At 43.9% G+C, this 69,375-nt stretch overlaps 5 protein-coding genes across 17 annotated transcripts; 2 read left to right on the top strand and 3 right to left on the bottom strand.

Moving 5' to 3' along the window:
• The first annotated feature begins 1,111 nt into the window (after positions 1–1,111).
• On the top strand, positions 1,112–8,379 carry LOC139534443 (sal-like protein 2). Of its 2 annotated transcripts, XM_071333601.1 has the most exons (5): positions 1,404–1,487; positions 2,321–2,451; positions 2,665–2,982; positions 3,323–6,660; positions 6,866–8,379. In XM_071333601.1, the coding sequence occupies exons 4-5, from the start codon at positions 3,352–3,354 to the stop codon at positions 6,998–7,000; spliced, it is 3,444 nt and encodes a 1,147-aa protein (XP_071189702.1). In that variant the 5' UTR covers positions 1,404–1,487; positions 2,321–2,451; positions 2,665–2,982; positions 3,323–3,351; the 3' UTR covers positions 7,001–8,379. The 2 variants fall into 2 exon arrangements, with proteins under 2 accessions (XP_071189701.1, XP_071189702.1); XM_071333600.1 differs by lacking the exons at positions 2,321–2,451; positions 2,665–2,982 and having other exon boundaries at positions 1,112–1,487.
• Positions 8,380–11,246: 2,867 nt separating this feature from the next.
• On the top strand, positions 11,247–26,885 carry LOC139534441 (Y+L amino acid transporter 2-like). Its single transcript, XM_071333598.1, has 10 exons — positions 11,247–11,791; positions 13,744–14,396; positions 20,992–21,117; positions 21,369–21,513; positions 24,010–24,133; positions 24,317–24,420; positions 24,602–24,698; positions 25,125–25,274; positions 25,529–25,712; positions 26,039–26,885. The coding sequence occupies exons 2-10, from the start codon at positions 13,892–13,894 to the stop codon at positions 26,113–26,115; spliced, it is 1,512 nt and encodes a 503-aa protein (XP_071189699.1). The 5' UTR covers positions 11,247–11,791; positions 13,744–13,891; the 3' UTR covers positions 26,116–26,885.
• A 189-nt stretch (positions 26,886–27,074) lies between these two features.
• Positions 27,075–33,631, bottom strand: oxa1l (OXA1L mitochondrial inner membrane protein). Its single transcript, XM_071333599.1, has 10 exons — positions 33,466–33,631; positions 32,610–32,744; positions 31,910–32,186; positions 31,569–31,712; positions 31,307–31,392; positions 30,930–31,094; positions 30,548–30,652; positions 28,089–28,251; positions 27,815–27,895; positions 27,075–27,628 (listed from the first exon to the last, which is right to left on the bottom strand). The coding sequence occupies exons 1-10, from the start codon at positions 33,625–33,627 to the stop codon at positions 27,480–27,482; spliced, it is 1,467 nt and encodes a 488-aa protein (XP_071189700.1). The 5' UTR covers positions 33,628–33,631; the 3' UTR covers positions 27,075–27,479.
• Positions 33,632–34,276: 645 nt separating this feature from the next.
• Positions 34,277–52,725, bottom strand: LOC139534440 (tyrosine-protein kinase SRK2-like). Of its 4 annotated transcripts, none has more exons than XM_071333593.1 (6): positions 52,583–52,725; positions 46,551–46,676; positions 39,738–39,882; positions 37,699–37,851; positions 36,505–36,870; positions 34,277–34,713 (listed from the first exon to the last, which is right to left on the bottom strand). In XM_071333593.1, exons 2-6 carry the CDS (start codon positions 46,629–46,631, stop codon positions 34,535–34,537), a joined length of 924 nt encoding a protein of 307 aa, XP_071189694.1. In that variant the 5' UTR covers positions 46,632–46,676; positions 52,583–52,725; the 3' UTR covers positions 34,277–34,534. The 4 variants fall into 4 exon arrangements, with proteins under 4 accessions (XP_071189694.1, XP_071189696.1, XP_071189697.1 ...); XM_071333595.1 differs by having other exon boundaries at positions 46,551–46,650; positions 52,583–52,719; XM_071333596.1 differs by lacking the exon at positions 37,699–37,851.
• Positions 52,726–54,301: 1,576 nt separating this feature from the next.
• LOC139534438 (ubiquitin carboxyl-terminal hydrolase 47-like) lies at positions 54,302–65,025 on the bottom strand. 9 transcript variants are annotated; one of them, XR_011666947.1, is made up of 14 exons: positions 64,937–65,025; positions 64,084–64,181; positions 63,871–63,967; positions 63,631–63,746; positions 60,932–61,002; positions 60,673–60,804; positions 60,485–60,571; positions 60,205–60,333; positions 59,834–59,962; positions 59,689–59,726; positions 59,543–59,577; positions 59,231–59,372; positions 54,793–54,909; positions 54,417–54,627 (listed from the first exon to the last, which is right to left on the bottom strand). XR_011666947.1 is itself a non-coding variant. In XM_071333587.1 (13 exons), the coding sequence occupies exons 1-13, from the start codon at positions 64,969–64,971 to the stop codon at positions 54,906–54,908; spliced, it is 1,113 nt and encodes a 370-aa protein (XP_071189688.1). In that variant the 5' UTR covers positions 64,972–65,025; the 3' UTR covers positions 54,511–54,905. The 9 variants fall into 9 exon arrangements, 7 of the variants coding, with proteins under 7 accessions (XP_071189688.1, XP_071189687.1, XP_071189691.1 ...); XR_011666948.1 differs by lacking the exon at positions 59,689–59,726 and having other exon boundaries at positions 54,302–54,627; XM_071333587.1 differs by having other exon boundaries at positions 54,511–54,909.
• Positions 65,026–69,375: the final 4,350 nt, after the last annotated feature.

The following is a 69,375-nucleotide window of genomic DNA, read 5'->3' as shown; positions in this document are numbered from 1 at the left end:
TACTTGGCATTGGTTTAATCCTCACACATCTTTGTACAATCATTGTATTTACCATGCTATTAATTATTTTGGTTCCATTTAACCAGCCTTTTGCTGTTCATTCCTGTCCACCATGTATTGAGTGGGACATGTATGCGAGACACCTACTTAAAAAGGGTCCCTTTTCTCTCTCTCTCGCTCTCTTTTTATCCCTCCTCCACGTGGTACAGGAGTAAAGGCGGGGGGTGAAAGAGGGCATTGTGCTGGAGCAGCACTGGATCCGGGGGTTCATAGTGAGAGAGAAGAGGTGCTCACTCAACTGTGTCCAGTGCGCCATTGTCGTAGATTCCCATCTATTCTCTGCCTTTTAAATAAAGCTCTGCCTGCGCACCAGGACACTGGTAGAAGGGGGGGTCAGTGTGTAGAGTGACATGGAATGGAACACATGCATGTTCTGATGCGGAATGGATGGCACCGCTTCAACAGTCTCACACCACCTCTTTGTTGACAATTAGCCATATGTAAATCTGTGTGCAAATGTGCCCATTCATTCTGCAACGGTTGGCCTATATGATCCCTCTTGCCCTCTCCGTGAATAATTAGCACATAATGATCACATATATTGCAATGATAAGGCTATTATTATTTCCCAGTCTCTTGACCACTTGTAGAGTAAACTAGGATAATTTAGCTACCACAAATAGAATCAGGATTTCGTGTATTTGTTAAGGATTCTGATTTTGTTATTTATTAACTTATCTACAAAGCCTAGTACAAACATTTGCTATCACTTAATTCCCCCAAATGTTGTGCCAAAAATAATGGTCCATGAACTAGGCAACATTTCAAAGTTCGTCAATAAATTGGAGTTGAATGGGTTCAAACAGCATGCAACAAGTAAAGTCATATATTTGATTTATTCATGTGGATTTTAACACCCTTATGATGATATTTGATTGAGAGTTTAGTGATGGCGTGAAGGAAATACAGAGAGAAAAGGGAAAACCAGGGAGTCGGTGTTCCGCGCCATTGAAATGCAAATAGCAGTGAGGAGCACGAAGAGATTGTATGTGTGTGTGTGCATGTTATTATGTGTGCCTGCGTAGGCTATGTGTATGCAAGGGAGCGGGGGTGGGGGCGCCACAAATTGGGCAAGTTTGGAGAGCGAGAGACGATTTTAGAAAAACAGCCACACGCACTAACGGCAGCCTCATATGAGACGGTGCGTCTATACGGATTTCTATTTCTTCTTTGTTTTCCGACGTGCAAGGGATAAACATTCGATAACGTCATCTAGATGCAGACTGGACATTCACATTTTCCTGAAATTTGAGTTTTGGCGGATTCTGGAACTCGAAGCCTACAAGTGCTTAAAGTGGCCAGTGCTGTTTAATCGGCTGATGCCCCCTTTCTTTCCGTCTCCTCGTGAATCATGTCACGCCGGAAGCAGAAACGACCCCAGCAGCTCGTTAACTCGGACCCGGGGGGCACGCGGTTACTATCGCACGGTGAGAAAAGTTTATTATGGGTATTCTAAGGCATGCGTCTGTTTTTATTCCAAGGATATTCCCTATAGTTCTATGAATGAATGAAGCAACAAGAAAAGTTACAGGTTGGAATTTACAACTATAATGGTGATCAATAGGGTTAATTAAATAAGTTAACGTTAGATAAGGTGGAGAAACATGATTTAAAATCCCGCTAGAGAGTAGGACTAAAGTTACAAGTTGTTTATTTGAATATAGATGCACTTTATATATGTCAATTCCTCCTCACATCTTTATTTTCACATCTAGAAAGTCATTTTACTCAGGTGATCAATCATCATAACTCGATCTGTGTATGTCTGTGTTTTATGTTTGCACATTTTATATTTACAAAAAGTCATTGCCTCTTGCAATAAATTAGAGTTCAGTGGATTGCTCAGTCTGCTGTAGCTCTGCAATGGGCCCCAGTAGGGGAGAGCTCCAGGTATGAGGGCTAGCCCTGTAAACTTGTCCCTGTGATCTGGATGGTAACATCCATCTGTGGCCATTTTCCTGTGATGCTTAGTCCTCTAGGAAACTAGCAGTCTGCTCAGAATGACTACTGGAGGTCTTTCATTACTTAGAGGAAAGTCTCCCTATTCACCAACAATAAGGCTGGATCTGTGGGTGGAAGGAGAGGTGGAGGAGGGGTCTTTTTGGTAAAGATTAATCTCTCTCCTTGTTCTCTTCTTCTCTCCATGCTTTTCTCCCTCATGTTTCATTTCCTCCTTGCCCCCCCCCCCCCCTCCTGAATGCTCACTGCTGAATGCTTCCCTCTCTACCCCCAACTCTATTGACTGTATACACCTACCCAGTTGGGGGTCTCAGTGTGTAAAATGCAGAGGGGGGAGAATGCAGAATGCAGAATGCATGCACCTTCAATCGTATTGCATTTGCTGCACAAACACACCTTAAAAATACGAATGACTTCTTAGAACTTCTGCAGGTAAATTTCCACAGAGAGGACCTTGTTTCAATGGAACTGGTTTTGAACACCTTGAATTCTGCGAAAAGAACCAAGACTGACTATTTAGCAGCAGTAGTACAGTCATTAATTCCATCACTATCCCTCTAGGAGGGAATAGTTAGTTTGTCTTTCCATTGTCCATACCCCCCCCCCCTCTTCTTTTGTTTCTCTCTTTCTCACTCTGTGCTCAAGATTCTGAAAGAATTTGACCCCAGAGCTCTAAAGATCTGAGGAGCAGACCAATCACAAGCCTCTGGACAGTGCCCAGGACTCTTAGCGTGTCCCGACCTCTGACCCCTGATGTGACGTCAGGGGGGAAGGGTGAATAGGGAGATGAAAGACGTGAACTGCTGGAGTGAGGGGCGGGTTAGAAGGGGTTATGGGTTTTCTTGGCTATGGCCATTGTCCTTTTAAACGTGTTGCCATAGCAACAATGTGGTTTGTGTTGTCAGAAGATGTTTGGAGAGTTTTCCTCGGGAAAGAAGTAGAGTGGACAGAAGACAAGATAATGTAAGGGGAAAGACTGTGACTCGGCATGTTTGTAGACTATCTATCAATATTTGCTAATGCATTGCTTTACATGAGAAGACTGAAACTTTAAGCTTGAATTTAATATGGAAACATTAGCAATTGTTGTAATCAATGATTACAGTTAAAAGTTAGGACTTATAGACTTACTTTGAGCTCCCACTTCAATTCCATAAAGAATGAGGCTCGCACCCTGTCTTTCGTGGTTCTTATGAGGACTTAACATCAACAATTTGATCATGAAACTGAACTTTTCATTTGGTTGAATAGGGGGATGAAAAGGCACCAGTCCTAATCCTTCTGTTTCTCTCTCTGTCCATAGATGACCAGCTGTCAGCAAAGTCACCGTCCATGTCTCTGGGCTCAGAACTGACCTCATCTGGGTCCTCCTCGTCCTCCCCCACCTCGCTCGAAGGCCGACAGCCCCCCCTGGCCCCTCGGCCGTCCCCCGGGGGTCTCCACGCGCCCTCCCTCCCCAGCGAAAGCTCTCCGCCCCCCCACTGGCCCAGCCACATCGCCCCCTACACCACCTCTCTCCCCAACACCCACTCATCCCTCTCTCCAGACTTCCCTCACTCCTCTTTATCCTCCCAGACCCAATCCCTGCCACTCAACCTCAATCAGACATCGGGCCACCCCCTCTCCCATCAGGCCCACTCCCACGCCACTATGACCTCACCACAGATGGGCAGCTCTGCCACCATCACTACCTCCTCCTTGTCCTCCTCCTCGTCTAGCCTCCCCCGCCGGGAGAGCACCAGTCCTGGGCATCAGAATGGCTCCAGCCCCCTGGTGCCAGGGCTAGGCCAGATCCAGGTGCCACCGACCCTGGCTGTGCTCCTGGAGGAGCTGAGGGTGCTGCAGCAGAGGCAGATCCACCAGATGCAGATGACTGAGGAGATCTGTAGGCATGTTCTCCGGTTAGGTGGGGCCATCTATACCCAAGACACCTCCCAGGCTGGTAGTGGAGAGAAGAACCAAATACCTACAGCAGGATCCCCCTCCCCACCACATCATCCCTGCTCTGCCCCTGTCCCATCCTCGGCCTCCCCTCTCCTGGCCGGCCTCCCCTCCCTCCTCCCCCAGCTCACTGTGTCCAAGCCCAGCCTCTCCTCTCACACTAATGGGAGCAGAGTCCCAAACTCCTCTACCTCGCCCTCATCCTCGTCCTCCACCACTTGGAGCTCCTCGATAGCCTCCTCCATGCATCCTCTGTCCCTGGGTCTCCCCCCGCACTATCTCCACGAGAAATCCTCCAACACCTCCCCCTTTGGCCACAACAACGGGGTCAGCTTCCCCACCCTGCCCCTCCCCACCTCCAGCCACTCCCAGGACCACCTGCTGCAGTCCAGCTCCTCCCTGGGGTCCTTGTCCTCAGCAGGACGTCCTCAGCATGCCTGTAAGTTTTGTGGGAAGGTCTTGAGCAGTGATTCCTCACTACAAATCCACCTGCGCTCCCACACGGGTGAGAGGCCCTACCATTGTCCCGTCTGCCTCAGTCGCTTCACCACCCGCGGGAACCTCAAAGCCCACTTCCTGCGTCACCGCGAGCAGAACCCTGAGCTGTCGCTCTCGCTCCTCCCCCCGGCTCTGGAGCAGCCCAGCCCTGCCCCCGTCGCCGCCACCACCGGCCAGAGACGTAGGAAGCGCCGGGCAGAAGACGAGGAGCCGCCGTTCGGAGGCGTGAAAGGAATGACGGAGGGAATGGCGCTCGGTTTCCTTTCCGGGGCGTCTCCACGCCCCCCCCCTTCCTCTATACCTATGCCACCCAGTATGGATATGGCACTGTTGTCCACGGCTCACTCCCTTTTACAGCTGAACAGGGCCTCTGCTGCAGCAGGCAGCGCCTCAGGTAGTGTGTTACCGCCATCATCCTCATCCTCCATGGGTGGCCAGTTCAAAGTGGCGAAGCAGCAGAGGTTTGATGAGAACACCCCTCCACACTCCGCCCTCCACCCAGGCTCCCCCTACTCCCAGCTGGCCCACTTCCCCAAAATCCTCTTCCCCGGGGGACCCTCGCCCCACCACCTCGCCCTCCTCCGTCCCCCGGGGACCCACCCCTCTACCTCCCATCTCACCTCCCCCCACACCCAGCTTCCCTTCCCTCCCTATCCTAAACTCCCCACGTCCTCCCCTTCCTCCTCCTCCACCACCTCCTTCACCCAAACCTCCGACACCTCCAAGTTGCAGCGACTGGTCCAGAAGCTGGAGAAGCAGCCCCAGGGCGGGGGCCAGTTTTCCTCCTGCGGCCCAGCAGACGGCTCCTCAAACGGGGACACCCACGGCCACGACCTGACCACAAGCTCCAGCGCCTACCGCAGGGAGATGATGGCAGCCCTGGGCCTTGGCCCCAACCCCAACACTGAGGCCATGGTGAGCAGCCGGGGACAGGGTCTCCCTGTATCCACCAATCCCGCCCTGGCCCCTAACCAGTGTGGGGTGTGCCTGCGGGTGCTCTCCTGCACCAGGGCCCTGAGTCTCCACCAGGCCACCCACCTGGGCGAACGCCCCTTCCCCTGTAAGCTGTGTGGACGATCCTTCTCCACTAAAGGAAGCCTGAGGGCCCACCTCGCCACCCACCGTGCCCGCCCGCCCAACGCCCGCACCCAGAACTCCTGCCCGCTGTGCCCACGCAAGTTCACCAATGCCCTGGTGCTGCAGCACCACATCCGCATGCACCTGGGGGGCCAGATACCCCCAGGGGGAGAAGGGGAGGAAGGTACAGATATGACCCAAGAAGATCTGGGCCAAATGACCACAGCCTCTCCATCCAAACCCTCCAGCCTCCAAGGCCTGCACCCCCTGGCTTTAAAACTGACCAGCTCCATCTCTAACCCTGACTCGCTGGTCAGCAGCTTAGACTTCGGAGGTCCGGCAACCAAGCAATCCCAGGCAGCTGACCCGAGCCCCCCTATAGAGGGGGAGTGTGAACCCTCGCCCTCCACGGGCAGCATTAGCCCACCTCTGACCCATAATCCCTCCCCAGAAGACCCCATGCTCCTGGGGGAAAGATCTGAGTCAGACTCCGGCCCGTCTGCAGCCTCTCTGGAAGACTTGCAAGACTCCCCAGCTGACCTTTCGAACGCCAGCCCAATAAGTCTACCCAAGACATCCTTGACCAGCTCCTTGCCAGCCTCAGTGGGGAATGGTGAGGAAGAGGAGGAAAACATCCCTCTTGCCCTCTGTGTCTCTAGACCAGCATTGGATACTGATGGTAGTAGGTCAGGAGGGCTCATCAATGGTTCTGGCTCAACCACAGTGAACCAGACCAACTTTCCAGATGGACTCATCCCCAGTCCTGAATCTGATTCCACCCCGAAATCCCCTGCCACCCTCAACCCCTCACCCACGCTCACCCCTCCTGCCAGCCCTAAAGCAGCTTCAGAGCCAGCCCAGTCCCCCAGTATCACCCCACCGGAGCCCAGTCCTGAACGGGAGACAGACCCACTTGAAGGGGCGAGTGAGAGCACAGCATCCAGAGATACCTCATCGGTCGAGGGGCCTGAGAGAGAGAAGCAGACCCCTAGCTCCACGGAGGAGAGTGACAGGGCTCCAGAGGAACCAGAGGCCTCCCAGCTAGCCACCCCAGCCTCAACGCCCTCCAAACCCTACTCCTGCACCCTGTGTGGGAAGGCATACGCCAGTCGCAGTGGATTAAAGGTCTAAAAAGCATAAGATAAGGATAGAATATATTAGTACCATATGTTCTTACAGAACACTTGACAGAAGCTAAATTTAGATTCTTGAGATTGGAAAATTAAAATAGTTTGGTGCAATCACTCTATTTCTTATGTTTACCTGTGTTTGTTTGTGTTATGTTAGCAAATATATTCTATTTAAAGTTATGTTCTGTTTCCATCAACAGGGACACATGAAGACACACCCTATGTTGACCAACGTTCCCACCGGGACTCCTCCTCCCGCCACCCTGACCAATGACAATGAAACTACGGAGGATCCGAGTTCGGTCTCAGCAAATGGAAAGGAGGATGAAAAGTAACGATTGGCCAAAGCTCCTGAGAAACGTGTTACCTTAGAGAATCAGCCAATCACTGCTGCATCTGGGAAGGAAGCAGAGAAACCTGTGGACACTACTGAGTAAAAAGACATGATTGGCTGCTTACTGGCATCAGTCCGTTTTTTTTAAGGCCCTGACAAGGGAATGTATTTTCTTCATGTAATTAGAATTGATTCTAGAACGATTGATTTTAATTCTGTGTAGTTTTGGTACTAGTCAGTTGGGTCTATTTTGTCTATAATAGAAGGTTAGATTGTTGTGAAGTTTTAATTCAGTCGGCATGGTTACGATATCACTATCTCAAAGAACACAATGAGGCCTTATTGACAACATGATGTCACAGAATTGTCTTGTAGTGTAACGGCAACCCGTGTCGTTATGTGTGTTGGATCGCAATTGAATAGATGAGCAGGGATGTATGTTTTAGAGAGCAGCTAGTTCTAGTCAAACATATGAATGAAATTCACATTTGAATTTTAAAATGGGGATGAAGTGAAGGAGAAAAATGTGTTTTCACTCTTTAGGATCTATGGTACGATCTCCATACCAAAACAGGCCAGCGTAGTAGGGGCCGTTTCCTTGTATATATTAACCCTGTCACTATTTGTAGTTCTTTTTTTACTGACTTTTTAAACTGTCTTGCTGCTGTACTGATGTTTCAATGGAGTTGCACTGACTGTCTACACTACTGTCTATACATCCATTGAAACAGAGATTATGATGGTGATGATGATTGCGTTACATTGACCAGTCCGTATATACAATGTATTTTGGCAATCCTGGTTCCTGCCGTTGTGAGTGACCATACAGCAGGAACCTGAGAAATGAACAATGATGACTTATATCAGTGATTGTAATTGATTTATCCATAATTTATTGGATATATCTGCACAGGGACATACAGAAGTAGCCTGACAGCCAAATAGATTGTGTTATGTTTCACTGTTGTGAAGTTTTGGTACCAGGCTAGTGTTGAAGTATAGCAGAAACTGGTGTATAAATCAACTGAACCTCCCGAGGACCAGGATGAACTATGTCGGATGGATAACCTCATCCCTCCATGTCTGTTGTCTCTTTCCTCTTCCCTTTCTCTCCTCTTCCCTCTCACCCTCCCTCCTGTTCCCTCTTACCTCCTCTTCCTTCTCTCCCTCTCTCTCTCAAAGAACTTGAGAGTTCAAGTTTTCTGCCCTGCAGAAATTGTCTGCTCTGTATCCTACATTAGATCGGTTTAGTTTTAGTACTTTATTTAGCCTTCGTATGTTTTTTCCCAACCATTGTTTTTTGTAGTTATGATAACATGTGCTTCCCATATTTTTTATGTCAAAAACAGAAAATAAAATACTTCTGATGGTGAAAACATAGCTTTTTGGTTGTCTGTCTGTGTATATTGTTTATCACTCTGTCTGTCTCAGTATAGCTGGTCGCAGACTATTCATCTATCTGTTTAAGTATTCTGTTTGCATGTCAACATGTTTTGTATGTCGGAGTGTGCTCTGTCTCGCTGTCTGTCTCAGCGCTCTGTATGTCTGGCTGTCTGTCTCAGCGCTCTGTATGTCTGACTGTCTGTCTCAGCGCTCTGTATGTCTGGCTGTCTGTCTCAGTGCTCTGTATGTCTGGCTGTCTGTCTCAGTGCTCTGTATGTCTGGCTGTCTGTCTCAGTGCTCTGTATGTCTGGCTGTCTGTCTCAGTGCTCTGTATGTCTGGCTGTCTGTCTCAGTGCTCTGTATGTCTGGCTGTCTGTCTCAGTGCTCTGTATGTCTGGCTGTCTGTCTCAGGGCTCTGTATGTCTGACTGTCTGTCTCAGCGCTCTGTATGTCTGGCTGTCTGTCTCAGCGCTCTGTATGTCTGGCTGTCTGTCTCAGGGCTCTGTATGTCTGGCTGTCTCACAGTTCCTTTGACTGGACGCTATAGCCTTCTACTTATTCTGCCTTTTTTGGCCTCACTTTCTTTTTGTATGTTTTAGTTCCTCGGTGGTTCTGGGGTGTGTGTGTGTGTGTGTGTGTGAAAGGGATAATCAGTGCTTGTGTGATTGAAAGTGCAGCTGTAGAGGCCCCCCTCACCCCCCTTCTTTCTCTCTGTCATACTCTCTTTCATACTCACCCTCTTTCATTTTCTCTTTCATTTTCCCTCTCTCTCTGTCCTCCCCTCCCAGTGTAATAGTCTGACACATAGGAAGCTTTAATCCTTACACAATGATAGCCCCCCCTCCCCTAAGCGACAGTGAGCGGGACAGGGGGCAGCACACACACAGACCTGGACCAGCTGTCCCCAAAATGGCCGCCTTAATCCTCCAACCACCCTTCCCACTAGCTGGGGCTCCTAAAACCATGACAACCGGTAACCAAGGAGAGGAATTTGGGAGCAGAAAGGGGAAAGAGACAAAGGGCTGAAAAGAAGCCATGTGTGAGAAGTTTGTCCACATGCGTTGGGAATGAGACAGAGACATGTCTCAATCAAACAAGCGGAGTTCGAAAGTGATGCAGGGATGGTGGTTGGGTTTGAGAGGAAACGTGTGGAGTTGTCACACAAGTGTGGAGGGGGTACTTGATCAACAAACTTTTGATGACATAGGCTACCTATAGATATTGATCAGTTGAGAATGCTTTATTAATGTTAATGGACAGCTAATGTCTGCTTTTAATCGATTTATCATCAATGAGCAGTGGTGGAAAAAGTACCCAATTTTCATACTTGAGTAAAAGTATAGATACCTTAATAGAAAGTTACTCAAGTAAAAGTCACCCAGTAAAATACTACTTGAGTAAAAGTCTAAAAGTACTTGGTTCTAAATATACTTAAGTAGTAAAAGTACATGTAATTGCTCAAATATATTTAAGTATCAAAACTAAAAGTACAAATCATTTCAAATTCCTTATATTAAGCAAAGCAGACAGCACCATTTTCTTGTTTTGAAAATGTACGGATAGTCAGGGGCACACTCCAATGCTTTACAAATGATGCATTTGTGTTTAGTGAGTCCGCCAGGTCAGAGGCAGTAGGGATGACCACATGTTATCTTGATAAGTGCGTGAATTGGACCATTTCCCTGTCCTGCTAAACATTCAAAATGTAACAAGTACTTTTGGGTGTCAAGGAAAATGTATGGAGTAAAAAGTACATTATTTTCTTTAGGAATGTAGTGAAGTAAAAGTAAAAGTAGTCAAAAATATAAATAGTAAAGTACAGATACCCAAATTAACTACATAAGTAGTGCTTTAAAGTATTTTTACTTATGTACTTTACACCACTGTCAATGATCATGAATCACTTCAGATGAAGTTTCAAAATCATGTTCCAAAACTAATGTTAATTGTTTAAATATCTAACTACATCCAGAACAAAGTTCAAAGTTCTGCCAATCATGAACACTGACTCAACACAAAAGCAGAGATACCACAATAAGCCTAATGATGTTTTAGAGGCAAGCTAGCAACTGGAAGATTGCCAGTTTGAATCCCAGGTCTGACGGGAAAAATCTGTCAGGAAGTGAGCTGGCAACTGGAGTGTTGCTGGTGTCAAATCGGAGATACCATTACCTGCCGGTGTGCCCTTGAGCAAGGCACGCAACCCCCCACAACAATAGATCGTCGGGCGCCAAACCTGTAGGTGTATGTAGGTGTGTCTTTCAGAGGGGTTGGGTTAAAAGCAGAAGTCAAATTTCAGTAAGTGGAACAACAAAATGATTCAAACCGTTCATTTGCCAACATTGAGGAATTGGAGGTGTGTAGCAAATTATGACCAGAAGACGGAGCTGTGTAACCAATTTTGAGCTCCCTTATCAATTCCAATGATTCAATGCAGATAGCTCCTCACGTGTCTTCGTCGTTAAATCAAGATTGTTAACTATTTGATTCAACAATAATACAGTGGTTTCAAATATGATCACATGGCACATACAATAAGTTAGGATAGTGGTGAAAAATTCCAAGTGGCTTCGAGTCCTCAACATCCTTTGAATCATACTTGAATCATTTCTTAGAGTGATTCATCATTCATTTGATTCCCACGCTGCTTCCTACTGTGTCAGATTATTGACGATGACGAGCAAAGAAACATCAACAACAACAGCATTGCCTAACATAATAGCCCAAAACTAAAACAAGCATCACCATTCAACAGGTAGGCTAAAACAAGAATTAAAGGGTCACGTTGACTTTAATTGCCACAGCAGAAAGTATGCGTCAACTTGTGTTACAATATTGCTTCCGTTCCTTTCCTCGCTCCCAACCTGGGCTTCAACCAGGGTCCCTCTAAAATGCTACTAGCGCGCACCGCTAAACCAGCCAGCCACACCGGGTACACTTTTGAATAGCCGAGTAAACATGATCAGGCCTGTTACTGCATTATTCATCAATTTGATGGGAAACAATTAATTTAGCAGTGAAACCCATTATCAGAGCACAGTGGCATTATAAACTCAGTCCCTCCTCCATCTCCCTCCTCTTCTTTTCCCCGTCTCCTTGGTAGCATCTGGGACAGAAAACAGAAGTTCATCAGCTGATTAATTGTGTACCTTCAGACTCCGGTAGGAGGGCGAGCAGGGTGGCTGAAGCCAACGAGTCAGAGCAGAGGACGCGGCGTGACGGACAGATGGGGAAGGGCATCAGTTGAGAGCGCACAGAGATAGTTTGATCACTTTGTTACAATAGTGAGTAAAACAATGAGGGATGAAATGAACGTGGTATAAAAAGCTGCCACATAAGCTTTCGAGAAGAAGAGCAAGAGGACACCCAAGGGAAGGAAGCCAAGTTCAACTATAGCCACCTGGAAAAGGTAAAACCTCTGAATTAATTGGCATGTAACCTAACTAACCTACAGTAGCAATGCAGGGTTTTACATTTATATTATGTATTTCAAACACAGAGAATGTAGTTTGGCTGTAATTGTACATTTTACTATCTGTTCAACATGTGTTTTTTCCCCCCCAGGAGCTATCATTACATTACATATGAACTTCTAAAGGCATTCCTATGTAGCTAATGCTCATCAATAAAATGCGCTCTGTCAATTCTGCAGCTTTGCCAGCTCTGCAATGAATAAGCTCTGAGTTGGCCAAATGATTTCTGCCAACTTGTCATACTGAATAGTTTATTTCTAGTTTTGAGAGAGTGAGCGAGAGAGAAGAATAGAGATCAGAGAGAGAGCGAGAGCATATATTTCAGGTAGGACACAGCAACCTTGAGTGGTATCTCTTTGAGTAGACTACTTATCAGTGCCTGCTTGGACCTTGCACCTCACTTCCAGAGCCTCTACTTGTGAACGTCTCCTGCCCTTCTGCCCTGCCCTTTGTAATCACGTGCCGAGACTAGGCTATCTACTGTCCTCCCTCGCAATCACTTTTTCTTTTGAACTGAACTCACATGCCAGGGCTGTCTATCTATCTGCACCATCTCTCCCCTTCTCCCCCACCCCGTCTCAACCCCACCACGGACCGTGTAGCCTACGTCTCCACTGTATTCATTCGAGCTCTCTTTTCCTGGCGTTTTTATGGTGTAAGATTGATTCATGTGATCAGACCTGTTTTTACTTCCTGTGTCAGGAGGACGATACTCTGTCCCTGGGGTATGATATGACTGCCTATCATTGACCTGTTGTTTTGTATTGTAATTGTTTTTCTCCAGAGCCACACAGATCTATAGATTATGACTCTGATTCTCTCTCTCTCTCACGCACTCATTCACTCCCACCTGTTTTCTCCAATAATTTTTTCTCTTCTGATAGTATGTGTTCTTTTTCTATCAATTGGTCAATATGTCTATCTAATTCATTGCTCTCTTTGTCTCTACCAGTCTCCTGTTAAGGTTTGCTTCTGGCTTAATTGTGTTTTGGTCTTATTCTGTGTTGTTTTATCATCCCCTGTCATGCTCTACAGGCCAAGTACTGTTCATCCAGTCCAATCAGCATTATTGTTCACTACGACACAGTTCCGTGGTCTGTTCATATGTTTTTCAATCAACTCCCTCCCCTACCCTTCAGGCATCCCCAAAACAACTTATCTTGTACCAGAAATAGCCATTAAGTAGCTGGTGGCCCTTGCCCTGTCCTCTCTCTCACACAGAGCAGTATGTGTGTGTGTATGTGATAAAACTGTAGCTAGCCCAGGACCCCTGCCCGGCCCTGTCCCCTCTCTCACACAGAGCAGTGTGATGTGTTGTTTTGTTCATGTGCTGTCTGTCGTGACTGAGCATGTGTGATATACTGCAGCTGATGCGCTAAGATGCATTAACACAGCATGTGTCTAGTCATTCAAGCTCCATGCAGGCTGCTGAAGGTAATGAACTTTGCAAAACATGATGCTTCGGTTCAGCATGCTGTTGACTCCTAACAAAGCTTGGTGTATGTCACTGTAGAATAGTTACAGTTAAGGCTAAAAAATATCACATCGGCAGTCAGTGACGGCCGGTAATGAACGTTATAGTGTTGTCAGGCCTGTGTGCCTCTCTCTCTCTCACTCTGTCAATACACTTAAGCTTAAAAGGTCATTTACTAAAACCCCTAATGGCTCTCAAATTGCCATCTGTGAAACCCTATCCGATAACCAACAGCGTGTGTGTGTGTCTGTTAACATTTGTATTTGTGAATTGTATTCAGTTAGTTACCAAGGTATCATACAAGCAAACATTTATGTACAAAAAAAAGAAAAAGAACTGAAGGTTCCATTTGATGACAGCTTGGTTTCCACGGCAACACCCAAACACTCTCTTGTATGTCTCTTTTTTCCACAGATGTCAGAGGGACCCTCATAGCTGGAAAACAACTTTACCTAAGCTCTTATAACCAATCCTCTCCGCCAACTGACTGATTGACGGCCACCTGGTCCAATCACTGTTGCTCACTTCCCCACATCCCATCTCCAACCTCCACTCCACCACAATGGCGTCCTACAGCCCCGCCCCCACGCAAGCACACGCCACCAACGGCAGGTCGCCCTCGCTCAAGTCGGGCGACTCGGGGGGCGACAACGATTCCATGAAGCTGAAGAAGGAGATCTCTCTCCTGAACGGCGTGTGTCTCATCGTGGGCAACATGATCGGCTCGGGCATCTTCGTCTCGCCTAAAGGCGTCTTAATCTACAGCGCCTCCTATGGGCTGTCGCTGGTAGTGTGGACCATCGGCGGTATCTTCTCTGTGTTCGGGGCCTTGTGTTATGCCGAGCTGGGGACCACCATCACCAAGTCAGGGGCCAGTTATGCTTACATCCTGGAGGCCTTCGGAGGGTTCCTGGCCTTCATCAGGCTGTGGACTTCCCTGTTGATCATAGAGCCCACCAGCCAGGCAGTTATAGCCATCACCTTCTCTAACTACATGGTGCAGCCCGTCTTCCCCACCTGCATCGCCCCCTATCTGGCTAACCGCATGCTGGCAGCGGCCTGTATATGTGAGTATGTTATAGTCATTGTGTATGGGGGGGGGTTCTTGTTGGTGCAGTACTGTTCCACTGTCTCTACTATAGCTTGGGCCCTGGGTTTTTCCTAACCACTGGAACTGATCAAGAAAAACTCGGGGCCCCAACCATAGTATGGGCAAGGACTTTGCATACTGACTGTGTGCGTTCACAGTCCCGTTTGTGCTAAACGTGGACATATGGGTTTATGCGCTTCTCTTTGTGGAAAAGGGGAACAGAAAGTAAATCACGGCATACCCACGTCAGCACCTCAGCAACCGAAGGGAACACTAGAGAGGTTGAGAGAGGAACAGCGAAGGGCGGACAGAGACAACAGACTACAACGCGTGCTTCCTGTCTAAAAGACCGAAGATAGGGGAAAGGAGAATCCACTCAACTATGTGAAAATGTCTGTGTGACTTGTCTTATCACATGACCTGACCAAGATAAAACTGCAAGCATAGCCCGTGACTCATGACAATAGTGTACTGTAAATTGATCATTTATAAACCAAGGGAGACAAGACGAATAGAGATTAGTAAGGTAATGTGGAGGGAGTGTTGAGACATGGATATTGTTCTAGCAGATTAACTGGACCACACAGTCATATTATTCTTGTGAGTTTGACGGACATTAGTAGGTTACGTATAAGACAGACTACTGGGACAGATTGATAGGGGCTCCCGAGTGGCCGCAGCGGTCTACGGCACTGCATCTCAGTGCTAGCGGTGTCACTACAGACCCTGGTTCGATTCCAGGCTGTATCACAACCGGCAGGGATTGGGAGTCCCATCGGGCTGCGCACAATTGGCCCAACGTCGTCCGGGTTAGGGCTTGGCTAGGGTTGGCTGTCATTGTAAATAAGAATTTGTTCTTAATGGACATGCCTAGTTAAATAAAGGTTAAATAAAAAAAATATATAAAAATAACAAACAAAACATTAACAACAAGATGGAACCCTGGGTCAACTAGACGGAAGTCTGGGACAGATACAGTATACCACTACTACGGCAACCAGGTGGAACACTTACAATATTTACTAAAAGGGATAAGCCTTCTCCTTCAAGTTTAAAAAAATCACTAAAGTAATAATTAACACTCAATCCTCTAATTACAACACACACACTTAGATAAACAATGCTTTGAGGACTGTGAATGTGCTGATAGCTGCTAGTTAAAAAGGTAAAAGTCCTTTCTACTTCAAGACTCTGACTCCAGTCTTGAAGCATGGCAAAGAAGTGAACCATAACCGCAGTTCTAGGATCAGATTTCCCTGCACCCCATCCTTACCTTAACCATCAAGTGGATGGGATGGGAAAATACCTGATCCTGTATCAGTGGTTACAGGCGTTAGGGGACTTCAACAGCCTATGAAAAGACCAGAAACACCCCCAGGTAGAAATGAGCTATTACCACAGATCTAGGATCAGATTACCCTACTGTCAACCCCAACCTTAACCATCAGGCTGATTGAAAAATACCTGATCCTGTATCAGTGGTTAGGAGTACTCCGTACACCACAGGACTGCGCGAACCATGGCAGATGTCAATCTTCCCCTTATTTTGATCTCCCCTCACATCTGGTCCAGATCTAGACTATCCAACAGGACCAACCTGATCTACACCCTCCCACCCTTCTAGCCTTTCACTGTCAATACAACCACGCCTTGGACATCTCTGTCATCTATTAGTCCAGATCACTCACTGTCTCTGTCTGGACCGGTCTGGGTGGTGTGATATGTTATGTTTGATCTTTTACTGCAGTGGGCTAAATCAGGGTCACATACAGTGCTTCTTGGTTGTCTAAAACAAATCTACTTTGAAACAAAAGTATACACCTCACATACATGGTTATGGACTTAAAGAAGACACCTGTACCATGTCAGATATAGAGTTTGCGTCCCAATATTACACTTTATATACATCACAGAAGACTGAAATACACTACATGACCAAAATGTGGACACCTGCTTGTCAAACATCTCATTCCAAAATCATGGGCATTAATATGGAGTTGGTCCCCCCCTTTGCTGCTATAACAGCCTCCACTCTTCGTGGAAGGCTGTCCACTTGATGTTGGAAGATTGCAGCAGGGACTTGCTTCCATTCAGCCACGAGCATTAGTGAGGTCGGGCACTGATGTTGTTAGTCCTGGCTCGCAGTCTGCATAATAGGGCTCTGTGCAGGCCAGTCAAGTTCATCCACACCGATCTCGACAAACCATTTCTGTATGGAACTCGTTTTGTGCACGGGGGCATTGTCATGCTGAAACAGGAAAGGGCCTTCCCCAAACTGTTGCCACAAAGTTGGATGCACAGGATCATCTACAATGTCATTGTCTGCTGTATCATTAAGATTTCCCTTCACTGGAACTAAGGGGCCTAGCCCGAACCATGAAAAACAGCCCCAGACCGTTATTCCTCCTCCACCAAACTTTACAGTTGGCACTATGCATTGGGGCAGGTAGCGTTCTCCTGTCATCCGTCAAATCCAGATTCGTCCGTCGGACTGCCACATAATAAAGCGTGATTCGTCATTCCAGAGAACGCGTTTCCACTGCTCCAGAGTCCAATGGCAGCAAGCTTTACACCACTCCAGCCAACTCTTAGCATTGCGCATGGTGATCTTAGGCTTGTGTGCGGCTGCTCGGCCATGGAAACCCATTTCATGAAGCTCCCGACGAACATTTATTGTGCTGACGTTGCTTCCAGAGGCAGTTTGGAACTCGGTAGTGAGTGTTGCAACCGAGGACAGACGATTCTTTTTCAGCACTCGTCGTCCCGTTCTGTGAACATCTGTGGCCTACCACTTCGCTTCCCAATAACAGCACTTACAGTTGCATGGGGCAGCTCTAGCAGAGCAGACATTTGCCGAAGTGACTTGTTGGAAAGGTGGCATCCTATGACGGTGCCACATTGAAAGTCACTGAGCTCTTCAGTAAGGCCATTCTACTGCCGATGTTTGTCTATGGAGATTGCATATCTGTGTGCTCGATTTTATACACCTGTCAGCAACAGGTGTTGCTGAAATAGCCAAATCCATTAATTTTAAGGGGTGTCCACATACTTTTGTATATACAGTGCCTTGCAAAACTATTATACTTATTTTGTTGCATTACAACCTGTAATTTAAATAGATTTTTATTTGGATTTCATGTAATGGACATACACAAAATAGTTCAAATTGGTGAAGTGAAATGAAATAAATTACTTGTTTAAAAAATATTTATAACTGAAAAGTGGTTGGTGCATATGTATTCACCCCCCTTCCTATGAAGCCCCTAAATAAGATCTGGTGCCACCAATTACCTTCAGAAGTCATATAATTAGTTAGATTGCACACAGGTGGACTTTATTTAAGTGTCACATGATCTTTCACATGATCTCAGTATATATACACCTGTTCTGAAAGGGCCCCAGAGTCTGCAACTCTGCTAAGCAAGGGGCACCACCAAGCAAGCGGCACTATGAAGACCAAGGAGCTCTCCAAACAGGTCAGAGACAAAGTTGTGAAGAACAGATCAGGGTTGGGTTCTAAAAAAAATATCAGAAACATTGAACATCCCACGGAGCACCATTAAATACATTATTAAAAAATGGAAATAATATGGCACCACAACAAACCTGGCACCACAAATATGGCACCACAACAACGAGAGGGCTGCCAAACCAAAACTCACAGACCAGGCAAGGAGGATATTAATCAGAGAAGCAAAAAAGAGACCAAAGATAACCCTGAAGGAACTGCAAAGCTCCACAGCGGAGATTGGAGTATCTGTCCATAGGACCACTTTAAGCCGTACACTCCACAGAGCTGGGCTTTACGGAAGAGTGGCCAGAAAAAAGCCATTGCTCAAAGAAAAAAATAAGCGAACACGTTTGGTGTTCTCCAAAAGGCATGTGGGAGACTCCCCAAACATGGAAGAAGGTACTCTGGTCAGAGCTAATTGGCCATCAAGGAAAACACTATGTCTGGCGCAAACCTCTCATCACCCCGAGAACACCATCCCCACAGTGAAGCATGGTGGTGGCAGCATCATGCTGTGGGGATGTTTTTCATCGGCAGAGACTGGGAAACTGGTCAGAATTGAAGGAATGATGGATGGCGCTAAATACGGGGAACTTCTTGAGGGAAACCTGTTTCAGTCTTCCAGAGATTTGAGACTGGGACGGAGGTTCACCTTCCAGCAGGACAATGACCCTAAGCATACTGCTAAAGCAACACTCAAGTGGTTTAAAGGGGAAACATTTCAATGTCTTGGAATGACCTAGTCAAAGCCCAGACCTTAATCCAATTGAGAATCTGTGGTATGACTTAAAGATTGCTGTACACCATCAAAACCCATCCAAATTGAAGGAGCTGAAGCAGTTTTGCCTTGAAGAATGGGCAAACATCCCAGTGGCTAGATGTGCCAAGCTTATAGAGACAGCTTATAGAGACATAACAACACCTGCACAGGATCGGTACATCCGAACATCACACCTGCGGGACAGGTACAGGATGGCAACAAGAACTGCCCGAGTTACACCAGGAACGCTCAATCCCTCCATCAGGGCTCAGACTGTCCGCAATAGGCTGAGAGAGGCTGGACTGAGGGCTTGTAGGCCTGTCGTAAGGCAGGTCCTCACCAGACATCACCGGCAACAACGTCGCCTATGGGCACAAATCCACTGTCGCTGGACCAGACAGGTCTGGCAAAAAGTGGTCTTCACTGACGAGTTTTGTCTCACCAAGGGTGATGGTCGGATTCGCGTTCATTGTCGAAGGAATGAGCGTTACACCAAGGCCTGTACTCTGGAGCGGGACGATTTGGAGGTGGAGGGTCCGTCATGGTCTGGGGCGGTGTGTCACAGCATCATCGGACTGAGCTTGTTGTCATTGCAGGCAATTTCAACACTGTGCGTTACAGGGAAGACATCCTCCTCCCTCATGTGTTACCCTTCCTGCAGGCTTATCCTGACATGACCCTCCAGCATGACAATGCCACCAGCCACACTGCTCGTTCTGTGCGTGATTTCCTGCAAGACAGGAATGTCAGTGTTCTGCCATGGCCAGCGAAGAGCCCGGATCTCAATCCCATTGAGCACGTCTGGGATCGGAGGGTGAGGGGCCAGGGCCACCCCCCCCCCCCAGAAATTTCCGGGAACTTGCAGGTGCCTTGGTGGAAGAGTGGGGTAACATCTCACAGCAAAGACTGGCAAATCTGGTGCAGTCCATGATGAGGAGATGCACTGCAGTACTTAATGCAGCTGGTGGCCACACCAGATACTGACTGTTACTTTTGATTTTGACCCCCCTCTTTGTTCAGGGACACATTATTCCATTTCTGTTAGTCACATGTCTGTGGAACTTGTTCAGTTTATGTCTCAGTTGTTGAATCTTATGTTCATACAAATATTAACACATGTTAAGTTTGCTGAAAATAAACGCAGTTGAAAGTGAAAGGACGTTTCTTTTTTTGCTGAGTTGTGATATGAACTTGAGTGTTAATCGTTTAGGCAAACACTGTATGGTACATGACACAATGTGTGAGATATATAGGGTGTCTAAAACGACACTGATCAAAAGTAGTTTACTACATAGGGAATAGGGTGACGTTTGGGATGTCACCATTTTGAAATGAGGGATACATTGAATACGTATTCAATCTCAGTGAAAGGGAGAACAGTAATGATTCAGACTGGACCATCCTATGAATCTATCTCCATGTAACTTTATTATCTTGAAGGAACAAACACTGATAAGGACAGAGAGAGAGAGAGAGAGATAAGGTTAACTGGAAAACATGTTTTCTTAACTGGGGGAGCAGGGTACTACAAGGACACAGTTAGCAACTGTCTGTATCTGTCAGTAAGTCGATTGGACAGTCAGTCAGCCAGTCTGTATCTGTCAGTAAGCCAGTCAGTTTGTCAGTCAGGCAGCCAGTCTGTATTTGTCAGTAAGCTAGTCAGTCAGGCAGTCAGTCTGTATTTGTCAGTAAGCTAGCCAGGCAGTCAGTCAGTGTGTATTTGTCAGTTAGCTAGTCAGTCAGGCAGTCAGTGTGTATTTGTCAGTAGCTAGCCAGTCAGGCAGTCAGTGTGTATTTTTCAGTCAGTCAGCCAGGAAGCTAGACAGTCAGTCAGTGTGTATTTGTCAGCCAGGAAGCTAGACAGTCAGTCAGTGTGTCAGTATGTTAGTACTTTGACTGATGTTTTGTCTTTAAATAATTTCAAGGATTGCACTTTATCTGTCTGCTCTCTGCTCTTTCCTTCTGTGGAAAACAACTGGCTGGACTGCTGCAGTCAGCAGCCTCATTTCCTCAAGCTACGCAGACTCTAAAACTAGAACACGCACACACATACATGTCAGCGGAGGGGCCAATCAGAGTCCAGACTTGCTCATCCACAAGGAATTCTGACTCTCAGGGACCCCGTTATGTAGATCGATAAGCCTACACTGAGGCATAATGGTGTTGCTATAGTAGGCACCTCAGACCCATGCAGCTCAGCCACACAATGCAGTGTGCGCGTGTGTGTGTGTGCGTGCGCTCTGTCTCTCTTTCTCACTCCGCAGTAGCATGTAGATCTTAATGTCTGTGTTTCTCCCACAGGTTTGCTGACCTTTGTGAACTGTGCCTATGTGAAGTGGGGGACGCGTGTCCAGGACTTCTTCACCTATGCTAAGGTCATCGCCCTCATCGCTGTCATCATCACCGGCCTGTTCAAGATAAGCCAAGGTACCGATGCCAGGATGTCTCGCGCTCAATACAAATAACTAATGTCGTACAAATATTCACCCATCCATCCACTGTACGGTACATTCACAGGCAGATATGCACACTGTGAACACTCGGACATGTTCCTTCACATACATTTATTTGACATACCGTACATATTTCTATCTTATATTGACATGCATTCATTTGCACCAGTGAATGTATTTATTTATGTACGTGTTATAATGCGTGTGTGTGTGTGTGTTCCTCAGGTCAGACACAGAACTTTGAGGGCATGTTTGAGGGCTCGTCGACGGATCCAGGAAACATAGCTCTGGCCCTTTACTCGGCTCTGTTCTCTTACTCCGGATGGGACACACTGAACTTCGTCACTGAGGAGATCAAGAACCCAGAGAGGTTAGGGGGGAGAGAGGGAGGGCAGGATAAAGGTACCAGTGGGCAAAGGGTTAACCCTCTGTAAGGAATGAGGAGTAGTGAAGGAGTAGAGGATGCATAGCAATGAGAGTATAGTGAATGGAGGCTTAGAGATATGGAGGGAGTAAAGGCAGTGGTGGAAAAAGTAGACAACTGAGTAAAGATACCTTAATAGAAAATGACTCAAGTGAAAGTCACCCAGTAAAATACTACTTGAGTAAAAGTCTAAAAGTATTTGGTTTTAAATATACTTAAGTATCAAAGTAAATGTTATTGAAAAAATATACTTAAGTATCAAAAATAATTTCAAATTGCTTATATTAAGCAAACCAGAAGGCACAAATTCCTTGTTATTTTAATGTATGGGTAGCCAGGGGCACACTACAACACGCAGACATGATTTACAAAGATCAGAGGCAGTAGGATGACCAGGGATGTACTCTTGATAAGTGCGTGAATTGGACCATTTTCCTGACCTGTTAAGCTTTGAAAATGTAACTACTACACCGGCTCTGACGCTCGTCTGAGGTGGCACGGCTTGAAAACTATTATGGACTACACAGGGAAACCCAGACGCGAGCTTCCCAGTGAGCCTACCAGACGAGCTAAATGCCTTTTATGCTTTTAGGCATCAACAGCATCCTCCCGGATACCCTATTCGCATCCAATTCGCATACCGCCCCAACAGATCCACAGATGACGCAATCTCAATCGCACTCCACACTGCCCTTTCCCACCTGGACAAAAGGAACACCTATGTGGGAATGCTGTTCATTGACTACAGTTCAGCGTTCAACACCATAGTGCCCACGAAGGTCATCACTAAGCTAAGGACCTTGGAACTAAACACCTCCCTCTGCAACTGGATCCTGGACTTCCTGACAGGCCGCCCCCAGGTGGTAAGGGTAGGCAACAACACATCTGCCACGCTGATCCTCAACCCTGGGGCCCCTCAGGGATTTGTACTTAGTCCTCTCCTGTACTCCCTGTTCACCCATGACTGCGTGGCCAAGCACGACTCCAACACCATCATTAAGTTTGCTGACGACACAACAGCGATAGGCCTGATCACCCACAACGATGAGACAGCCTATAGGGAGGAGGTCAGAGAACTGGCAGTGTGGTGCCAGGACAACAACCTCTCTCTCAATGTGAGCAAGACAAAGAAGCTGATCGTGGACTACAGGAAAAGGCGGGCTGAACGGGTCCCCATTAACATCAACGGGGCTGTAGTGGAGCGGGTCGAGAGTTTTCCAAGTTCCTTGGTGTCCACATCAACAATAATCTATCATGGTCCAAACACACCAAGACAGTCGTGAAGAGGGCACGCCAACACCTTTTCCCCCACAGGAGACTGAAAAGATTTGGCATGGGTCCTCAGATCCTCAAAAAGTTCTACAGCTGCACCATCGAGAGCATCCTGACCGGTTGCATCACTGCCTGTATGGCAACTGCTCGGCATCTGACCGTAAGGCACTACAGAGGGTAGTGCATATGGCCCAGTGCATCACTGGGGCCAAGCTTCCTGCAATCCAGTACCTATATAATAGGTGGTGTCAGAGGAAAGCCCTTAAAATTACCCCCTGTATATATAGCCTCGTTATTGTGTTACTTTTTATTATTTTTTACTTTAGTTTATTTGGTCAATATTTTCTTAACTCTTATTGAACTGCACTGTTGGTTATGGGCTTGTAAGTAAGCATTTCACAGTAAGGTCTACACTTGCAGACGGCGCATGTGACAAATAAAGTTTGATTTGATTTAATACTTTTGGCTGTCAGGGAAAATGTATGGAGTAAAAAGTACATTATTTTCTTTAGGAATGTAGTGAAGACAAAGTTGTCATAAAATATGTATAGTAAAGTAAAGTGCAGATCAACCCCCCAAATACTTAAGGAGTACTTTAAAGTATTTTTACTTAAGTACTTTACACCACTAAGTAAAAGGATGAGAGGGCATAGGTGTAGAATGAAGGGAAGACATGAGAGGATGCAAGTGTAATAAGGAGAGGGGTAGGAGTATGTAGGAATATATATGGAGTGGTTGTGATTGGTAGAGAATGTCAAGTAGTAGTGATTGATGAGGCAAGGATGGGAGGTATGGAAAGGTATACATACTGACTGAATGGGTGGTCATGTTTTATGCAGGGGAAGGCGAGGAGCTCCTCCTCCTGAGGGAAGGATTTATCTGATCCCCTTGGCTCTGATTCACACACTTAAACGCTGATGAAATGGAGCAAGACAGACATGACTGGATCACAAGCTACTTCCAGGAGTTCTCAGGCAGATTATGTGACAAGCACACTCCGCCTCCTCCCTCTGCTCCTCCCCTTGCTCCTCCAACTCAACTCTTGACCCGTTCACTCATGGAGAACCCTGGATGTATCCGAGCCACTTAAATGTTTTCCTACTTGCTGTGTTGTTTTCTAAATCTAAGTGTCTCTGTCTCCCCCTGGTGTTTTGTTTGTGTGATCTACAGGAACCTGCCCCTGGCCATCGCCATCTCCATGCCCATCGTCACGGTGATCTACATCCTGACCAATGTTGCCTACTACACTGTGCTGCCCATTCCCGCCATCCTGGACAGTGACGCTGTGGCTGTGGTAAGTTCACTTCGGATCGAAATAGGATTCCCTGTACATGACACAGCATAAAGTCGGTTCTATACAGTACGTCAGATGTATACAATTCCATCTGCAGTATCATCCCATTGAATCAGCCCTAAATGACTTTGTCATAGGATGTACTGTAAGTGTTTTGAATTGGTTCTGTTTTTATTCCCCCAGACGTTTGCAGACCAGGTGTTTGGCGTGATGAACTGGACCATCCCTCTAGCGGTGGCTTTCTCCTGCTTTGGAGGACTCAACGCTTCTATCCTGGCTGCCTCCAGGTGAATTAGAATGCCATGACGGATACGCGTCTTAACTATCATTATCACATCATCGTCCTCCTCTTCGTCATCGTTACTGTTATCACTGATCCTCTCCTCCTTATTTGACCAACACGCGATAACTCTGTGTGTGTACTTGGTGCAGTGAGGTGGGTGTGACAGGTGTGTGTGTTCCCTGCAGGCTGTTCTTCGTGGGCTCCAGGGAGGGCCATCTCCCAGACTACCTCTGCATGATCCACGTCACCCGCTACACTCCCATCCCCGCACTGCTCTTCAACGTCAGTCATCCCGCAAAACCAGTCTCTGTGTGTTTTTGTGTGTGGGTGGGGGTGTGTGCGTCTGTCTGACTGTCTGTGTTGAAAACTGTGAATTTCCATTGTCTTATGGGTTGTTTTCATTGTTCAGTTTTGTATTTGTCCGAGTTCTGTGTCAACGCTCTGTTTCTGCGTCTACCAAAAATGCGGACCCATTGTTTTGTCTGCCTCCGGGTTCCGTCTGCCCCAGAAATCTGCCTACCTGTCTCAGCAGTCCTTTATTTTAACCCGTTGTTCTGTCTGCCTCGGCGTTGCGTCTGTCTGCCTTCTCAGCGTACTGTTTGTCTGTCTGTCCCGTAGTGTTCAGCTCTCCCTCTTTCTACAGTGTCTATGAAATATAGAGTCTGTATGTACAGTATATTGACGTAGTGCTGTTGCTCTATACTATAGGGTGCCATGGCTCTGGTCTATCTGTGTGTGGAGGACATCTTTAAACTGATCAACTACTACAGCTTCAGCTACTGGTTCTTTGTGGGCCTGTCTATCCTGGGACAGCTGTACCTGCGCTGGAAACAGCCAGACAGAGTCCGACCCCTCAAGGTAACACAATCGTCCCCACATTCACTTTTAACACCAATAGACTCAACACAAACCACTGCAGCCTATAGACACATTGACATGCAAACTTCCATTGGTGTTGTAACGTCTGAAGTGTTTGTACTGTAATTCACGATAGTTTTGAATCTCTTTCACTGTTTGACGTCAATATCAGACCCTGTTTGATAGTTGTGACATAACTCTTCTTCTCTCTCTTTCCCTCTCTCGGTCTTTCTCTCTCTCTTTCCCTCTATCAGCTCAGTCTGTTCTTCCCGATCATCTTCTGTTTCTGCACCGTGTTCCTAGTGGTGGTTCCCATCTACAGTGACACTATCAACTCTCTGATTGGCATTGGCATCGCCCTATCAGGAGTCCCCGTTTACTTCCTGTGTATCTACACTCCAGCCACTAAAAGGCCCATGTGGCTCCGCAGGTTCTTTGGTAAGAATCAGATGAATGTTTGAATTTAGTATAGGGTTGCAAAAATCTGGTGACTTTACCCAAATTCCCAGGGTTTCTGGAAATTCCCAGGGAATCTACCAAACCAGGATTTCTGGTAAACCTGGGAACTTTGGGGAAATTACTGGAATTTTACGACCCTAGTTTGGTATGACATGAGTTATGTAAGTATTTTATTTTGTATGCCTACATTTTTTAAATCTACATTCTTCAACCAAAATGCACTTCTCATGCTATTGCTAGCGTCACTACATTGATGATGTATTTGATGGGTAGGTCTCTCATCCTCTCTCTCTCTCTCCCTCTAGCCAACTTTGGTCTGTTGATTCAGAAGGTGTGCTATGCTGTTGTGACTGAGTTGGATGTCATAGAAAAGTTGGAGTGACGAGATAAAAACCAACACACTGAAGACACACAAAACACCTCCTGGCCAGTATTTCCCTCAGCCACAGGCTGTCGATCAGATGGCTGATTCAAACGGCAGCCATTCATTGGACCAAATCTCTGGCCAACCAATCATCGCCATGATATGTTCATGTTCATTGGACGATGACACTCCAGCTGCCTCTGAGGACGTTCCACAAACACACACTCCTGAAGTATCAATACTAAACCATTCCTATGCCTTACACGTTTTACTCAAATACTGATATTTATGATCTTTCGATGTAGGCTGCGTCTGCACAGGCAGCCCAATTGGTCTTTTGACCAATCAGATGAGCTCTTTTGACGATAATTGGGCAAAATATCAGAACGGGGCTGCCTTTGTAAACACAGAGGTATAAGTCTACTAATACCTGTGAAGTGTTATTAATAAAATGTCATTATTGAATAACAAAAAAACGAGATACTGAATACATGTAGGTAAGAAATATAATTAGAGGGTTAATTTGTTGTATGTGGGTAGGTAGATCATTGAAACAGCACTGCTGACAAGAAAGGTTGTCTTTGGCATCACCTGTAGTGAGGACTAGAACAGTAGAATATAGAATGTAGGTAGCTCTAGACACTTTTTTGTGTTCTATGTAAATGTCTGTCCCACCTGAAGCTTTTAAGATCTTTGTGAAGCAAGGGGGGAAGGGGTTGGTTGAGTCGATGGATAGTAAAACTGTATTTACACTGTATTTATAATAAATTACTGATAGAAATGTTAAATGACTTGACATTTTTTCTTCTAAATTCCCACCATGGATGAGTAGAATACAGACAGTAGTTGTAACCAGAGCAATGTATAGAAATCGGCCAGGGTTTTAGAACAGCTGCCATGTTTTACGTAACAATACGAGACCGCCGCCGACAAATCCCTATGAAATGACCCGCTGTAAACAAGCAAAACAGAGCAGCGAATTTAACACATTTTTATTGATTAGTATTCAGGATGTGTATCCAAGTCAACTGTGTTGTGGTGTCAACAAATTGGATCTGCTTTACCTTCTTAGTTTTCAAAACCTATCAGAAATAAAACAGCACAGCGGGGACAGTCAATTGTGTGTGTGTATATATTATGACTCTGGTTGTAATAATTCCATTGCAGTCATTCCAATGGATATAATCAACTATACGATTTCCTGTTTTCAAATCAGAATTCAGGTTGTCATAATGTACACAGAAGTTTACTCTTTATTTAGAATACATTTATGACAAACCCTGCGCGCCCATGTCCTGTCGAACCAATCCCTCCACACACTTCTCTCTCAATAAATATGAACACCTTATTCATTGGGCCTTCAAACTGTCCGTCACTCTTCTTCAACCAATAGTCTCCTCCCATGGCCTCTTCTTACCACCGGTTGCCGGGGAGGCTTGTTTAGCTTTGGCTGACTTGGTTGCTGTTGTTGCTGCAATGGATGGTGTTGACTGCTGTAGAGGGTTGTGAGTAAAGGTCTGTCTCAATGGACCTGGTTGGAGAGCAAAAATATTAGGCTAAATAAAAATCCACTACAGAGAAACAAAAGCATATTTCTAAATGTATCAAAGAGGATGTTAAAACATTCCATTTAGGAGGAAAGTAAAATACAGTAAATGTAAAAATTGTTGATCTAAGAAAGGGGTTGTGGCGGGGTAAAAAGGCACCGGTGTCTAACCTTTTGATGCAATATCCAGGTGGTTCTTGATCCTCCTCTCCCTCTCCTCCAACTGCTGGGCAAGCTGAGCATTCTTCCAGCCTATAGGAGGGACAGATAACCATGTTTAAAAAAAGGGGGGAAAGAGGAGAATCTGTGTCTGAGTGAAAAGAAATGAAGGGGGAGAAAGAGAGAGAGGAAAATAGAGGCAGAGAAAGAGAAAAAAGCAAATCCAACCACGAAAGAGAATCATATTCTGACAGGTGACTCCATGACACATCCCCACCACACCCACCCTTCTTGATGGTCTCGAAGAAGCCGTCGTTCTGGGGCAGGGCGGAGGTAGGGTGTTCGACCCTCTCTGGGATCCTCAGCTTCTGTCTGACCAGGGGGTGTTTGAGCAGGGCCACTTGGGCCAGGGAGAAGCAGTTGGACGTCATCCAGTACGTAAACACCGCCTGGGGGGAGGGGCAGAGAGGAGAGAAATATATATGTCAATCAACCAATCAAATCAATGAAATGTATTTATAAAGCCCTTTTTACATCTGCAGTTGTCACAAAGTGCTTTCATAGTAATCCTCCGGCCTAGACCACAAAAAGCAAGCAGAGGTGCTAAGTCAAATAGACAGATCTGTAACACAGCGAACCTGCTGGGGTTTTACCTCAACGAGACTAACCTGGATAAATAAAAGGTTCTATGATGCTCAGTCAGACAGACACATTGACCCTACTGCTTTTTTACATCAACGAGACTAACCTGGATAAATCAAGGTTGAATAACAATTAAATGAACAAGCGTATCCAGGGCTACTAAATACATGTTATTGTTAGTAGAGGATGTGATGTAATATTATGATATTGCCACAGGGGGGAGCGAGAGAGAGCGTACAGGTCTTCACGGGTCCAAAATGTTGAACCCTTTCCTCGAAATAGACCTGGGACTTTCCCACCTGGACCCAGTATATCTAAAATATATACACTGCTCAAAAAAATAAAGGGAACACTAAAATAACACATCCTAGATCTGAATGAATGAAATATTCTTATTAAATACTTTTTTCTTTACATAGTTGAATGTGCTGACAACAAAATTACACAAAAATTATCAATGGAAATCAAATTTATCAACCCATGGAGGTCTGGATTTGGAGTCACACTCAAAATTAAAGTGGAAAACCACACTACAGGCTGATCCAACTTTGATGTAATGTCCAGAAAACAAGTCAAAATGAGGCTCAGTAGTGTGTGTGGCCTCCACATGCCTGTATGACCTCCCTACAACGCCTGGGCATGCTCCTGATGAGGTGGCGGATGGTCTCCTGAGGGATTTCCTCCCAGACCTGGACTAAAGCATCCGCCAACTCCTAGGCAGTCTGTGGTGCAACGTGGCGTTGGTGGATGGAGCGAGACATGATGTCCCAGATGTGCTCAATTGGATTCAGGTCTGGGGAACGGGCAGGCCAGTCCATAGCATCAATGCCTTCCTCTTGCAGGAACTGCTGACACATTCCAGCCACATGAGGTCTAGCATTGTCTTGCATTAGGAGGAACCCAGGGCCAACCGCACCAGCATATGGTCTCACAAGGGGTCTGGGGATCTCATCTCGGTACCTAATGGCAGTCAGGCTACCTCTGGCGAGCACATGGAGGGCTGTGCGGCCCCAAAAAGAAATGCCACCCCACACCATGACTGACCCACCGCCAAACCGGTCATGCTGGAGGATGTTGCAGGCAGCAGAATGTTCTCCACGGCGTCTCCAGACTCTGTCACGTCTGTCACATGTGCTCAGTGTGAACCTGCTTTCAACTGTGAAGAGCACAGGGCGCCAGTGGCGAATTTGCCAATCTTGGTGTTCTCTGGCAAATGCCAAACGTCCTGCACGGTGTTGGGCTGTAAGCACAACCCCCACCTGTGGACGTCGGGCCCTCATACCACCCTCATGGAGTCTGTTTCTGACCGTTTGAGCAGACACATGCACATTTGTGGCCTGCTGGAGGTCATTTTGCAGGGCTCTGGCAGTGCTCCTCCTGCTCCTCCTTGCACAAAGGCGGAGGTAGCGGTCCTGCTGCTGGGTTGTTGCCCTCCTACGGCCTCCTCCACGTCTCCTGATGTACTGGCCTGTCTCCTGGTAGCGCCTCCATGCTCTGGACACTACGCTGACAGACACAGCAAACCTTCTTGCCACAGCTCGCATTGATGTGCCATCCTGGATGAGCTGCACTACCTGAGCCACTTGTGTGGGTTGTAGACTCCGTCTCATGCTACCACTAGAGTGAAAGCACCGCCAGCATTCAAAAGTGACCAAAACATCAGCCAGGAAGCATAGGAACTGAGAAGTGGTCTGTGGTCACCACCTGCAGAACCACTCCTTTATTGGGGGTGTCTTGCTAATTGCCTATAATTTCCACCTGTTGTCTATTCCATTTGCACAACAGCATGTGAAATTTATTGTCAATCAGTGTTGCTTCCTAAGTGGACAGTTTGATTTCACAGAAGTGTGATTGACTTGGAGTTACATTGTGTTGTTTAAGTGTTCCCTTTATTTTTTTGAGCAGTGTATATATATAATTAATATAGAGACCCGTTCCGAACGGTCCAAAGGACAACTACACCCGTTCTGTAAAGACCTGGTCGGATCCAGACCCTGTCCGAGTGAGGGAAGCAGCAGAAAATGCTATTTTTAAGCTACTTTATTAACTGGAGCAGATAAAGTGCGAGGGAGAGGAGGTAGAGAGAGCGTGCGAGAGACTGACCGTGGGGAAGTTAATGGTGAGAGGGAGGATGACGAAGGGCATGATTCTGAACACTGTCTTCATGGCTTTCAGGTTAGGGTTGTCCACACCAGACTCTGCCCCCAGCTGAGGAGAAGACAGGCAAACAGACAACAGGTAGGTGTTATTTAGGCTCAATACTGTTATTCCAATGTAAATACAATGTAATCAGTGACAATATTATTCATATTCTTGCATGATTCAATAAAACATTATTTAAAAAAAATTGTCAATTTGAGTGTCCATTTTATTAATTAAAATCAAGACAGCTTATTTTTCAGGATCAATACATCTGGCCTCTAAAATCATCAGCTGACTACTAGAAGATACTTTCTTAGTAGACGCGGCAACACCATTATCGTACCTCCAGTATAGCGAACATGGTTCCGGTCACAGCAATGGGGAGGATGTAGAAAGGGTCTGCTGCTGTGAGGTCTAAGAACCACAAGCAACCTCCTGTCTGCATACTGGGGACAGGGAGGTAGGACATCTTTCTGAGAGCGATGAAGAAGGAGATGAAGACTGGAGTCTGGAAAAGGAGGAGAGGGAGATAGAGAGAGGGGGGTAGTGACAGAGGTGTAAAAACATTGACAAAGCATAAAACATTGAGGAGGAGATACTATAGATAGCAGAGAGAGAGAGAGACGGAGAGAGAGAGCGAGAGACGGCGAGAGAGAGACGGAGAGAGAGAGCGAGAGATGGAGAGAGAGCAAGCGAGAGAGACAGAGCGCTGTAATTTACCTGCACCAAAGGGACAAGGAAGCCACGGAGAGGGTTGACGTCATGTTTCTTCTGGAACATGGTCAGGTCAGAGTACGCCTTAGCAACTAGGAGACACACAGACATATTACCTTGAAACTGAGGGAGACATCGCACACTAAAACTGAGTTGCAATGTGACACGAACGAGGAGTTACATAGTGGATAAATGCAGAGGGATGATCCAGATGAGTCATGAAACGGAAATGAGTTGAGCAGTAAAGAAAGAAAGAGAGAATACTAACAGTCGAACTTGTTTCCACTCTGTTTGGCCTCGTTCATCTTGTTGGTGAGTTTAGTCATCTCTGGCATAACGTTGTTCAGCTTGGCCGCCTCCCTCTGACCCTTCACGATGACCGGGAACACCATGATGCGAGCCAGCACTGTGCCTGGGGTGTGTGTGTGTGTTTTAGTGAATTTGTAGGATAGAAACAGAAATGGACATAAGAAAACTCAGAATAGATAGCAAGAGCCTCTTACGACCAAACATCTCTCTGTGAATAGCTGACTGAAGTCTGGTGACTTTAAAAAGCTAGACCGGCTGAGGCAAACCACAGTGAGAGTTCTGATGATGAGGCTGCCTCACCTACGACAATGGCTCCCCACCACGGCATCCCAATGTCCACATGCATGAACTCCAGTAGGTTCTGGACCAGGCCAACAGGAGTGGCGCTTCCCAGGCCCAGCTCTGATAGGCTCAGCTCTGCTCCCACCCCCTGCAGAATATCCACTGCGGTTGGTGCAGCCTCTAACACCTGCTCGGCGATTGGCTGTGTGATAGTAGAGGCGGGGTCAACGACGACAGGGCTGTCAATGGATGCTTCCATCACTGGAGTTGCCGTAGGAATACTTTCACTTGGCACCTGAAAATATAACATAGCTTTTATTTTATATAGTGGTGGTCATCTCTTTCACACACCAGGTGGAAGGATTTCCAAAGGGACAGGACAAACTATTATCCCAGAGGAAGTGTCTTAGATTTTGACCAAATGTATCAACTTTCCAGGCAATTTATCAAGGTGTAATAACCAGAGCATCCTCTGGTGTAATGTTCTAAAATACTTGACTTGGTTGTTCCTGTCTGACTACACTGCAGACGCCTGCCAGATCTCACAATGCTTGAATACGTTTTTAACCTATCAGCTTTCCACATCATATGATATAGCGATATGATGCCCAACTGCGGTCAATGACGTTGCACACAGCCATTGGTTGATGTAATGCAACGTCTGTAATGTAGTCAGGCAGGAACGCCAACACTGTATTGTACATTGACACCGACTCACCTGTGAGCCGTTGTGCCTGACGGACACCGCGCTGACCAATAATAACCTTCCATTGTGACGTCGACCGAGAACAGCTCTAGTTGTAGGACTCCTGCATTCTATTACTGTGTGAAGATGGGATCTCTGTAGAAACCTCTGTTTAGAAGGGGGGCACAATAACATGAATGGCTACAGTACACGAACAACAACCGCATGTTACAACCTTCAGATGAAGATACACTGCTACTTCGTGGTCCACTTCACTGTGTGACTTATTGCAGGATAGGTTGACTTTGACAATGCAGCAGCAATTGCAACAGAGTCAATAGACGTAACGTTACATATTTCTAGCTAAGAGAGCTGTATTGTGTTTTTTTTTCAATAGTCTGACGGAATGATCACCATATCACAAATCTCAAGAAATATATTGACTTGGGGGCTAATGAAGGCTCATACACAACGTTATTGCTTACTTGTCATATACATGTATACATATCACTGGTAGGTGTTATCAAGGCTGTATCATTCATAGAAAGCTAACGTTAGCGTTCCCATTTCAGCCGGTAACAAGCTAACGTTAGCTACCAGCTAACTAGCTAGCATGTCATAATTGACTGTCTGGACGTGTCAAATTGTGTATGTAGACAGGTGACCCGATCAGCTATCAACAATGTTGTATGCATACATGCGAACAACCATATTCCCCGATTCCTGTGTGTAGCATGTAGCTAGATGTTGATACAAATTTGAATTCACTTGCTAGCTAACGTTAGCTGGACATTGTCAAAGTCACTGGCATGCGCATGGCGTGCTGTTTAGAATCGCTGTTACTGCTTGATGCCAGACAAACACACGAATTCAAGAGCACAAGTCAAACCTGGTTCCATCTCTCTGTAAATGAAGGGTTGCCTGCACTTGATATTCCACTTTGTCTTAAAAAACATCTTGTTAGACAACCCGGAGTCACCCCACTCCTGATCGCAGCCATGTTGGAATTGTTAGTAAAAAAAAAAAAATTGTTGGTACGGAAAGCGTACATGGTCTTACCAAGTTCGTATTATCCTTAAACGCATTTTAATATAAATTAAAACTAGCTAGTAGGCCTATATTTTATTCACACAAAACCTATGAAGGCCGATATGAATCGTACTGTTAAAGGGGCAATCAGCAGTAGATAAATCTATTTTTGGACTTGTACATTAACGATATGTACCCATTGATTCTTGAGAATATAACTTAATAAATGCATGAGCTTATTTCAACTCTTGTAGCCCATTAGAACCCAAGAGGCTACATTACTTTGTTTTCTCTTATCAGTCAAAAAAACTATTGTCAAGACTGTTTTTAATCTGTAAATTTCCTGTGTTGTATAAGGTTATGATGGACGTCTTTCATTGTTATTAACTATCTATGACCCTTACTTATAAACCCTTATAAAGGGTAGTGTTACCAATAAAGGACCAGGGAAGATAACCAGATGCCATTATTTACTACTTTGACATTTTTTTTCAAGCATAACCTGGAATCTACACTGAGGTGAAGTAATAGTGAAATTGAGAGATATTCAGTGTGGCCAGATTCTAGGCTACAGAGTTTAAGCTAGTTAGTAAATATACTGTACTACTAGTGTTGGGAATTTTCTTATTCTTATGTAAGTGTAGAATCAAAGATGAAATCGGACAATGGTGTAAAGGCATAAGAAAAGGTTTAATGTGGAAGCACACACCATGTCTGAAGACAGCAGAGATGACATCAACTTTTATCCCTTCACAGTGCAGTCAGTAAAATCAGCAATGTGGTCATGGTAGCACTTTAAGATAGTGTTGCGTGTAACTCGAGACTAAGGAACATTCCAGACTCTCAAAAAGAGATGACAGGGCTGAGAAACAAGACTAATATGTAATTACTGCTATTTAATCGATACTCAAGAATGATTACATAAACCTTCAACCGCTAACGTCCCTCAGCCTCATTTTCAGAGCCTTGAAAGTGGGCCTGTCATATTTATTCTCCTTCCAGCAGTCCAACATGATCTTGTACATGTCTTCGGAACAGTAGGGGTCAACAGGGCAAGGCATCCTGTACCCATTGGGAACCATCTGTTTCACCTGGGAGTTGGTCATGTCTGAAACAATAAGATGAACTAGTTATAGTGTAATGCAACTGATCTCAGACAGTAAAACAATCAAACTTGGGGCATGTAGCGCAGCGTAAAAAGAGTAGATAGAAACTGCACCCGCCCACTCAGGTCAGAGTTTTATTGTCGTCCGAAGGGAGAACACGCATGTTTTGGATAACTTTTTATTGTCGACAGTACCACGAATGTCTGAATGTTGTGCGCGTATCGAAATGTAAGTTGCATGGGGGGTTTATTGGGGGTTTTACATGCAGTGTAATAATAGGTAATTACCACTAATTACTTACTGTTACTTTGATAACTTTCAGACATGTTCTACTTTATGGCTGTTCCTATTCTTTAATGTTAGAGTTGCCAATACTGATTTGCCTCTTGTTTACATTTACATTACATTTAAGTCATTTAGCGGACGCTCTTATCCAGAGCGACTTACAAATTGGTGCATTCACCTTATGATATCCAGTGGAACAACCACTTTACAATAGTGCATCTAACTCTTTTAAGGGGGGGGGGGGGGGGGTTAGAAGGATTACTTTATCCTATCCTAGGTATTCCTTAAAGAGGTGGGGTTTCAGGTGTCTCCGGAAGGTGGTGATTGACTCCGCTGTCCTGGCGTCGTGAGGGAGTTTGTTCCACCATTGGGGTGCCAGAGCAGCGAACAGTTTTGACTGGGCTGAGCGGGAACTGTACTTCCTCAGAGGTAGGGAGGCGAGCAGGCCAGAGGTGGATGAACGCAGTGCCCTTGTTTGGGTGTAGGGCCTGATCAGAGCCTGAATACTACTACTGTATGTAGTAGTATTCCGTACTGCCAGAAGTGTTATTGCATTGGTTGCACAAGTACTTTTGCAGAAGTGGTTTAATTGTTGTACTGGTAAACATAGTCTTTCGCATGCACACGCTCCCACAGCATTTTCCATAGAAGGCTACGCCTATATGACCAGATTGAGATGGCAGCCCAAGTGGCTTCTGGGATGGCTTCCCATATTAAGGGGTTTTATTGCGCTGCCATGGGTGAGCTTCTAGAGTCATCCCAGACAGTTCTTGGAGCTTGCTCATGCACAGAGTAATTTACCAACCTGTGGCGCCAGGGCAGATCTGATAAGGTCTCAGCCTGGCAAATTCTCACACAAGGCTGGAGAGAGAGCGTGCTATAAATATTGACCCTTTGTCAATCCAAGTAATTGGTTTCTCTCTCTCTCTCTCTCTCCAAGAGGTGAATGTTTAAGTTTATATTGATGCTGTGTTTATAGCCCTTTATAGACATGTTCATGTACATATATGTATATTGCATAGTTATAACCTTTAACTAATATGTTTACATGCGTTCATCTCGTTGTCTTATAGAACCACAACAATAAGATTCCAAGTCATTCGGATTACCACGATCATATAACATCTTCAAATGGAAACAGCTGTGGCTGTGTGAGTGTGGTGGTGACCAAGTGTTCAGTATGGGCCTCAACATCATGTTCTGACCGGACAGCACTGTAGTGGGCGGAACCAAACCAATCCGTTATAAGTACATAGCGGGTGAGGATGGGTGAGGGCATACCAGCCAACCATTTTTACGTGGTCCTTCTAGACAGATTTAGTGACCAACACTTTTTTTTACATGGCCCGTAATTTCTCCGGATTTAGCAACAAATTGTTTTTACAATAGATGAACGGGAGGAGACAGGTTAAACTCAATATTAGGAAGGTGTTCCTAATGGTTGGTATTCTCAGTGTATACTCTTAACTAGAGATGTGGAGTTGAAATCGTAAATATGAAAGTCTTACTTGGATAGGGAATCTCCCCAAAGGTCATGATCTCATACAGCAAGATTCCGAAGGACCACACGTCACACTTGATGGTGAACCTCTCGTTGGCGATGGCCTCAGGAGCCGTCCATCTCAAAGGGAATATCGCTTTCCCTACAGATATATAATACATTTTGGTCTGATTGGAAAGCATTGGTGTGGCTTGTAAGACCCTGGCAAGGCCAAAGTCAGCCACCTTGTAGACGTTGTTCTCGCCAACCAGCACATTCCTGGCTGCCAGGTCCCTGTGGATGTAATTCTTCATCTCCAGATAAGCCATCCCAGAAGCCACTTGGGCTGCCATCTCAATCTGGTCATATAAACCTAGCCTTCCAACCCTGACCTCTGTGGAACAGGGAAGGAAAGCACAATGATGAGAAAATGACATGATGGGTAGAATTTTCACATTCAAATTTGGAAAGGAACCGGTGGAAGTATGAAAGCTCATATTTTAACTGTTGGTACACAAAAATGGTTGAAAAGTTCTACACTTGTTGAAAATGTCCTATAGTTTGTGTACCATATTTGAGAGAGGTTTTAAGTAACGGCAGGAGTTTTACTGCCCATGTGACCTGATAACTATAACATAGCACCCAGGACCTCTATACCAGGCGGTGTCAGAGGAAGGTCCATAAAATTGTCAAAGACTCCAGTCGCCCAAGTCATAGACTGTTCTCTCTGCTACCGCACGGCAAGCGGTACCAGAGCGCCAAGTCTACGTCCAAAAGGCTCCTTAACAGCTTCTACCCCCAAACACATTCGGCCGTGATTGGGAGTCCCATAGGGCAGCGCACAATTGGCCCAGCGTCGTCTGGGTTTGGCCGGAGAGGCCGTCATTGTAAATAAGAATTTGTTCTTAACTGACTTGCCTTGTTAAATAAAATATAGCATCGTTATTTTATTGTGTTACTTTTTATTAAATGTTTTACTTTATTTAGTAAATATTTTCTTAACTCTATTCCTTGAACTGCATTGTTGGTTAAGGACTTGTAAGTAAGCATTTAACGGTAAGGTTTACACCTGTTGTATTCGGCAAATGAAATTTGATTTGATAGAAAGTTATAGACTACAGCCCTTAGATTTTTCTGATGGGATAATATGTCATATAATTAGGAAAAACTCCTGGGCGTGTACTGCAGGGCTTGGCTGGTTCATACGACAGTGTACTCTTACTCAGGTAATCCAGCAGACTTCCGTTCTTCATTAGTTCAGTGATGATGTAGATGGGTTCTTCAGTGTAGACAGCCAAGAGCCGGATGAGGTTGGGATGCTCCATAGTCTTCATGATCTGGGCCTCTTTCAGGAAGTCCCGAGGGTCCATGGTGCCTATGAAAGGAAGGTTGTTGATTTTTCTTAATGGATTTTTTTTTAAGGAACTCGGGCTTTCAACTTGCTCTTGAAAGTTGTAATAGTCGAAAACACAAGGTGCAATTTTCAAATTAGTAGCGCATCAGCAGTTTCTCTTGTCAGTCATTGCAGACCTTAGAGAGCCATTTATAACTTGTCAGAAATGTCCAGATCAACTAGCCCATGACAGCTAACCATTCTTAGCCCATTGACTTTGTCGTAATGTTTGAGTCACTCAGATATCACATGAACACACATAAGACATGGCAAAATGTGTAGAATTGCAGGAAATTAGCTTTAAAACGGCAAAGACATTTCTCTACCTTATGGCAAAATGTATAGATTTGCAGGAAATAAGCTTTAAACCTTCTCTCTGCCAACAAGAGGGGTGTGACCAGTTTTTTGTCATCATGGACAGTGCTTGTATCCGTAGAAATAGACATGGAAACGCGGGGGATGTTCCCCAGCGATGAAGAGGGGGGCCTGTGTAAGGGTCGACGCTGGTAGAGACGAGACGAGAAGCAGGTACAGGGAGTGCACATTTAATATCGACGGACATGGAACAGGACAGCGTATGGACGTGAACACATAACGACATTAATGCAGACACAGGAAACAAACGGGGAAGCAGACAGTTATAGACGGGGCAATCAACAAAGGGAAGGAGTCCAGGTGAGTCCAATGAGCGCTGATGTGCGTTATGATGGTGACAGGTGTGCGTAAAGGGCAGCCTGGTGCCCTCGAGCGCCAGAGAGGGAGAGGGGGAGCAGGTGTGACAGGCCTGAGTGAAAATGTTTGGGAATCACTGCTGTAGGTGTTACATTAGGCTAACCAGCTATCTCAAAATTGTGGTAATCATGGCCGGATTATGCAGGGGCTCCACATTGACTAATGTTTGCGTCACTCGGATAGCAAATTAACGTTGCCTAAGCGATGGCAAAATCTGTGTACAGCTGCATGTCTGCAAATACAAACAAAATGCAATATAGCCATGCCACCTTAATGTACAGTAGAATTAGAGAGTATTACTGATAAATATTAGCAAAATGACAATTGTACAAACAAGGGATTGATATTTTGACATGCAAGCTTTACCCGTCCACAAGTCAGATAGCAAAAGCTGCAGCAAAGATACCTGGGCTCCGTTTTTTACAACTTTTCTAATCGTATTTTGGCAATCAGATTGGATTAAATCTTAGAATTGTTTTTTTTATTTAACTAGGCAAGTCAGTTAAGAGCAAATTCTTATTTACAATGATGGCCTAATTGTAAAGGCCCCTCGGCCAAACCCTCCCCTAAACCGGAAGACGCTGGGCCAATTGTGCGTCGCCCTATAGGACTCCCGATCCCGGCCGGTTGTGATACAGCCCGGGATCAAACTCGGGTCTGTAGTGACGCCTCTAGCACGCCTCTGTTCCTGGAAGCAGGGAGGGATGTCGATGACACAACAGTGGACCCATCAGGCCAACTCCTTGAATTTGGCAGTTGTGTCTAAAAAAAACACTATTTTTCTCCAAACATATATTTTCTTTACCCTCAAGTGTGTGTAAATTACTGTATTTATACTTGGGATATTGTTTTTCAATGAGAAAAGTACAAAAATAGCTGAAGGGGTCTTTAAATGTTGTGTTTTTATGTAGTTTACTCATCTCTGTTTCTCTATGACAGTGTACATGATATTGATGATATTGTGGTATCAACATGATATTGTGGTATCTGGATCAGAAGGATCCTATCCCATCCTTTTCTGAAAATCTGGCAAAAAAATCTGATTGATCTGATCCTGGATTGACAAATAGAGGACAATTACAGAATCCAGATCAGTCTTATGCAGATTTTTGGAAAAACTTGTCCCAGGTGTTTACCACGTCTAAGGGTCTTCACTGCAACTGGAGTGTTGTTATAGAGGCCTTGATAGACCACTCCAAAGGAACCTTCGCCCAGCTTCTTCCCCAGTTTTATAGCCCTGCGGTTCATCTCCCAGGGGTCCGCAGAGCCAGTTGGCCTAAACTGTGAAGGGAGACAAGAAAGACATGCAAGACCAGATTATCAGCAGATCAGACTGCAATTTGAGTCACCTAACATACCTTACAAATGTAAAATTGGCACCCCAATGGTGGAACAAACTCCCTCACGACGCCAGGTCAGCGGAGTCAATCACCACCTTCCGGAGACACCTGAAACCCCACCTCTTTAAGGAATACCTAGGATAGGATAAAGTAATCCTTCTAACCCCCCCCCCCCCTTAAAAGAGTTAGATGCACTATTGTAAAGTGGTTGTTCCACTGGATATCATAAGGTGAATGCACCAATTTGTAAGTCGCTCTGGATAAGAGCGTCTGCTAAATGACTTAAATGTAAATGTAAATGTAACCTGTCCTCTGTAGGTTCCATCAGTATACCAACCTCATTATTAAAGGCCCATATAGTGAAATATCAACTTCAAGATTCTCAAATCATAGTTTCAGTGGAAATATGTTTAATGTGGGTTTAAGTTCAAAATCTCAAGGCTGCTTCCTCCCTAAATATAAACAAATAAAACATTCCAAAACATGGCATGGTCTTGCACATAAAAAATACATTAAAAAAATTGTGTATTTTTTCTCCCCAGTTTCGGGATTACTACTTGTCTCATTGCTGCAACTCCCCAACGGGCTCGGAGAGGTCGAAGGTCGAGTCATGCGTCCTCTAAAACATGACCCGCCAAGCCGCACTTCTTAACACCCACCTGCTTTACCCAGAAGCCAGCTGAACCAATGTGTCAGAGGAAACACAGTTCAACTGATGGCCGAGGTCAGCCTGCAGGCGCCCGGCCCGCCACAAGGAGCTGCTAGAGCACGATGAGCCAAGTAAAGCCCCCCCGGCCAAACCCTCCTCTAAACCGGACGATGCTGGGCCAATTGTGCGCCGCCCTATGGGACTGGGATCGAACCCCAGCCTGTAGTGACGCCGCAACACTGCGCTACGCCACTCGCGAGGCCCTTTGCACAGATTATTTACAGAAAAAGGAAATTAAACTAAAACTGCCGAGTGCCATTACGGGTCCAAGCACTGTAGGTGTGTTTGAAACACTATTGTTTTTGGTATAGTAATTTTCCCCTGTCTGTTGACCACAATAACTTTTCAGAGGAATCCCCTACAGTAATAAGGTAATTATTCCCTCCAAGAGTGTGTTCTCAGCCCTCTCCTGTACTCCCTGTTCACCCATGACTGCGTGGCCATGCACGCCTCCAACTCAATCATCAAGTTTGCAGACGACACTACAGTGGTAAGCTTGATTACCAACAACGACGAGACGGCCTACAGGGAGGGGGTGAGGGCCCTCGGAGTGTGGTGTCAGGAAAATAACCTCACACTCAATGTCAACAAAACAAAGGAGATGATCGTGGACTTCAGGAAACAGCAGAGGGAGCAGCCCCCTATCCACATCGACGGGACAGTAGTGGAGAAGGTGGAAAGTTTTAAGTTCCTCGGCGTACACATCACGGACAAACTGAAATGGTCCACCCACAGCAGCGCCTCTTCAACCTCAGGAGGCTGAAGAAATTCGGTTTGTCACCAAAAACACTCAAACTTTTTCAGATGCACAATCGAGAGCATCCTGTCGGGCTGTGTCACCGCCTGGTACGGCAACTGCTCCGCCCACAACCATAAGGCTCTCCAGAGGGTAGTGCGGTCTGCACAACGCATCACCGGGGGCAAACTACTTGCCCTCCAGGACACCTACACCACCCGATGTCACAGGAAGGCCAAAAAGATCATCAAGGACAACAACCACCCGAGCCACTGCCTGTTCACCCCGCTATCATCCAGAAGGCGAGGTCAGTACAGGTGCATCAAAGCGGGGACCGAGAGACTGAAAAACAGCTTCTATCTCAAGGCTATCAGACTGTTAAACAGCCATCACTAACATTGAGTGGCTGCTGCCAACATACTGACTCATCTCTAGCCACTTTAATAATGATAAAATGGATTAAACAATGGCACTTTATATAATGTTTACATACCCTACATTACTCATCTCATATGTATATACTGTACTCTATACCATCTACTGCATCTTGCCTATGCCGTTCGGCCATCGCTCATTCATATATTTTTATGTACATATTCTTATTCATTCCTTTACACTTGTGTGTATAAGGTAGTTGTTGTGAAATTGTTAGGTTAGATTACTTGTTAGATATTACTGCATGGTCGGAACTAGAAGCACAAGCACTTCGCTACACTCGCATTAACATCTGCTCACCATGTGTATGTGACAAATAAAATTTGATTTGAACATTGCACAGATATGTGTCATAGGATCATGGCTAGAACGGATCCAGCTTTTGCCAAATTAACGTCAAAAGTTTTTAAAAATTGCATTTTCGCTAACCCTAATCTTAACCTAATTCTCCTAACCTGCTATGTTAATTATTCTTACCTGCTATGTAAATTCTCCTATCCTGCTACGAAAAGTCAAATCTGATGTTAATTTGACAAAAGCTGGATCCCTTCTAGCCATGGTCTTTTCATAGGATGACAGGAGACACAGGGAAGTATAGCTAATGAAGGAGGCAGAGTAGCCCACATTTTGCGAGCAGCGAGAGGCCAGAGATAGCCAGACTAATAAATTGGGTTAAAGAACAGAAGTTGGGTATTGGAGAAGGGCCATCAGTGTGCGTTCTGTAAGCAATACCGTGGATGAAGGTGTGGCATGAGCGTTGTGAACGGATAGACATGGTAATGGACAGCGAGGAAGAAGGAGAAGAGCCGAGTGAAGATGTGTATTGAGGAATAATGGCGCCGAGCACAAACCGTACTCTGCTGTCTCTAATGTCTCATAAATTGAACCTGACGAGAGTGACGATGAAGACCTCTGAGTCCGAGCCTCGCCCCGACGGTCATGCAAAGGATGATTCTGGACCAGTGGGAGTGACATTTTTGGAGAAAGTCGATCCCTACCTTTTGGCTGTCCCATATGTAGTCTCAGGCTGTGTATAAAAGAAATTGGGTACTTCGCGTCACGCGCTTCGGAACAATACCTGAGACTTAATTTTCTCTCCGGAGCAGAATGCCTTTGAAAGGAGTGATTACTGGGGTGGCGTTAAGTGTTGAGGAGGAGGAATTGAAATGGAAGATTCCCAATGTATGTGACGCCAGCCCGGTTGTGAGTGTGGTGAAACTCAGAATACACTGTCTGTCCTTTTGAGTTTTGAAGCAGAGTCTTTACCTGACAAAGTCATGTTAGGATATGTCAGTTAACCCTTGAGAGATTTTATTCCGAACCCATTAAGGTGTTTCAGATGCCAAGCGTATGGTCATGTTGCAGCAGCTTGTAGGAGGGAGATTCCAAGATGTGAGAAGTGTGCAGCAGGGCATGGGACAAAATAATGTGTAGTATCGGTGGGAAAAACGGTGTGTGTCAATTGTGGGGGTGCCCATGTTGCTGGGGATCAAACGTATCCAGTGGGAGAGAGACAGGTTGAGGTTGTCAGGGTCAAAGTAGAACAGGTGTTATATGACGAGGCAGTGAAGATAGAGGATGATGGGTCAAGGGTGAGTAGTTGGCCTAGGCCAATACAGAGTGATACAAATTTGTGCTTCAGTAAGGTTGGATTCTTAGCATTCATTGCCATGGTTATCAACTGTACCACAGGAATGGAGAGTAAGTCACAGAAGATAGGTATTGTGGTGGCAGCTGCAGAGAAGTACTTGGGTGTACAAGGTCTTACTGGAGACGAGTTACAAGGTGTGTTGAACAAAAGAGTCCCGTCATTCCAGAACGTCGGCCTGGTGTAGAATCAGTTAGGGTCAAAGTAGTGGAATGGGGGGGTGTTTTCATTAATATAGATTTTTGAAATAGTGGTATATTATATGTGTAGGGTTAGTTTGTGGTACAATGTTTTTTCCTTTCCCCATTCCTTTTGATTTTTGTATACCACAGTGGTTCCCAAACTGTGGGGGGAGCGAGGGGTCGGGAGGGAGGGCACGGGATGTTCCCCAATGCTGGAAGGGGCGCCTGAGTGAACTTCTGATCTTCCACACACTACCGCACAGCACGTGGCGGCATACACAAGCAAAATGTGCGAACGCCATGAAACCAAAGAAGAAGAAGTAGCTAAATGAGGCGCACCTGCAACATATCGATTGCCGAGCTAGCCGGCAGCTTCTGTTTGGTGGAAGCGGGGAGGGAGCTGGGGATAAAAAAAGAAGGGATTTCCTCATGACGGAACTAGGCTACTGTCGTCACTGCCAAAGTATCAAGTTTTAGAGACAACAGCTTTATTTGTGTCCCTTTGGTTTTGTGTTGTCCGTCTGCTGCGGAGCCGGATAAACTGATCACGTCTAAATAAATGCAATAGGTGCACTATTGGCAGGGTTTGTTGGTGGTTGCCACTATTGCCAAAGCATTGGAAAGTATTCAGATCCCTTCCATTTTCCCACATTGTTTTTTTACATTACAGTCTTATTATAAAATGGATGAAATACATCTACACACAATACCCCATAACGACAAAGCGAAAACAGATTTGTATAATTTTTTGGGCAAATATATTACAAATAAAAAACTGAAATACCTCATTTACATAAGTATTCAGACCATTTGCTATGAGACTCGACTGATCATCCTTGAGATGTTTCTACAACTTGATTGGAGTCCACCTATGGTCAATTCAATTGATTTAGAAAAGGCACACACTTGTCTATACAAGGTCCCACAGTTGACAGTGCATGTCAGAGCAAAAACCAGGCCATGAGGTTGAAGGAATTGTCCGTAGAGCTAAGAGACTGGATTGTGTTGAAGCACAGATCTGGGGAAGGGTAACAAAAAATGTCTGCAGCATTGAAGGTCCCCAAGAACACAGTCCATCAGTTTGGAACCACCAAGACTCTTCCTAGAGCTGGCCACCTGGCCAAACTGAGCAATCGGAGGAGAAGAGCCTTGGTCAGGGAGGTGCCCAATAACCCGATGGTCACTGTGACAGAGCTACAGAGTTCCTCTGTGGAGATAGGAGAACCTTCCAGAAGGACAACCATCTCTGCAGCACTCCACCAATCAGGCCAATCAGGAAGCCACTCCTCAGTAAAAAAGGTACATGACAGCCCACTTGGAGTTTTCCAAAAGGCACCTAAAGGACTCTCAGACCATGAGAAACAATATTATCTGGTCTGATGAAACCAAGATTGAACTCTTTGGCCTGAATGCCAAGCGTCACGTCTGGAGGAAACCTGGCACCATCCCTAAGGCGAAGCATGGTGTTAGCAGAGGTGACACTGTCCAGCTGGCAACCGTGGTCAGCTTGCAGGAGCCCGGACCGCCACAAGGAGTCACTAGAGCATGATGGGACAAGGAAATCCCGGGCCAGCCAAACCCTCCCCTAACCCGGACAACGTTGGGCCAATTGTGCGCCACCTCATGAGTCTCCCGGGCATGGCCGGCTGTGACACAGCCTGGGATCGAACCTGGGTCTGTAGTGACACCTCAAGCACTTCGATGCAGTGCCTTAGACTGCTGCACCACTCGGGGGGCATTCCCCGGTCATTTTAACCACACACCAATACTGACAATAACAAATCAGACATTTAATATATATTTAAGCATGGTCAAGCTAATAATTTTGCTGTGGATGATGTATTAAACCACCCAGACACATAAAAGATGCAGTCGTCCTTCTGAACTGAGCAGCAGGAAAGGAAGGAAACTGCTTAGGGATGTCAACAAGAGGCCATTCGTGATTTTAAAACTGCTATTGTTCAATGGATGTGATAGGAGAAAACTGAGGATGGATCAACAACATTGTAGTGACTCCACAATAATGACCTAAATGAAGGAGTGAAAAGAAGAATAAAAATATACAAAATATAAATATTCCATAACAAGGCACTAAAGTAATACTGAAAAAAAACATGGCAAAGGAATACACTTTTTGGCCTAAATGCAAAGCGTTATGTTTGAGGCAAATCCAACACAACACATAACTAAGTAACGGCCTCCTTATTTTCAAACATGGTGGTGGCTGCATCATGGCACTGGTATGCTTGACATCGGCAAAGTCTGCGTGTTTTTCAGGATGAAAAGAAACGGGATTGAGCAAAGTATATGCAAAATCCTACAGGAAAACCTGCTTCAGTCTGCTTTCCACCAGACACTGGAAGAGGAATTCACCTTTCAGCAGACAGATCTACACTGGAGTTGCTTATAAAGTAGTCAGTGAATGTTCCTGAATGGTCAAGTTACAGTTTTGACAAATCTGCTTGAAAATCTTGTCTAGCCATGTTCCCCAACACCATGACAGAGCTTGAAGAATTTTAAAAAGAATAATGGGCAAATATTGCACAATACAGACGTGCAATGCTCTTATGAGACTTACCCAAGAAAACTCACAGCTGTAATCGCTGCCAAAGGTGTTTCTAACATGTATTGACTCAGGGGGGTGAACTGTTACCTAAATTAAGGTACAGTATACTATCTAATCAAGGTTTATCAGTGTTTTATTTTTGGTTCATAATTTTTTAAATTGTATTTCTTCCACTTTGACAGAGCATTTTGTGTAGATCCATTTTAATCCTACTTTGTAACGTTCAAATGTGAAGAAATCCAAAGGGGGTGTAGACTTTCTATAGGCACTCTAACTTCATCCTGTTCTCCTTTGTCTACCTTTCTCTCCTGTTTGCTCTCTGCCTCTTCTTACCAGAAAAACAAGCAGGATCGCCATCCCCGCCATCACGCCCAAGGTCAGGACCAGGGACAATTCTCCAGACATTGGCATCATTCACTTTTCTTCTCTCTGCCTGGAATTACAAAATAGATTCCAAACCTGAAGGTTGAAGACAACAAAGCAAATGCAAATTATGTATCCGGGCAGCTGATGTAGATCAGTAGCTTTACAACAAATTCGTTGGTGGGTGGGCCTGCAGAAATGTGTGTAATCATAATTCTGTTTAATTTGCTTCTTGATATGCCACACCTGTCACGTGGATGGATTCTCTTGGCAAAGGAGAAATGCTCACTAACAGGGATGTAAACAAATTTGAGCACAACATTTGAGAGAAATAAGCTTTTTGTGCATATGGAACATTTCTGGGTTGTTTTATTTCAGCTCATGAAACATGGGACCAACACTTTACATGTTGCTTTTATATTTTGTTCAGTATAAAAACGTAACCCTGGGATAGAGTTGTATTTTTTTGTGGGAAACACACAATTTTATGCCAAAGACACACCAGAATGGCTTTCCAATAGGTGGTGAGTGTTCCTGAAAAGGTCCAGTCTCAGCCCTGATTTAAATCTGCTTGAAAATCAGAGACATGGTTTGAATATTTTTTAGAAATGTTTTTATTTATTAACCTTTATTTATCAAATGTATTGAGGTTGAGCAATTTTGACAAAAAGTATAGATATACAGTACCAGTCAAAAGTTTGGACACACCTGCTCATTCAAGGGTTTTTCTTTATTTTTACTATTTTCTACATTGTAGAATAATAGTGAAGACATCAAAACTATGAAATAACACATATGGAATCATGTAGTAACCAAAAAAAGTGTTAAACGAATCAAAATATATTTTATATTTGAGATTCTTCAAAGTAGCCACCCTTTGCCTTGATGACAGCTTTGCACATTCTTGGCATTCTCTAAACCAGCTTCACCTGGAATGCTTTTCCAACAGTCTTGAAGGAGTTCCCACATATGCTGAGCATTTGTTGGCTGCTTATCCTTCACTCTGCGGTCCGACTCATCCCAAACCATCTCAATTTGGTTGAGGTCGGGGGATTGTAGAGACCAGGTCATCTGATGCCACTCTTTGCCTTGATGACAGCTTTGCACACTCTTGGCATTCTCTCAACCAGCTTCATGATGTTGTCACCTGGAATGCATTTTAATTAACAGGTGTGCCTTGTTAAAAGTTAAAGTTAATTTGTGGAATTGCTTTCGTTCTTAATGCATTTTAGCCAATCAGTTGTGTTGTGACAAGGTAGGGGTGGTATATAGAAGATAGCCCTATTTGGTAAAAGATCAAGTCCATATTATGGCAAGAACAGCTCAAATAAGCAAAGAGAAACTGCAGTCCATCATTACTTTTAGACATGAAGGTCAGTCAATTTGGAAAATGTCAAGAACTTTGAAAGTTTCTTCAAGTGTAGTTGCAAAAACCATCAAGCGCTATGATGAAACTGGCTCTCATGAGGACCACCACAGGAAAGGAAGACCCAGAGTTACCTCTGCTGCAGAGGATAAGTTCATTAGAATTACCTGCCTCAGAAATTGCAGCCCAAATAAATGCTTCACAGATTTCAAGTAACAGATACATCTTAACATCAACTGTTCAGAGGAGACTGTGTGAATCAGGCCCATGGTCAAATGGCTGCAAATAAACCACTACTAAAGGACACCTATAAGAAGGAGAGACTTGCTTGGGCCAAGAAACACGAGCAATGGACATTAGACCGGTGGAAATCTGTCCTTTGGTCTGATGAGTCCAAATGTGAGATGTTTGGTTCCAACCACCGTGTCTTTGTGAGAAGCAGAGTAGGTGAACAGATGATCTCTGCATGTGTGGTTCCCACCGTGAAGCATGGAGGAGGAGGTGTGATGGTGTGGGGGTGCTTTGCTGGTGACACTGTCTGTGATTTATTTAGAATTCAAGGCACACTTAACCAGCATCGCTACCACAGCATTCTGCAGCGATATGCCATCCAATCTGGTTTGCGCTTAGTCAGACTATCATTTGTTTTTCAACAAGACAATGACCCAACACACCTCCAGGCTGTGTAAGGTCTATTTGACCAAGAAAGAGAGTGATGGAGTGCTGCATCCAATGACCTGGCCTCCACAATCACCCAACCTCAACACAATTGAGATGGTTTGGGATCAGTTTGATCGCAGAGTGAAGGAAAAGCACCAAACAAGTGGTCAGCATGTGGGAACTCCTTCAAGACTGATGGAAAAGCATTCCAGGTGAAGCTGGTTGAGAGAATGCCAAGCATGTGCAAAGCTGTCATCAAGGCAAGTGGTGGATACTTTGAAGAATATAAAATATGTTTAACACTTTTTTAGTTACTACATGATTACATGTGTGTTATTTTATAGTTTTGATGTCTTCACTATTATTTTACAATGTATAAAATAGTAAAAATAAAGAAAAACCCTTGAATCAGTAGGTGTGTCCAAACGTTTGACTGGTACTATATGTTGTCGTAAGAGTTGTGCAAAGTTGTTAGAATCTTATTCATAATGTTTCACATCTGTAATGGATGCCAAAGGTACTTCCAAGTATTAACTCTGGGGTGTGAAGACATAAGCAATAAACACATCTTCATTTAATTTTTTTAACAATTAATTCAAAAAGTTTCTAATGTTTTTCTTTCACTTTGAAAATGTGTAGGTTGTAAAGTAGGTTGTAATCCGTTTATTTTAAGGCAGCATAATGTGAAGCCTGTGCAAGGTTTGTGTAGACTTTCACTAGGCACTATATACACTGCTCAAAAAAATAAAGGGAACACTTGAACAACACAATGTAACTCCCAAGTCAATCACACTTCTGTGAAATCAAACTGTCCACTTAGGAAGCAACACTGATTGACAATAAATTTCACATGCTGTTGTGCAAATGGAATAGACAAAAGGTGGAAATTATAGGCAATTAGCAAGACACCCCCAATAAAGGAGTGGTTCTGCAGGTGGTGACCACAGACCACTTCTCAGTTCCTATGCTTCCTGGCTGATGTTTTGGTCACTTTTGAATGCTGGCGGTGCTTTCACTCTAGTGGTAGCATGAGACGGAGTCTACAACCCACACAAGTGACTCAGGTAGTGCAGCTCATCCAGGATGGCACATCAATGCGAGCTGTGGCAAGAAGGTTTGCTGTGTCTGTCAGCGTAGTGTCCAGAGCATGGAGGTGCTACCAGGAGACAGGCCTGTACATCAGGAGACGTGGAGGAGGCCGTAGGAGGGCAACAACCCAGCAGCAGGACCGCTACCTCCGCCTTTGTGCAAGGAGGAGCACTGCCAGAGCCCTGCAAAATGACCTCCAGCAGGCCACAAATGAGCATGTGTCTGCTCAAACGGTCAGAAACAGACTCCATGAGGGTGGTATGAGGGCCCGACGTCCACAGGTGGGGGTTGTACTTACAGCCCAACACCGTGCAGGACGTTTGGCATTTGCCAGAGAATACCAAGATTGGCAAATTCGCCACTGGCGCCCTGTGCTCTTCCCAGATGAAAGCAGGTTCACACTGAGCACATGTGACAGACGTGACAGAGTCTGGAGACGCAGTGGAGAACGTTCTGCTGCCTGCAACATCCTCCAGCATGACCGGTTTGGCGGTGGGTCAGTCATGGTGTGGGGTGGCATTTCTTTGTGGGGCCGCACAGCCCTCCATGTGCTCGCCAGAGGTAGCCTGACTGCCATTAGGTACCGAGATGAGATCCTCAGACCCCTTGTGAGACCATATGCTGACACATGCACATTTGTGGCCTGCTAGAGGTCATTTTGCAGGGCTCTGGCAGTGCTCCTCCTTGCACAAAGCGGATGTAGCGGTCCTGCTGCTGGGTTGTTGCCCTCCTACGGCCTCCTCCACGTCTCCTGATGTACTGGCCTGTCTCCTGGTAGCGCCTCCATGCTCTGGACACTACGCTGACAGACACAGCAAACCTTCTGCCACAGCTCGCATTGATGTGCCATCCTGGATGAGCTGCACTACCTGAGCCACTTGTGTGGGTTGTAGACTCCGTCTCATGCTACCACTAGAGTGAAAGCACCGCCAGCATTCAAAAGTGACCAAAACATCAGCCAGGAAGCATAGGAACTGAGAAGTGGTCTGTGGTCACCACCTGCAGAACCACTCCTTTATTGGGGGTGTCTTGCTAATTGTCTATAATTTCCACCTTTTGTCTATTCCATTTGCACAACAGCATGTGAAATTTATTGTCAATCGGTGTTGCTTCCTAAGTGGACAGTTTGATTTCACGGAAGTGTGATTGACTTGGAGTTACATTGTGTTGTTTAAGTGTTCCCTTTATTTTTTTGAGCAGTGTATATATGTATATTTCTGCCGAGAAGCGCTTTTAAATGGACACGCTTTTAAGTGGCTCAATGGGAACAGCTAGCAGCACACTGCACTACCCCCACCACGATAGTAGATATGGTTTCGATTATCAACTATTGTCATTTACTGCGGTCACGGCCAGTATGTACTTCCAAAAAAAGTCTGCAAAAAAAGATATATGCAACTGAAAAAATACTTCGTCTTGGCACCTTCAATGTATTCAGCTGTTTTTTTTTTGTAGATTTCAGACCTGTGTATTGCAGTAAGGTTGGTGCTATCTGGGATCCTTGGGACATGAGTGTTTGGAGGTGTCGAATAGGCATTTTTTCGGTTGCTGGTAAATTTCCTTCTTTCTTTTGCGCGAGTGAAGTGAGTTCGAAAAAATTAAAGTATGCCTGTTAGAAAACGTTTTCACATATACACTTTAAATCCAAAAATAACATGGTCGCTGTGGTAGAACGTTTGTTTTTAATGGCGATTTTCTGCATTTATCAAAGTCCCATCAGGTAGCCTGATTTCAGATGTGTCCATGTAAACAGGATTATTAGTGAAATCGTTATTCTTGCAAAGGATGTAAACGACTAAATCGAACTATTATATTAATCTTACTATTCACAATAATCGTATTATTCTGTGAATGTACCCTAGCCTACTCATAACCTACTCCTCCCCTCTGGGCGACGTTATAGTGTACAAAAGGAATCACAAATAAAGACAGGCAATCCTTTGTCTCGTGGCAATATGGCGGGCTGGCCTACAGGTTACATTATAGTTGACTGCGTGTACAGTGTATAAAGTGTACAGATGAATCATTGGTCTCTCATTAATTGCACCTTTTCTATCTATTCGTGTCAGTATATGTCCTTGTCTATGCTTGATTGTGTTTGTTATGTATGCTCAGTGCCGCAACCCAAATGTTCCCACGGGGATAATAAAGCCATTATTTTATCTTAAGCTACAACACAGAAAGTCACGGATGTAAACCAAACTTCGGGAAAGTAATTTTTACATGACAGGAACCACATCACTTTGGGCCTCCTATACACTTTAGATGATTGTATCTTTCAGTGATGTAAAGACAGTGAGACATATGAGCAATAAAGCTTGCGTCTATATGCCTTATGTTGTTTTGGGTGGGTCACAGGCGAATTAATTTGTTTTTGAGTAGGCCTAGGCTAGATTTTTTGAACAGATTTCATAACGTTTGCGGTTTCTTTTTTTTTCTATCAAATGGAATATAATTGTTTACTTCTAAATGGAATAGACTACTTCATGCCACATTCGAAGAAGTCTTAATTTTACATTTCATCAGGAAATCACATTTTCCTATGAGCACTGTCTTAAGTTATTTGCATCGTTTTTGCCTAAAGGGAAATTGAATACCAGCGATCTTAAAATCGCAAGGTTTTCATTGCGAATTGTGTTTCAAGCGCTAATTGGCAATGTAAAACGCTTCTATGATCAGTTTCCAAGCCAGTCAAGTTTCAAACACAGACCCAGAGTCGTAAACCATCGCTATAAATTGGATACATCCAATATCAAAAATTAAGATACATATTTAGGCTGCAGTCGAACACAGCAGGTACAAATACAAAACAATATCACTGGATATTCAGGGTTTCCCAATAATACATTTACCTGAAGATTCACCAATCGCTCCATCTTACACTTACCTTTGACGAATATTGACCAGACCAACCAACAGACCCATGTCATACTAAAGTTATGCCAGAGAAATGTATATAATGACGAGATGGTCAGGTCTAACAGTTGTATTAGGATTTGCTTTCCTTAGCGAGAGGAGGCGAGATCACGTGGGGCCATTCTAGCCAGATATCGTGTGACAAACAGGCACAACTCGAATATTAAATCGTTTTTTTCAAAGTTGCCGGTATGCCATGTGTGTATGCTTATATCAGCACATTCGAAACAACCTAACCATCACGAAACTTACATTCGATCAAATAAGCGTAATGGAGCAAAGAAGCCATCATTTTTTGATGTTGGCCAAATTCGACACTCTCATTGACCTCCACGCATAACTCCTCGTCTGGTGGGCAAAAAACGCCACCTGCTGGTGGAGACAGATTTTGGGCCAAGTTACCCCTCTGGAATCGCCTCCTCCTCTTTGGTAACGTTACTCTAAGTTTCATTTCCTCACTGCTTTTCCACGAAAGAGGAGAGGCAATACCGACATGCCTGCTGCCCAAAATGTATGCCAGTCTGAGATATGGCTTTTTCTTTGCAACTCTGCCTAGAACTCTGCCAGCATCCCGGAGTCACCTCTTCACTGTTGACGTTGAGACTGGTGTTTTGCGGGTACTATTTAATGAAGCTGCCAGTTGAGGACTTGTGAGGTGTCTGTTTCTCAAACTAGACACAAATGTACTTGTCCTCTTGCTCAGTTGTGCACTGGGGCCTCCCACTCCTCTTTCTATTCTGGTTAGAGACAGTTTGCGCTGTTCTGCGAAGGGAGTAGCACACAGCTTGTACGAGATCTTCAGTTTCTTGGCAATTTCTCACATGGAATTGCCTTCATTTCTCAGAACAAGAATAGACTGACGAGTTTCCGAAGAAAGTCCTTTGTTTCTGGCCATTTTGAGCCTGTAATCGAACCCATAAATGCTGATGCTCCAGATACTCAACTAGTCTAAAGAAGGCCAGTTTTATTGCTTCTTTAATCAGGACAACAGTTTTGAGCTGTGCTAATATAATTGCAGAAGGGTTTTCTAATGATCAATTAGCCTTTTAAAATTATAAACTTGGATTAGCTAACACAACGTGCCATTGGAACACAGGAGTGATGGTTGCTGATAATGGGCCTCTGTACGCCTATGTAGATATTCCATGAAAGATCTGCCGTTTCCAGCTACAATAGTCATTTACAACATTAACAATGTCTTCACTGCATTTCTGATCAATTTGATGTTATTTTAATGGACAAAAAATGTGCTTTTCTAAGTGACCCCAAACTTTTGAACGGTAGTGTATATTTCTTAATTCCAATCTTTTACTTTTAGATGTGTGTATTGTTGTGAAATGTTAGATACAACTGCACTGTTGGAGCTAGGACCACAAGCATTTCGCTACACCCGCAATAACACCTGCTAAAAATGTGTATGTGACCAATACAATTTGATTTGAATAAACATGGAAATTAGGCAAGATTGTCCTATCCTAGTTTTAATTAGTCAACCAATTTCCTCAACTGTATAATTTAAGTTGGAAGTTTACATACACTTAGGTTGGAGTCATTAAAACTCATTTTTCAACCACTCCACACATTTCTTGTTAACAAACTATAGTTTTGACAAGTCAGTTAGGACATCTACTTTGTGCAGGACACAAGTAATTTTTCCAACAATTGTTTACAGACAGATTATTTCACTATATCACAATTCCAGTGGGTCAGGAGTTTACATACACTAAATTGACTGTGCCTATAAACAGCTTATGCCATGGCTTTAGAAGCTTCTGATAGGCTAATTGACATTGTTTGAGTCAATTGGAGGTACCTGTGGATGTTTTTCAAGGCCTACCTTTGATAAAATAATTTTTATGTTTAAAGATAATGATTAAATAATTCCACCCTGAAACCTAAATATTAGGGGTTATAGTTTATGTAGCATGTATAAGGAATAGCATGTATAAGGAATAATGAGGGTGAGGGTGAGTTGAGGTGTTCAGAGGCTTGAGTTCAGTGCAGGGCAGGATTTGACTGGGAAGACAAAAAACAATAACACAACACACTACGCAGTTAGACAAAAGAGCTGAGAATGAGTTAGTCCAAGCAAGGAGTAAAATCATTGATGTGTAATAATGTGATTGTGTATGTGATTGACTCTACATACAGGAATGAGAGAAAATTGATAGGGGTACTCACTGTGCTTGTAGGGCAAACATTCAATATGCCAGTGGAAGAGCGGGCACATGAGACATTGTGGCTTCAGTTCATGTCAGGAGAAAGTTGACAATGGTAGTGGAGTGGAGTAGTCATCACCTATTAATCAGGGAACAGGAGGGGACTTAGCTGTAAATACAAACAGCAGATACATTCCATTACAGCTGCGCCGTCATAGGTTTGGACAACGAGTTTCTCTACGAACTTAAATTCAGACATCTCAAAATTCATGAAGTCAAACACAGACTGCGCATCTCGCCCACTTGACACATTAAAGTATCCCAAGAAAGGTTCCTGAATAAAGCCCTGATCATCCACATATCTGACGATAACTGACAACTGCAAGCAGACTGGTGGCACCATAGGTCCCAGAGCGGGGGGCAATTTCTAACAGTTGATCAGACTGAACAATCGTCTCGTTTTCATCCGATACAGCATGTCAGATTTCTAATGTTTAGGTGTAGCCTGCTGACAACATTTATGTCATGAGTTTTTTGTTGTGTCTGTCCGGAGTGATTATGTGTTATCATCTTTGCTAAATAAATACCGTAGGAAAGTGGAAAGCCTACCTGAGCGCACGGAAAAAAATGCGCTGCGCCAAGCGCTCTCTTTAATCTAACTTTTAATGGATTATGCGATGGAAGCTATCAAATCTTTCTGAATTGTTTTCGACATCCCAGAAAAAACTGTTGAAAGTTTGATATTGTTAGGATTTATGTTTATGTACTATAGCCCGCTACCATATTGTTTGAAGATGAATATTGTTTTGTTACACACACATAAACAATGCAGATGTGTGTGTGTATGTGTGTAAAGATTGTGCAACATAGAGTGCCTTGATGCAAAAGCTGTGGTCAATCTGGAGAGGGGAGGGGTGCATATCTCTAGGCCAACCAGGGAGGGTAGGACACTGGACAATACCAAATAAGGAACTGTTTGAGTGTAGAATCTGGGGGGAGACACAAGACGGATCTAATCTACCCAACGACCAGATGCGGACAGATGCGAGCACCAAGAGACTGGGACAAGTCTGAATGCCAGCGATAGGCTGAGCAAAGTTTAAACCGCGCTCAGCCTCTACTGTGATAGGCCAACGGACGGGTTGGAACTAAAGCTGTCATAGTATAAAAACTGTTGTTTGAGCACATTCCAGAGTTCCCTGTTCTACCCTGCGCGGTGATACAGTGAACCCGTATATACGAAAATTGCATTTACCATTTATCGCTCAAGTTTAATTAAAATACTTAAAGTATATTCGGTGACTCTGAATCACATTTTGTCCTGATACCAGATTTGAACTGACGCAAATCTCTTTCAATATGTTCAGCAAGTAAAGCATCATAACGCGTAATTACCTCTGCAAGCTCCTTGTAGTTGCCCTTGTTAATGGAACTTTCCCTCTCGTCGTGTCCTCTAAAAGCAAATTATTGCACGCCCTGATTTTGTTTTTTCGTTTAGCTGAACAATTGCTGTTCTTCAGGGCACCGTACCCACCTTACAAACAAGGCTCAGACTTTCCAAAAAGCAGGCAAGGCCAGAAATACAGGCGGCCTGATGAAAGGCTCCCTGTTAACCAGCTAACGTTATACTTTTGATACCAGTTGATATTGAAAGCCCTCACCTTTTCATCCTTCTTCATGAAACTCATCTCAGGCAGAGGTCGACCATCGCTTATTTGCACCTTTTCCTGTACCCCAGAGAATAAAAGGGGTTCTTCAACCAAACGCCCACAACATTTTCGGCAGCGTTGGCCCTTCTACCATTCTGGCGGAGAAAACTGCACACTCGTGCTGGTAACTTAGCTAGCTAGCTACTGAAGTTAGCAAGGCAATTTTAAATAAATGGCACTAATTGCATACAAAAATAAAGTTCTAAAACCAAGAGAACAATTTATAATACACCTCCTCTTGTCTCCTGTAATTTGGAAAAAATTATAATTGGAATTGAATAATATCCCAAAAATGCTCAACTATCACTCTTTACTCATAACCTCTATCCTACAATGTCACCAAGCCTCTCAACATATATAACCCCCATAATGCTCTGTGGCACAATCACAATACAACTCACTAGGTTCGTTCTCTGATCCTAATTCTGTGATTGGATGCGTAACATGTCAGTTCATACTGCAAAAGCTTTGATTGGTTGGAGGATGTCCTCCGGAAGTGGTCATAATTACCAGGTATGTCTATGGAAGGGGGTGAGGCCTACGAGCAAGAATCCCCTGACTGCAGTGTGCAGTTCAGGCGGGCTCAATGTGGGTGGAGTCAAATGCGTTTAACCCGAACCCTTCCAGTCTCCTACAAGGTCACCTAAGTTGCGGTTCACATTGAAAGTATCAACGTCAACGAAAGTGAATCTTAATCGAACCTAACCTACATGGATAAAAATATAAACCATGGAAGTAAGTGAGACTGTCATTATGCATAATGTACTTTGTAATATTCATGTTATACCAGTGCAGTGGTATATTTTTATATAACCAAATACCACACCGATGTTAGCATAGTGTTAATTAGCACCCATTTTCACATGAGCTAGTTAATTAATGTTAGCAATAGCACCCATTTTCACGTGAGCTAGTTAATTAACTTTAGCAATAGCACCCTTTTGCACGTGAGCTAGGCAATTGCTTACAATGAGGGAATCTTATTTGGACAAATTTGCCTACTTGAGCGGTAAGCCTAGGTTTACATGTACAGTTATGTAATCGATTTGATCATCGATTTTCTGTGTTTCTTTAATGCATGCCTTGTTGTGTTTGGCTGGCTCTAAATGTGTATCGTTGATGCCGACGGTCATTCCCTAAGATACACATAGCGAGTCTACACAGCCTACACATAGTGTATACAATAATGAAATGAAATGCCTATTGCTTATTTTATAACATTCTATGTCTATGCCTTCATGCCTTTTTATGTCTATGCTTATTTTTCTTTGATGTATAGAGACACGTTAGTGTGTTACTGGAGGTCGAGATTCCTAAAATGAAACAATGCAGCAGCAGTCAACTTCATCACTGTCCCTTCTGCATATATAAGGCTGAACAATGTATGGTCAACAACCACACCAAAGGTCAACAACCACATCGAAGGTCATTCTTCAGTGAGGCACAGAGGTACTATTTCTTTCTTTCTTGAATATATTTGACATGCACGTTTTTTAATATTTGCCCTATTTTTTCAGTTACATCAGTGTATTTAATTACATTTGATAGCTTGTTACTTCACTGTTATTCCTCTCTTTCAGAGTTCACAATCATAAAGTGTGGCTTCAGTTGTAGAAATGTGACACTTTCGTTGTTGCTATTGCACGGCAACAATAATCAACAATAATCTGAAGCACCTGACATACCATCAGCATCCTAGGTTTTTTGGGATACCCATCCAATTGTGTGATTTTCTTTTTCAAAGGAAAACATGTAGCAAATTAGGCGATGGTGGTGCCTAGTTCCTCTTGCCGTAAGTCTTGAACGTTATAAAAACGTTTCATTTGCATCCTTAAAATCACTTGTTTCACTATAGTCAGACTTACCTGAATATATTTTCATATTGAATGTATGTAATGTATGTCATTCACTCACTAAGGTCTGAAGAAGGGAGGTTGAAACATCGAAAAAGGTGGCAAAAACAAAACAGACTACAGGTAGGAGGTGTCATATGATGAGTGGTATAGTCTTACACCAATGTTTAAAGACTTAAACCCTCCCCCTCCAATATATTTCAGGATGATGTAGAAGACCCCCCCCAAGAAGTCACAGCATGTCACATCAGCATCCAGCTCTGCAGGATCAGGTACTGTATAGGCTATTGGCTAAAGTAAGGTGCATTCTTGTACACATCCCTAGAGGTTCCCTTACATGACTTAATGACCACAATCTGTTTTCTTTCTAGACGATACTGAAAACAAAATGCACGGCGAACTGGGAGCTGTGAACTGGGTATGTAGTCTACTGTGTGTAATGCTGAAGGCTTGATGCATGGCAAGATATAATAGTTGTGATGACTTGTTGAGTAGTTATAGATATCACTGAAACCCCCTTTAGTAATAGTGGCTTTTGTTTGCATGGTGGTATTGTGAAAGTGGGGTGTAATTTGTCTTGATCACCCAATGAGGCACTACTCTCAATATTTATTCTTCCTTTTTCTTCAAGGAAGCAGATGTTCTTCTAAGGGACACCCTAGAGGCAGCACAATGGTGCGAACGCCAACCATTTAAAGGCACCGTGTCCCTCCCTAGTGTAATTGGGATGGACGGGGAAGACCGCATTACAACCCTTAAAGAACTACGGTTGTATGATGGCCTGGATGAAGAGCAAAATATTCTCCTCAAGGAACCATTCATGTTCTCGTTCCAGTTAGAGACATTATGAGATGTTCTATGTGGAGGCAGTTGACAACAAGAAAATTACAGTCTTTGCCTCTTTTGAGGAGCAGGAGCTTTTCTCTCTTCTTCTTCTCTTGTTCTGCTGGCTCCTGTCTCTAAGGAACAGGGAGGAGTTGAGTCACCGAGTGAACTTTTGTGGTCGGTTCCATGGTTCATCTGACGATCTGGAGAATCCACTTAGAAACAGAGGGAAGATGTGACAGAGTGACAGATGTAAGTAACACAGGTTCACTGTGATTAATCAAATAGAGGAATGTTTGACCTTATGGAGAAGTAGAATCACATGAATGACATGGATAAATAGAACCACATAGATAGAAAAGATAATTCACATTTGTTAACTTACATTTCCTGTACATAAGCAGGTACGCACTCTGGGACCTACAGTAATGGAATAATAATGAGTTACTTCAAGGCCTTCCTAATTTGACAATTACACTTCATTAAATGGACACAAGTTTGCAAATAAAGCGCACCCCCATCTATATTTACCTAAAACTCTCAACTTGTTCAAATGGTTTTGAATTGAGCTGTAAAAGAGGAGCAGCAGTGTTCAACTATAACTAGGGATGGGATGCATGTTGAGGAAATAGCAGGGTGGTTTATACTAGATTTAAAAAAGGAAAGTATCCCTTACCTGTGTGACGTAGCTGTCATCGAACACATACCAGTTGTGATCATCATAGGGCTTGATTTTAGCTGTGTAATGTCCACCTCTTAGACTTCCCACATGGTCCACAACTGCATAGAGTTCATAGTCACAGTTCTGTTCAGAGACATGGAGTAAAATCAAAAGGTCTGTCACGAAATGAAAAATAACGCCACCATTTAAATTTACGAAGCTGTTTTCGGTCGGGACCGGTGAAGGACCAATGAGAATGAGAGGACACGTAACCCTCTGTTTTCCTTTTATTGTGCTACTGCCTGAATACATATACAAATGTGTCGCCTACATGAGAAAAATGTTACAAAAGCACCCGGTCTTATAAAGAAAGTATCTCTAAATACCTTTGTCCGTAACGTGTGAGGAACATCCACACAGCAGTCATTTTTGACATATGACATCCTGTTGTGGTCAAACTCAAACCTCTTGAGGAGCAGAGTCAGAATCTCTGGGGGATGTTCCATTTTACATGCCTGGAGACACAAAACAAACACACACTATCAGTCTATCAGTATAGCCATTACCTTCCATAGTCTAAAGCGTGTTATCTTTTTGAGAAGCTTTTGGTACCATTATGGATTAAGGATTTTGATATGATTGAATATTCTCAACATCACAACTCACAATGGTTGAATCGGTTTTCTCATTGCATTGGTCACAATACATCCCACTGACAGTTGAAGACTTGAAAAACTCCTTAAAACCTTCCCTCTGTAAACACACACACACACCACACCGTTTACAAACAATTCTTCCCTGCATAATCAAAACCTTTGGAAATGACTAAAATACTTGAAGAATATTTTCCCTACCACACTGTAGGTTTTGTTAGAGTCGGATGGATTTTCCATTGAGAGTGGCAGAGTCCAGAATGGACCAGTTAAATCACTGGTCACGTGACCTTCTGAACATCTCGTTGTGTGTCTCAAATGTCCTTCGAAGATCTAAATGCAAAAATATGCCATAAAATAATATATAAGTCTTGTCATGGCAAATATTGTATTTATAACATGTTCAGTTGCAGTTTTTTTTCTAATAACATGTCAGTATAAAAAATAAATAATACTGTACCTTCGACACATAGGGATTGACCATGCTTAAAATATTCTCAAAATATTCAGCAGCATCCCGTTGCTTGTATACTGATTGGTAAAAACAATAAGTCAAAACACTCTTGTGGTAGGTCATAATGCAAAGGATATACTTTTTCATTTATATAAACTAATATCATTTATAAGTGTTACCTAATATATATTTTTTACTAATATTATTTATAATTTCATTCATTCAAATGTATGTATATACTGTATTTTAAACTTTTACTGCAGTGGGCTAAATCAGGGTCACACAGAGTGTTTCTTGGTAGTCTTAAACAAATCTACTTTGAAACAAAAGAATTCCCCTCACACACATGGTTATGAGCTTGAAAAAAGAATACACCTGTACCATGCCAGATATAGAATTCAAATGTATAAAATGTTTAGTTTGCATCCTAATATTATACTTTACATACATCACAGAAGACTGAAAAAAATATATACAGTGCATTTGGAAAGTATTCGAGACCCCTTGACTTTTTTCACATTTTGTTAAATTACAGCCTTATTCAAAAAAATTATGACAAAGCAAAAATAGGTTTTTAGACATTTTTGCAAATGTATTAAAGGTAACAAACTGAAATATCACATTTACATTAGTATTCAAACTCTTTACTCAGTACTTTGTTGAAGAACATTTGGCAGCTATTACAGCCTTGAGTCTTCTTGGGTATGACGCTACAAGCTTGGCACACCTGTATTTGGGGAGTTTCTCCCATTTTTCTCTGCAGATTCTCTCAAGCTCTGTCAGGTTGGATGGGGAGCGCCGCGTCCCAGCTATTTTCAGATCTCTCCAGAAATGTTTGATCGGGTTCAAGTCCGGGCTCTGTCTGGGCCACTCAAGGACATTCAGACTTGTCCCGAAGCCACTCTTGTGTAGTCTAGGCTGTGTGTTTAGGGTTGTTGTCCTGTTGGAAGGTGAACCTTCGCCCCAGTCTGAGGTCCTGAGCGCTCTGGATCAGGTTTTCATCAAAGATCTCTCTGTACTTTGCTCCGTTCATCTTTCCCTCGATCCTGACTAGTCTCCCAGTCCCTGCCGCTGAAAAACATCCCCACAGCATAATGCTGCCACCAACATGCCTCACAGTAGGGATGGTGCCAGGTTTCCTCAAGACGTGACACTTGGCATTCAGGCCAAAGAGTTTAATCTTGGTTTCATCAGACCAGAGAATCTGGTTTCTTATGGTATGAGTCCTTAATGTCCACAAGGTACCTTGTGGCAAATGTGCCTTTTACTGAGGAGATGGCTTCCATCTGGCCACTCTACCATAAAGACCTGATTGGTGGAGTGCTGCAGAGATGGTTGTCCTTCTGAAAGGTTCTCCCATCTCCACAAAGGAATTCTGGAGCTTTGTCAGAGTGACCATCAGGTTCTTGTTCACCTTCCTGACCAAGGCCCTTCTCCCCCGATTGCTCAGTTTGGCCGGGTGGCCAGCTCTAGGAAGAGTCTTGGTGGTTCCGAACCTCTTCCATTTAAGAATGATGGAGGCCACTGTGTTCTTGGTGAACTTCAATGCTGCAGAAATTTTTGGTACCCTTCCCCAGTTCTGTGCCTCTAGACAATCCTGTCTCTGAGCTCTACGGACAATTTTTTCGACAATCGTGGCTTGGTTTTTACTCTGACATGCACTGTCAACTGTGGGACCTTATATAGACAGGTGTGTGCCCTTCCAAATCATGTCCAATCAATTTAATTTACCACAGGTGGATCCAATCAAGCTGTAGAAACATCTCAAGGATGATAAATGGAAACAGGATGCACCTGAGCTCAATTTCGAGTCTCAAAGCAAAGGGTCTTAATTTTTTTGTAAATAAGGGATTTCAGATTTAATTTTTATTACATTAGCACTTTGTCATTATGGGTTATTGTGTGTAGATTGAGGAGGAAAATGTTTTATTTAATCCATTTTAGAATAAGGCTGTAATGTAATAAAATGTGGAAAAAGGGAAGGGGTCTGAATACTTCTTATTTAAAAAATTATTTTACCCCCTTTTCTACACATTTTCATCATATCCAATTGGTAGTTACAGTCTTGTCCCATCGCTGCAACTCCCCTATGGATTCGGGAGAGGCGAAGGTCGAGTGCTGTGCGTCCTCGGAAACACAACCCCGCCAAGCCACACTGCTTCTTGACAAAATGCACGCTTAACCTGGAAACCAGCCGCACCAATGTGTCAGAGGAAACACTGTACACCTGGCAACCATGTCAGCTTGCATGCGCCCGGGCCCGCCACAGGAGTGGGACAAGGATATCCCGGGCGGCCAAACCCTCCCCTAACCCGGACGATGCTGGGCCAATTGTTTGTCGCCTCATGGGTCTCCCGGTCGTGGATGGCTGCGACACAGCATGGTATCAAACCAGGAACTGTAGTAACGCGGCTTGCACTGCGATGCAGTGCCTTAGATCACTGCATCACTCGGGAGGTCACTGTATATATATTTGTCATAGAAACACCGGATTTTAGGATTTTTATTTTTTAAATGTTCGATAATTATGAAATTATTAAAAATATGAATAACATTCCACCCATGAGGCCACTAGGTCATTTGACTGCAGGAAAGGAATGTATTATACTTTTTTGAATTTATAATGCTATTAGAGCACTTGTATATTTATCAAAGTTAGGTAAAATATATACTAATTCTCAGCAGAATATCAAAAGCAAACTCACCATTTTCAATGCCCAGTATCGATAAGATGTCCTTTGTGTGAGTTTCACTTGTCTTTAACGTCTTAAATAGGTTTTTCAGGTGAAAATCAGCAGTCTTCTGATCTTGACCACAGTGACTGTGGATATAGATGTGATATCTATATATTCTCTTACGTCATATTATTATAGTTTAATGTATTGATTTTAGATTGTAATCATTGTGTTAAGTGGGACTCAATCAGTAAATGTAAATAGCCAAACCTTTCCACAGCCTCTCTGAAGTCCTTAGTCATGAAGAGGACCTGCAGAACACTGTTCAAATAACACGTTGCCCCTTGATTAATTAAGCCATTGTAGTCTAAAATAAAGAAGGAATAATGAATTATTGTAGTACCATAACTGATCCACTTCAGTGTGTCAACATGTAGACCTATAATGGTTCGATCTTGAGACAGAAACGTACTTATTGCTTACAAAATATGAGGTCAAGTTTCATTTTAAACTTCTTCACGATGCCTTTGTCACATCCTTTTTTCTTTGGATGATTTTCCTTGGAATTCATTTTTTCATGTCTGAATAATCAAAAAATGTTATGTTAACAGAGAAAACATTAAAGCCATAATCTGTTAGATTTAAATGTATATACCCCTTGATTTGGAAAAAATACATTTAGGCCTACCTTATTGCAAACACATAATAGACTAATAATAAGAGTATTATTATAACAACACTATAACAATTATAACATTGTAACAACAATTATATAACTACAACAATAACAATAATAACCACATTATGAATATAATTATGAGTATTATCAGGCTAAATAATTTATGAAATAACAATGAGAATGTCGTACCGTATCTGGGCTACTAGGCTACTTGGAGTTTTTATTTTATTTACAATAATTGTTCAGGCCTTTTTCGATAACCCAGCCCGTCACCCGTAAAGACGCACCATAGTTTCATTTTTGTACATCCGTTTGCGCGGATTTTCGTTTTGAGGTTACTACTGCAGCAACACTCATTTGTGGACAGCGATATGGAAAATGTCGTCTGTAATAAAATCTAATCGTAGACCTCGCATATGGATTCAAATTCCAAATATTTGAAGATTCGCCACAACAATATGCACGCATACATGAATAACCTACATGAATAGTAGCTTCAGCAGGGCTGAAATAAATCCTGGAAACAGACAGCAGGCGTCTTACCATACCTACTGTAAATACCGGTATGATTTCATGATTTGATTACTCCGTTAGTTTCATGTACATTTTAGCACTGTAATAACACTAAAAAAAAACTGTAGCCTACCAACAACTTACCGATTTTTCAGCTTCGAGAAAGAGAAGTGCGACATATTTGTTTTTCAAAATTTCAGTTTCGATTTCGATTCACCTTACCTCACTTGAAATCTACAGTAATACGCATATGTGGCCAGATGTGGCGTATTGTATACGGGCAACTGAAAAATATCTAACAAATATTGAGAGTTGTTATTAATAATGTATATCCCCAAACAGATCCTATTAAATTAGTATTCCAATTCCTAATTATATGATCCCCCTCTCTCTCACACACAGACATATATAATTTAATGAAGCACAATGTGTAGGTCAAATAAAATGTCTAAGGGAGATTATAGAGCATGTAGCGAATTGTCGATTTTAAAAAATCATGAAAAATAAAACGATAGAAGAGTAGAGTAGACATTTCCAATCTTCCTTCTGGATCCCATAAAAGGAGAACAGGCATGAGTATTCCAGCTGCTTGTCTTTATGGTGCTCATACTGTTCCCTAAATAAAAAGGTGAGGAGGGTAGAACACATCAAAGGATAACTTCACATATCAGCATTATAATCAAGTTCATTTGACTTGATTTCACATTCATTGTGCACGTTTCACTCTTATCAAATTATACTCAATACAAGTTTCTTTGTTCAGTGTGTAACCATTAAATTAGCCAACGGTCAATTCTCAGAGTGTGATGTGTGTGTTTGTTTGTGTGGTAGTTTTAACTGCCTACCTGAGCTCTGGGGTACTTTCTCAGTAGTTTTGAGTTTCAGCTGCAGCACTGTCAATAATGTTAATCTCTTTTTCTGTATTTCATTTTTTTTTTTTTTAACTTTATTTAACCAGATAGGCCAGTTGAGAACAAGTTCTCATTTACAACTGCGACCTGGCCAAGATAAAGCAAAGCAGTGCGACAAAAACAACAACACAGAGTTACACATGGGATAAACAAACGTACAGTCAATAACACAATAGAAAAATCTGTATACAGTGTGTGCAAATGTAGTAAGAAGGTAAGGCAATAAATAGGCCAATCGTAGCGAAGTAATTACAATTTAGCAATTTACACTGGAGTGATATATGTGTAGATGAGGACGTGCAAGTAGAAATACAGGTGTGCAAAAGAGCTGAATAACAAAAACAAATATGGGGATGAGGTTGTTAGTTGGTTGAATGGGCTATTTACAGATGGGCTGTGTACAGCTGCAGCGATCGGTAAGCTGAAGCTTAAAGTTAGTGAGGGAGATATAAGTCTCCAACTTCAGTGATTTTTGCAATTCGTTCCAGTCATTGGCAGCAGAGAACTGGAAGGAAAGGCTGCTGGAGCGCGTGCTATGGGTGGGTGTTGCTATGGTGACCAGTAAGCTGAGATAAGGTGGAGCTTTACCTAGCAAAGACTTATAGATGACCTGGAGCCAGTGGGTTTGGCGACAAATACGTAGCGAGGACCAGCCAACGAGGGCATACAGGTTGCAGTGGTGGGTAGTATATAGGGCTTTGGTGACAAAACGGATGGCACTATGATAGACTGCATCCAATTTGCTGAGTAGAGTGTTGAAGGCTATTTTGTAAATGACATTGCCGAAGTCAAGGATCGGTAGGATAGTCAGTTTTACGAGGGTATGTTTGGCAGCATGAGTGAAGGAGGCTTTGTTGCGAAATAGGAAGCCAATTCTAGATTTAACTTTGGATTGGATATGCTTAATGTGAGTCTGGAAGGAGAGTTTACAGTCTAACCAGACACCTAGGTATTTATATCACAAAACTCTTCATAGAGTTGGTCCATACTGACTGTCTCTGTCATTTTGAGGGCAACCACCACCTGCTCCAGGTCAGTGAAGGAGAGCTCCTTATAGAGGCCGATCGGTTTCAGTTTTACCATTACATTTTCTGGTGAGAAATCAAACCACTTGTCAATATGCAGAGCGTTGTTTCCATCAGCTTTTTTACGAGTTGGTCCAAAACACACCCCACGTTGTGGAAAAAGCACAGATAAATCTCAGCAGCTTCCGTTTTTTCTTCATACTCAAAAATACTCTTCAGTGCACCAGGACAGGTCTCCCCAAGGGACCTGAAGTATGAAGTAAGAGCTGGCCAGCTTCGCAGGAGACGATAGACAGCTGGATGAAGAGCGAGCCATCGTGTGCAAAAATGTCTCAGAATTTCACGCCACTCAATGTCAACAAAGGCAAAGAATGCACGCAGTTCCTCTCTTCGAGAAGCAGATACTGAGAAGTGGCTGTAGATCTTTAAAACAATTGTCTCAATATCCACTGACAGCTGATCGCAGGCGTGCTTGCAGGCGTTATGAGCTATGTGAGCTGGGCGTTTATCTTTCAGAATGCGATTGTTGGCACTGCTCAATAACTGGTAAACGGAGTGGTGTTTTCCAAAGTTGACACTGGCATTATCTGCTGCATAGGCTGTGATGTGTCTAATATCCAGTTCACGCTTTTCCAGACAGTTCATCAGAGCTTGATGTATGCCATTTGCAGTTTCATCACTGTCTTCATCAAAGTCAAGTAACTTGCACTGCACTCCATCAGACACAGAGAAATATCTCACGCACACTGGAAACATTTTTATTTTTCCCATGTTTATGGCATCACTGGCAACTGAGAAATACACGGGCTCACCTTCGATCCAAAATATCCCGCCCAGTCTTTGGTCCTAAAACATTCATTGTAATCATCTCAGCTTTCGTTCTTCCCAAGTGCATCTTCTTCACAACATTTGAGTCATGAAACAAAGCACCGTTGAGCTTAACAAGACAGCCGGTGCTGTTGTAGCTGAGTCCGTGTTTAACCGTATGGTACACATGCGAGGCTTCACTTGCCACGATTTTGTCATTTTCCGCAGTAGACGTCACAAAGAATGCACCGATATTGCTAGCACCTATAGCTAGCGTGGCCTTCTTGTGTATTTCTGTGGATGCATGCTGAGTTAGGTCATTCTCCCCTCCTTGGCCAATTGAGAATTCCCGACGGCATAAAGTACAGAAAGCTTTCATCGAGTCACCACTGACAGGCTTAACCCACGTCTTTTTTGCTTCCCATTGTTTGTTGTAGCTGCCCAGTCTTTTCTTTTTTGCAGGTTCATCCATATTTCCTTGATATGCCAAACGACCGAACAACAAATGAAATTACTTTGCAGGAATTGGCGCATTTACGCTATACTGTGATTGGATGAATATACGGGACAAACCAATTTAGACCAATATAAGGGACATCTCGGCTAATATGGGACAGTTGGCAACCAAAGTTAGGGGAAGGGTTAGCTAAAAGGATTAAGGTTAGGGTTATGAGAAGGGTTCGCTAACATGCTAAGTAGTTGCAAAGTAGCTAAACAGTAGCATGTAGTAGCAAGTTGTCTATGATGAGAATCAAACTCGCAACCTTTGAGTTGCTAGATGTTTGTGTTCATGCCTTAAGTAACCATCTGTCTTATGAAACCATACCAAACATAACATACTGCATCATATTAATTTGAGTGTCCTGGATTTATGTCTACTATGTTACGTCTAGTCTATGAGACCAGGTGTCAACCTGGTACTTTCGTTTTTGCCTTAAGTAAGCATCTGTCTTATGTAACCATAACAAATGTAACATATCATACTTATTTGAGTGTCCCGGATTTCAATTTACTATGTTACATCAAGTCTATGAGAACAGGTGTCAACAAGATAGGACTGAAAAATTGACATTCTGACATGTGGAGGGGACAGGTGAAGGGAGGGAATTCCAGAGCCTGGGTGTAGCTTTCGAGAACACCCTGTCACCAAAACAGAGGTTGGACTTCTTGTAAATATAAAGGGGACTTATTGTAAATGCTAGGTGGAAAGAGAGAAACATTTACTGATGTTGAAAAACGAGGCCAAGGAAAATTCCAGGGAGAGCACACCTGCATGCCTGCCTCCCTTAGCCATATCTCACAGTCCACCCTGTGTGTTTGACACAGTAACTGAAAGACAGAGAGAAGACAGAGAGCAACAAAATGGAGGACGAGAAGAGCTTTGACCCCGGAGACAGGATCCTCAAGTTTGTCAACAGACAGGATGATATTAGTAAGAATGATTTATGTCTCTCTTATGATTTAAAGTAAAACAGGTATGAGACAATGGTTTAAAAAAATGTATTAACTACATAGTCAACTGTTGTGGCCAGACATTAATATTTTTACATGAAGCTCCTGATATTAAAACAGTATTGAGAGAATCTCGAAAGTAGATTACTTTGCGTCTCACCACTGAAATCTTCACAGGCATTATTGTGTTTTCCAGGGGTCTTATCAGGAAGTGAGTAGGCTGGCTGCGCTGACTGCCAAGGAAAAACAGTATTTCGAAGAGATCATTGCAACCTTGGCTTCCACCAAGTACTGTGAAACTAAATCTGTGAGTACTCTTTAATTGGACTGCATGCAGCTGTCACTGACGTGCGTTGACAATATTGCATTATTTTTTAAAGCACTGCTT

This window comes from Salvelinus alpinus, chromosome 11 (genome assembly GCF_045679555.1).
Source record: "Salvelinus alpinus chromosome 11, SLU_Salpinus.1, whole genome shotgun sequence".
Classification (NCBI taxonomy): domain Eukaryota; kingdom Metazoa; phylum Chordata; class Actinopteri; order Salmoniformes; family Salmonidae; genus Salvelinus; species Salvelinus alpinus.
Note: the sequence above shows the minus strand (reverse complement) of the source record. Positions and strands in the feature narration are given on the sequence as shown.

Bases quoted from the DNA above. Each gene is read 5' to 3' on its own strand.
- LOC139534443 (XM_071333600.1), top strand. From the start codon at position 1,412: ATGTCACGCCGGAAGCAGAAACGACCCCAGCAGCTCGTTAACTCGGAC. The intron at 1,488-3,322 runs GTGAGAAAAGTT...CTCTGTCCATAG, and splicing joins CACGCGGTTACTATCGCACG to ATGACCAGCTGTCAGCAAAG. The intron at 6,661-6,865 runs GTCTAAAAAGCA...TTCCATCAACAG, and splicing joins CCAGTCGCAGTGGATTAAAG to GGACACATGAAGACACACCC.
- LOC139534440 (XM_071333593.1), bottom strand. From the start codon at position 46,631: ATGATGCCAATGTCTGGAGAATTGTCCCTGGTCCTGACCTTGGGCGTG. The intron at 37,852-39,737 runs GTAAACACCTGG...TTCCTTTCATAG, and splicing joins AGTGAAGACCCTTAGACGTG to GCACCATGGACCCTCGGGAC. The intron at 36,871-37,698 runs GTAAGAGTACAC...CCTGTTCCACAG, and splicing joins AAGTCTGCTGGATTACCTGA to AGGTCAGGGTTGGAAGGCTA.
- LOC139534438 (XM_071333586.1), bottom strand. From the start codon at position 64,971: ATGTCGCACTTCTCTTTCTCGAAGCTGAAAAATCG. The intron at 60,334-60,484 runs GTGAGTTGTGAT...TTGTGTCTCCAG, and splicing joins AGAAAACCGATTCAACCATT to GCATGTAAAATGGAACATCC. The intron at 59,578-59,688 runs GTAAATATAGAT...CCATTACTGTAG, and splicing joins GAACAAGTTGAGAGTTTTAG to GTCCCAGAGTGCGTACCTGC.
- oxa1l (XM_071333599.1), bottom strand. From the start codon at position 33,627: ATGTACGCTTTCCGTACCAACAATTTTTTTTTTTTTACTAACAATTCC. The intron at 31,095-31,306 runs GTAAATTACAGC...CTCCTTTTCCAG, and splicing joins TCCTTGTCCCTTTGGTGCAG to ACTCCAGTCTTCATCTCCTT. The intron at 27,629-27,814 runs GTTAGACACCGG...CTCTCCAACCAG, and splicing joins CCTGGATATTGCATCAAAAG to GTCCATTGAGACAGACCTTT.
- LOC139534441 (XM_071333598.1), top strand. From the start codon at position 13,892: ATGGCGTCCTACAGCCCCGCCCCCACGCAAGCACACGCCACCAACGGC. The intron at 21,118-21,368 runs GTACCGATGCCA...TGTGTTCCTCAG, and splicing joins CCTGTTCAAGATAAGCCAAG to GTCAGACACAGAACTTTGAG. The intron at 24,134-24,316 runs GTAAGTTCACTT...TTATTCCCCCAG, and splicing joins ACAGTGACGCTGTGGCTGTG to ACGTTTGCAGACCAGGTGTT.